Here is a 72089-nt window from a genome sequence, read left to right on the forward strand (position 1 = left end):
CTTTTCTGTTTTTTCTTTCCTTTTTTTCCTCTTTTTTTTTTAAAAAAATTTCAAGCTACATATCCATTAAGCCAAATCCTCTTCACCCGTGTCCCTCAAGACTACTTCCAAAACCAATTTTTTTTAATTCCTTTATTATATTTTTTTCCTTTTTTTTCTTTTCCCATTTTAACCAAAAGACCGAAATACCCTTAAAAAATAGCTTCCAAAATCCAAATTTCTTTTTTTCGTTTCTTTTCTTTAAAAAAAGAACCCATGTCCAATGTATCCTTACATGCCCAAGAAGATCTGGATCGGGTTAAGGAGGATCTTCAATCGAGTAAAAAATGAACTCGGAGTTGGGGGTGTCAGCCCTACCATGCAATATGAACCCTCCAAGATCGCTCAATAACCCTTCATAGCCAACATCTTAGCAGTGGATCTCTCAAAGGGATTCAAAGGCCCGTGCTTGGACAAATACGATGGATCGACAGATCCCGTGGACCATACGCCACATTGTACCAGGATGCGATGCGACAGGAGGGGTACAATGACGTCGAATAGTGTAGGGGTTTCTCTGGAACCCTCATTAGCCCCGCTCGACAATGGTTCCAGGATCTGCCTTCGTACTCGGTCGGGAGCTACCAGGACCTAGAGAATAAGTTCGTAGATCAGTTCCATTACTTCTACACCAACAGGTGAACAAAAGCTCATCTCTTCTCGATCAAACAGAAACCATGTGAGGACCTAAAGACAACGCTTCTCGAATGAGAGGCTCCGAGTACCCAACTGTAATGAAAGCATAGCCTTGTGGGCACTCTCTCAGGGCATAAAAAAGAAAGAAAGCTTGTATTGTCGCTCGGCAAATACCTTGCAAGGTCCAGGACCGAACTCACGGCCAGGATTAACAGGCACATAACTAGAGAGGAGATGCTCGCTGCCCAATCCCTAGACAAAAAGCCGGGCGACGCGACTCGGTGCGACAGAGGGAAGTCGACGGAAAGATTGGCTACGACAAGAGTGTCTGGTGGGGCTCAGTCAAACTCCAGAACAGATAGACAATAGTGATACAGGAAATACACTCCCACTCGCATCCCAATGCACCAGATGGTTGCCCGAATCGACGGACCCCCATCGACAACCTACTGCAATGGCTGGAACGCTCCAAGGGCGATGCCGCTAAGAAGGATAGAAGCAAGTATTGCAAATTCCATCAAGACCACGGGCATGACACCACCGATTGCAGAGACCTCAAGGATCAGGTTGAGTCCCTGGTTCAAAGAGGATACTTGAAGGAGTTCATCGGTGAAGGCTCGAAACCAGGGTTGCGTAGGCGAAAGTATAATGGAGGCAAAACACAGTCAAAGCAGAAGTCTCCAAAGAAGGACGACTGCCTCCCGGCTATCCTCACCATCAGTGGAGGATCGGTAGGGGGAGAATCTAGCAATAAGAGGAAGGCTCTAGCCCAAATGGCCCAGGGGAAACCCGGAGCATCAGAAGTCCTAACTATGAAACCAGCCGATCTGGGACCAGCAGTGATCTTCACGGACGAGGAAGCAAACGCCTAGCTCCAACCGCACAACGACGCCTTCGTCATCCTTGTCGGGATCGATCACATACCAACACATCGGGTGCTGGTAGACGAAGGGAGCTCGACACTTGTCTTACTAAGCAAGTGCCTCTGCATCTAAAGAACATCCTATTTGTCCCTCAAATTAAAAAAAAAAATCTATTGAGCATCTCTAAATTGACTGAGGACAATAATTGCTTTGTTGAACTTCACTCGAATAGTTGTTTTGTAAAGGACAAGGAAACAGAGATGGTGGTGCTCTAAGGGAAACTTAAAAATGGGCTATACCAACTCTACCTAAATACTTCAAAGCGAAATCAAAGTCAACCAGCCAAGTTCACACAACAATCTCCAAGTCTAATATCGAGTCTATTTCTGATTTCAAGAGTCATGAGTCTAGTCTATATTATTCTTCTTTTAATAGTCAAAATAGTGAAGGAGTCAACGAAATCGGGCATCAATGATTAGGTCATATTTCAGATAAAGTGTTGAACCAGGTCCTTAAATTTTGTAGTGGAAAAATTAATATTAATGAAAAATCTTTTTTTTTTTTTTGTGATGCATGTCAATTTGACAAATCTCACTCTCTCCCCATTAAACCTTCTACTTCTCAAATAAATGCGCCACCTAAGATTATTCAATGTGATCTATGGAGGCCTTCACCTGTGCCTACCTTCTCGGGCTACAACTACTAGTGAGTTCTGTTAACAATTTCACTAAAGCTCACTCACATTTTTCCGTTAAAAACCAAGACATGAACATTAATTGCATTTGTCCAATATCAAAAACTTGTTGAAAATAGATTTGAGAGGAGAGTGAAGATAGTCCAAAGTGATTGGGGGGGGGGGGGGGAGTTTAGATCTTTTTCTCCTCATCTCTAGTCTAAAGGGATTGAGTTTCGTCATCCATGTCCCCATACTAGTGAGCACATTGTAGGAATGGGGTTAACTCTTCTTGCCCAAGCATCCATGCCACTAAGATATTGGTCGAATGCGTTCGTCGCATCCACTTATTTAATAAATCGTCTTCCAACTCCAACACTGAACCATATTTCACCATGGGAAAAGGATTTCGGGAGGCAACCAAACTATGACTTCCTAAAGGTTTTTGGGTGTGCCTACTTTCCTTGCCAAAGACCTTATAAAAAACACAGGTTTTAATTTCATTCCACAAAATGTGTTTTTCTAGGCTATAGTGAAGCTCACAAAGGATACAAATGTCTAAGTTCAAGTGGTTGCACTTATATTTCTAGAAATATTGTCATTAATGAGAAGGAATTTCCTTTAGAAAATGGTTTTTGACTTCCTCCACCACCCAACAAAAAAATGAAACCATGGTTACTTGGGTCAATCTCCTTGTCAAGTCTCCTTCAAATTCTCCAGTGAGTTTAGAACAAGATATCCAATCTAACGTTAGTCCTTTGTCATCATCATCTATGTTTATGCAAGGATATGCACAACAGTGTATTTCAGATTGCAGCTCGAACTCGGCCTCCGGACCGATCTGAATACTTGGGCGGACCTGCACAAAAAGGTGAGCACTCCGACGATCAAGTCAGTATAGGTCGGATTTCCAGTTTAGTTCGAGGACAGAAATCATCGTACCTGATCGTGGAGTGAAGTCCTCTACTTATGGGTGGTAGTCCCGCTAATCTCGCGACGGTTACACCCGGTAATCTCGGGACCGACGGTTATACCCGATAATCACGCCGCTGACAGTAGCTCACATCGGCCCCCACCAAGCTTCCCGGTAGGTCGAACCTCGGCCAGGTTCACCTCGGCCCTCATACTTAGCATCTGTCAACGCTAGTGGTGATGATCTCGACCGTCCGAGCTGGGCATGACTCATGAGTCATCTTGGAGCACCAATAGGGGTCCTCCACGTGTCCAGGGTATTCTCTTCCCCAAACATTGGCCCCCTCTCAGTCTGGTCCGATCTCGACTTGGTAGAGAAGTTTATTCGACTTGCTTTGGACGCGTGGCGACTTCCTATTCGTGGGAAAATATAACCGTTGCGGTAGATTTATCGTCGGAATATTCAAATATTCCGACGCTTCAGATCTTAGGGAGGATCCTAGCCGCTCGTTGATTACACGTGTACGGTGGGGAAATTTTTCCGACGAGCTATAAATACCCTCAATCCTTCAGGTCATACCTTACGTTCCCTGAATTCTTGGAGTTCGATCTGAAGGTAGCTCGAACCCTTGGTAGGTCGGTCTCTTCCCTCACTTTCTCTTTCGAACGTAGTTGCCATGTCGTCCTCTTTTAGCAGCAACTTAGGATCCGATGAGGATTTAGCTCGTAGGTTAGAGTCCGAGCTCGAGGAGATAGAAAACTTTAGGTTCTCCGATGACGGGGAGGATAGTGATGCCTCCACCTCGGGTCAGGGTTTGGAATACCCTTCTAGGATACCTGAGCACTACCTCGGATCCCTTCGTATGGGGTTCGCTATCCCTGAGAACATCCTCCTTAGGATTCCGGAGGAGGGGGAGAGAGCTGACAATCCTCCAGAGGGATGGGTCACTCTCTACTTCAAAATGTTTGAGTACGGCCTCAGACTTCCCCTTCACCCTTTCGTCCAAGAGTTTCTTTTCCGAACTGGGCTGGCTCCGACTCAAGTGGCCCCCAATGGGTGGGGTGTCATTTTCGCTTTGGCCATCCTTTTTTGGCTACGAGCTCGGGATAGCGAAGAGGCCGAGCTGTTGGACGTAGACCAGCTCCTCGCGTGCTTCGAAGCGAAAAGGATAGCTAAGAAGCCTGGTCGGTTCTATATGTGCGCAAGGAAAGGCGCAAGCGGTATAGTTAAGGGGCCGACCTCCATCAAGGGATGGGTGAGGAAGTGGTTCTACGCTTCTGGGGAATGGCTTGCAAAGGACGAGTCAGGTCGTTCCTTTTTTGACGTCCCCACTAGGTTTGGGAACCTAGGTACGGAGTAGTTCTTACTTTTTGTGATTTTCTTTTCTGTTATTCAGGTCTAACACGGATTTTGTCTTCGTGCAGTTTCAATCCGACCAGTCCCCGAGCTTACGCAAGCCTCCTTCGACACGTTGAAATATTACAAGCAGCGTTTTCCGAGGGGTAGGAAGGTCGGAACCTTGGTGACCGACAAGCTGCTGCTTGAGTCCGGGCTGCTAGATTACAACCCTGCAGTTCGTCCCATTGAATCCTCAAGGCCGAACTCCGAATTAGGTATGTCGAGCTTGCTACCCCTTCCTTTTCCTCTAACTTTGTGCTGATTTCTTTCCTTTGTTTTTCAGCCATGGTTTGCGGGTTTGCGAGTAACGTGAAACGCAAGTCCAAGGGCCGAGCCCATGCTCTTGAGGCCGCCCAGAGTTCGAAACCTGCCACTCCTGCTATGGTAGGGCCAGCCTCGGAAGATCCAGCCCCAGTGATCGAGCTGGAGTCTTCTGGGGGTCCTTCGAGGGAGAAGCGCCCCAGGGATCAGACCGAGGCGGTGGACGTCTTGCCCTTGGGCGAGGAGGTGAGGGAGGAAGTCCCTCTGAAGCGAAGGACGAAGAAGAAGAAGACGACCTCCCCCTTGGAGGTCGGAGCTCATGGGGTCTTGCCTGCGAGCTTCGCAGATTGGATGGACGATCCTGAGGCCAGGATGGGCGGGACGTCCGATGTGACGGCACGGTTCAGAGTTGAGCCGTCAAGTTCTGGGGTGAGGGACCAGGTGTCCCGCATCTCGGCCGCAAGTTTGGACCGCTGCCTAAGGAGAGCATCCAAATTTTTGAGCGACCCAGGGTCCGTTCTGCAGAGGACCATCGACTACGCCGCTGAGGTAAGACTAGTGTCTCCATTTTTGCTTAATTTACCTAACAGGTAGCTCGATCTAATTTTCTTCTTTGTACCTTTTCTCAGGCGTTTGTTGCTTCAATTCAATCGGCTCTGGCTGTAAAGGCCGAGCTGGATGGGAGGGAAGTTCTGGCAGCGAGGGAGAAAGAGGAGTTCTCTGCTGCCTTGGAGGCTGCTTCCTCCACCATGAAGGATGAGCTGCTGAAGGCTCACTCTGAGGTGGAAATTTTGAAGGCCGAGGTGGAGGCCAAGGCCGAGCTGCTGAAGAAGGAAGAGGACAGACGCAAGGTCCAGCTCCGAGCTGCCTATGCTATCACCAGGGGCTTGGAGAAGGAGAAGTTCCAACTCCTGAAGGAGAAGGACGACATGCTCCAGGTACTTGAAGCGAAGGATAAGGAGCTAAAGCATGCGACTGCCGAGCTGGAGACGGCGAAGGAGCGTCTCAGCAATGGAGTCCTATTGGAGGAATCGTTTAGGCAACATCCTGACTTCGATGGATTTGCCAAAGACTTCTCTGACGCGGGCTTCAAGTTCCTCACGAAGGGCATTGCTTCCGACATGCCTGACCTTCAGATCGATCTCAGTGGTCTGAAAAAGAGGTATGCCGAGCAGTGGGCGTCTAGGCCTGGCGGCACCCCTGGCCCCCAAGCGTTGGTGGATAAGTATGTCAGAGATCTGGACTCTGACTACTCCGATCTCGAAGAGGACCAGGTCGGCACCACTCAAGAGGGCGCTCCTCAGGTAGGCTCTTAGGCGATCATTCTTCATGAGGCATTTCTCTGTCTTTCTTCTCTTCTTCTTTGTTTGTAAGTGTCAAGGCAGAGCTGCAAGGTCTATAAGCCTTGGCTCTGCTCTCCATTTAATGAAGAAGCTTTGTTCGTTTTTACTTTGGTGTTGGCAACATCTTTCCTTTCTTTGCTTTTTCTTTGAACTGCAGCCAATGTCACCTCGCACCTCTTACCTTTGAGGTCGCGCCTTCAATTAAAATAATTGCAAGTTTGAATTTGAATCTCTGTCTAGTGTTCAATGCATTGCACCAACTCTAGATTTTTTAACATCGCACCCTTAACTTAAAAACGTTAAAAGGCTAAAATCCTAAGTCCGTAGCTGTTCTTCATATCGTACATCGTACCCTCAGGTTCAGAGGTTTGATCATTTTGAACTTTTCACATCGTCCCTTTACCTTGGAGGTTTGAATTTTAAGTTCATCAGTGGTTTTGGCATCGCACCTCGTACCCTTAGGTTTTGGAGGATTGAATTTTAACCGACTGCTGGAATGTGATCGCGTGGGAGTCCGTGGCCCCCATTTAATTTCTGGTCGAACTCGAAATCATGAAATTAAATCATCACATTTATTTCGATCATAATTCTTTTGAAACAGTTTTTACAGATCCATTGAAAACCCTTTTGGCATTTCAAGGATAATTAACGCTTCAGGTGCTCCGCGTTCCACGGGTGTGCGAGGACGTCTCCTTTCAGATCGGCCAATATGTACGTCCCAGGTTGGACTATGCCCTTGACCTCAAACGGGCCCTCCCAGGCCGGATCAAGGGCACCCACATGGGTTTGGACCCTCCTTAAGACCAGATGTTCGACCTGGAAGGTCCGAGGTCGAACACGGGCGTTGTAATGTCTGGCCATTCTGCCCTGATATTCCGCCAGGCGTAGCTGGGCCATTGCTCTTCTTTCTTCCAACAAGTCGAGGTTGAGGAGCAGCTCTTCCTCATTTGCCGTAGGCTCGTAATGCTCTACTCTGTCAGATGGCATGCCGATCTCAACCGGGACTACAGCTTCGGAGCCGAAGGCCAGGGAGAACGGGGTCTCACCCGTCGATTCTCTTTGGGTGGTCCGGTACGACCATAGAACCTCTGGTAGCTCCTCGGCCCACCTGCCTTTCTTGGAGTCCAGTCTAAGTTTGATGCCTCGCTTGATGACCTTGTTCACTGCCTCCACCTGCCCATTTGCTTGCGGATGTGCGGGGGACGAGCTAAGGTGACTTATGCCAAGCTTGCTGCAAAAGTCTTTGAACTTGGCGTTGTCAAACTGCTTCCCATTGTCTGTCACAATGGCCTGCGGTATACCAAAGCGACATATGATATTTGTCCATACGAAGGACGTGACTCTGGATTCCGTTATGTGGGAGAGCGCCTCGGCCTCGGCCCACTTTGTGAAGTAATCCACAGCAACCACAGCGAACTTGGTATGGCCCTTGCCCAAAGGGAAAGGACCAATGATATCTACCCCCCACTGCGCGAATGGCCACGGGCCGAGATGGTGGTGAGCAGCTCGGGAGGTTGGTGGATTATGGTTCCGTAGCGTTGGCAATTGTCGCAAGTTCTAACGAACTTCTTGGCGTCCTGGCTGAGGGTCGGCCAATAGTATCCTTGTCGGATCACTTTGGCTGACAGCGACTGGGCGCCTGAATGATTGCCGCACACTCCTTCGTGGATTTCTCTGAGGACGTACAGGCCCTCTTCACGGGTTAGGCATCTCAATAGAGGTAGGGAAAAGCCGCGTCGGTACAATGCTCCACCTCGGACCACGAACCGAGCTGCTCGCCTTGCCAACTTTCTGCGCTCCTTGGGGTCTTGTGGTGAATTGCCCCTAATGAAGTCGCAATCGGGTCCATCCATGAGGACTCTGGAGCGCCGATCTTCATCAGATCTGGCTCTGAGATCGAGGGATTATCTAAGATCTCGACGGGGACCGACCTGGCCAGGTCGGTCTCGTACGCTGATGCTAACTTGGCCAAGGCGTCGACATTAGAATTTTCTGCTCGGGGGACCCGGTTTACTTCGTAAGTTCGAAACTGGGCGAGGTACGATCTGACCTTGCCCAAATACTTCTCCATTCGGGAGTCTTTGGCTTGGTACTCTTCCTTGATCTGGCTCACAACCAGCTGGGAGTCGCTGAAGACCTTAACATAAGAGGCCCCCAATGCTCTAGCGATTCGTAGACCGGCAATAAATGCCTCATACTCAGCCTCGTTATTGGAAGTCCGGAAGCCGAACCGCAAGGCATACTCAAATCGCTCGCCTCCTGGTCCAAGCAAGAGGACCCCGGCCCCGCACCCCTTCTCATTGGAGGATCCGTCGACATAGATTGTCCACGGTAGGTTGGACTCGCTCAGCTCGGAAGGTGGTGTGAGCTCGGCTATGAAATCTGCCGCTGCTTGTCCTTTCAACGCAGTTCTGGGTTCGAACTGGATGTCGTACTCACTTAGCTTCATTGCCCACTTCATCAGGCGTCCAGAAGCTTCTGGCTTATGGAAGATGTTTTTTAGGGGCAAGTTAGTGAGCACCACCACCGTATGGGCTTGGAAGTATCGTCTAAGCCGTCGAGCCGAGGTGACTAAAGCGAGAGCCAACTTCTCCATCTGAGGGTATCTAGTCTCGGCTTCGGTCATAGCCTTGCTTGTGTAGTAGACCGGGTTTTGCCGCGCTTCCTCTTGCCTGATTAGGGCCTAGCTGACGGCACTGTCAGACACTGCTAAGTACAATTGGAGCTTGTCCCCCGGCATGGGCTTGACGAGCAAAGGTGCCGAACAGAGGTAGCTCTTCAATTGCTGAAATGCTTGTTCGCACTCCGCTGTCCATTCAAACGGCTCTTGCTTTCGTAGGACTTTGAAGAAAGGAAGGCACTTATCTGTCGATCTTGAAACAAACCGGTTCAGGGCCGCAATCCTGCCATTGAGGCACTGAAGCTGCTTCAGCGTCTTAGGTGCCTCCATCTCGATCACGGCTTTAATCTTTTCGGGGTTGGCCTCGATTCCCCGGTTGTTCACCATGAAGCCAAGGAATTTTCCCGAAGAGACTCCAAAGGCACATTTAGCTGGGTTGAGCTTCATTTGATATCTCCTCAGAACCTCGAAGGCTTCGGTCAGATCGGAGAGATGCGATTTCGACTGCTTGCTCTTGACGAGCATGTCGTCCACATACACCTCCATATTCCGGCCGATCTGCTTGGCGAACATTTTGTTCACCATTCTTTGGTAGGTCGCTCCTGCGTTCTTTAAACCGAAGGGCATGACCTTGTAACAGTACAGACCTTGGTCTGTTATGAATGCGGTATGATCTTGATCGGGGACATGCATCTTGATTTGGTTGTACCCAGAGTAGGCGTCCATGAAGGTGAGCAGTTCGTGCCCGGCTGTGGCGTCCACGAGCTGATCAATCCTCGGCAGTGGGAAGCAATCGTTCGGGCATGCCTTATTTAAGTTCGTAAAATCTACGCACATTCTCCACTTTCCGTTAGATTTTTTAACTAATACAACATTGGAGAGCCACTCGGGATACGAAATTTCTCTTATGTATTTAGCTTTCAAAAGTTTGCTAACTTCCTCAACAATTACATCACTCCGCTCTTTGTTTATAGGTCTTCTTTTTTGCTTTATAGGTCGGAATGATGGATCTATGTGACTGGGTGTTTATGCTGAACGCACGCGCTAAGCGTGGTAACAATTATATAGATGCAAGCGCACACCTGTCAGAGTAATATAAAATGGATGGAGTATCCAAGTATCGATCCTCAAGGACTTCTAAACAATTTCCAAACTCTGAAGTTTTAAAGAATAGTGAATGTTGAAATGAGTGATTCTAGTAAATGGGAAGTGGTCACAAATAATGGTTTTGGATTTGGGATTTGGACTTATAATAATAAAACCTAGCCCGAATTACTTCAAGTTAGCCAACAAAGAATCAAGGATATGCTAAGGACGATATGCATTTCACTTTAGGAACCAACGACTACGCTTCTCACTTTACTTATGTCTAAGCAAGTTCAAAGTCCTAAGACATTCCCTAATATGTCTATTATGAGATATATCTTAGTTTTAGGATGGAAATAGTCGCAACCTCGGGTTAAGGTCCTATGTCTAGGCTATTTAAGCGGAACCCTTATGTCTAAGGCGCTCCTCTCCTCGGTTTAACCACTCAACAATGCAAATAAGCAACCTTTTCAGTATTGACTTGTTAAGACTTACAGTGGCCTTCTCTAAATCCTAACTTTTTGGGAAAACATGTTGAGCAATGAATGGAAAGTAAAAACACTACTTCTTAGCAACCCTTTTTAGACATAAAAGGCTAACTATCCATAACCGGGCTAGAGACGGGAATTTAGAAAGACATATTGAAGAAAATACAGCAAGTAAAATGGTTGAATGTGGAATGCATGTGTGAAAAACAAAAGTTAACTAACGGAGAGTTTTTATCGGGATTGAGAGCTTCGCCCTTCTCTTTCAAGCAAGGGAGAGTGTCACGTGCTCTTTCCTCCAAAAACACAACTCTCTTAACTAAAAATAAAGTAAAGGCAAAGAGAAGATAAGCAAAGTGCTAGATTTTTATATATTTGAATAAGTAGAAAATAACTAAGTACAAATGGAAACAAAACAAAGCTCAATAAAAGAATGTAAAGTACTCGGGATTTAAAAACCAAAAGCAACTAATGAAAGCAACTCAAAAGTACTTAGAAAGCAACAAAGAAACACTAAAAATGATCAAGAGAAGGAAGCAAGGCTTGATGAATTTGGTGGAGAAGTTGCTGGAATTTATAGCTGTGCAGAATTGGTTAGGTAGGTCCTAAAACGATGGTGAATCACCCATTTCCAACTCCTTTGACTGACCAAATCGTGCTCAAACTGATAGTGGAACACTTCTTCTACACGTATGCATCGGTTGGAACCACCAAAACGCATTGGAAGACGCGTTTCATTAAGGGCAAAGTTGGAAGAAAACCAGTTTTCTGCAGGCTTCCCAGGCGCCTGGCGCCTCCTGAGGTGTTTTTTCGTCTTTTCGCTTCTTTTGATTAATTTGCACTCCCAAATGGTCCTAAAATGTCATAAATACAACATAAGCTATCGACAAACCATAGTATATGAATTTTGCATGAATTGGAACTCAAACGATCGAGAAAAATCCGAAACAAAGCTGAAACATAGTAAAAACAGTATCTAAAACCTTCTTTTTACGCATGTAAACAAGCGTAATCACACCCCCAAACTTAACTTTTTGCTTGTCCTCAAGCAAAACTTAGCAACTTTAATCAGCTTTCTAACATATGGACAAGGAAAAGCAAAAGCAACCGAGATGTTCAATCATAAATTGTCTCAAGGAAAAGATGTCAAAGCCTACCATTCTATTGCCTTTGTAAACTTAGTCACTATAAACCAAGTTTGAAATGATAAAAACTTTTTCTTTCAAAATCTTTTTTTTTTCTCTTTCAAAAACAGAAAACGTTTTCAAATACCCCTAAGGAATCTGCACACTCCCTCTTTACACTAAGACTTTTACATCTGAAAGACCGGCTACTAGCCCCTGAGGTTTCCACACACTAACATCGGTTTCAACCACAGCTACTCGTAGAAAGACTTTGAAACTAACAGCTAGGTCATAAAACGACGACAATGAGAAACACGAAGTCACTTATCACCATCCTTACTGCTATTTTCAAAGTCAACACCCAACCTAAAACTAAATGGGTGTCTACAGTAGGACTCGGGAATCATAAATACATTTTCTTTAACTCTCAATGTTTTTACCACTCTTTTCTTTCTAACACAAGTCTTTTCCCCACTCTTATTTTCTCTCAACAAGACTCTTTTTACTCTTTTGCAACTTTTTTCTTTCTTTCTTTCGTTTTTATTTTTTTTTTAGCTAAGTGCTTTTTCAACATTTTCTTTCTTTCCAACTGACTCTTTTTCAAAAGAAAATAGCATGATTTTTTAAATATAAATAACACCTTATCTTTCTGAAACAACGACTGACACAACGACTGTCCCCCCCAAACTTAAGAGAGACAGTGTCCTCACTGGGAAAAGACTTTTGCATCGGATGAAAAAAAGGCTTAACAGTAAAAAGGACAAGGACTTCCTATATAGGGGCAAAGAAAAAGCTTAAGTTTGTAAAGATCAAAAAGACATAAAAGAAAATGAGTTTATCACATAAACAAAGGAAATAGCTCAAAGCTTAGTCAGGCATAGAACAGAAAACTCAACAATCTCTTATAATCATCATCGACATGAAATCACATGCACAGCACAGATGCTTCAAAATAGGCATGTGAAAAGCTAAACTAAGGTTAAGTGAAGGCATACTTTAAGTGATCAGAAGATAAACGATACTAATTTATTCATGCTTCAACTGAGCTCGAAACATAATCAATACAAAAAAAACATGCGTAGTAATGCTAGAAAACTACGTCATTAACCAAAAAGAATAAAACACAAAAAATAGCAAAGAAGGAACCTCCCCTTCATGAAGTCGGAGGTTGTGGACTAGGATCAGTGTCAGTACTGGAAGATGGATGACCAAGGATAGCAGCTAGCGCTGGAGGCCATGAAGGTAAAACCGCAAAATCCAATGAAGTCCGTAAGTTGTAGATATGTTGCACGACTTCTCGAACCTGATCTCGCAGCTGTTGGTTCTCCTCTCGAAGACGACGGATCTCCGATGTAGGAGACATCCCAGTACCTTCCCTTCTTTGTAACGCATGGGCGATAATACGCCGAATATTCTTCTCTTCCACAATTGGGGCATCTCTCTTAATTTGATCCTCAGGGAGCTGTACACCTTGTCGCAAGCATAAAGAAGTGACCAAACGTGGGTGATAAAGCTTACCACGTGTCCGGTGGGCACACTCATGGATACTGGTATTGATCAATTCTCCATAATTCACATCTATGCCCTTTAGCATGGCATAAACCAGCAATGCCCTATCCTGAGTGACATGCTCATCATGCTCCGTTGGCAGAATTCTGTTTTTGACTATGTATAACCATCCTGCAGCAGCTAGGGAAACATCCTCGGGTTTTAGTCGTACCTTGCCATGAGTAGTCAAATCCCAAGTGGCAGAGGGCTTCCCAACACATTCTAGAGCCTCATCAAGCTGTTCCGGAGTCGGAGTCACTAACATCTTATTGCCCACAGCATCTCTGATATTCTCAATGTTGAAGGTGTAGTTGATCTGAGTGGCATCAAACCGTATTTCCTTCCCGCGCACTATGGCTATATGTGACTGGGGATGGACTGCAGCATAGAATTCTCTGACTAACTCCAAAGCCTCACATTGTATGGGCTGAATGAGTGGTCTCCATTCTTTGTCTCTGGCGGTCTCCCTCCAATCATCAGGAACATCTCCTAGAGTGAGATCGAATCCCAATTCTGTCATAATCTTACGGGATTTCATTAATGAAGTTCGAGTGGCTAAATTTGCTGCGTTCCATTTCGTCTCGACCTCCTCTCCCTCAGACAAGTCCAGTTCAATTGTATCAACTGGCCCAGGTGCCACTACCTTCTTCTTAGCTTCAGCTGCTTTAGCTTTCGCAGCTCTCGTTTTAGGTTCATTCATGGGCACTGTTGGCTTCTTAGCCTGAACTGCACGTCGTTTTGAACTCTTTTTCTCCCGCCTCTTGTATTGAAACATTTCCCTTATCGTCTGCGTGTCCTCAGGATCTTCTTCGCTGGTAGGTTCTTGAGTACTATTCTCCCCAACCTTGGATCTACCTGTATCACACCCAAGCGGGTTAACTGTATTAGAAGGAATAGTATGAGCATCCCTTACCCCTGGTAGAGTGGCCATCGGTGTGACATACTCATCCGTTGCCAACGGAGTAGATCCAGTTGCCCCAGTAGGCAACTCTTGGTGACTACAAAATGCTCCTTCTGTAGGTGTATCCAATAGGGAAGGTTCCTGAGTATCTATTCTCACCACTTCGTTCTCGGTATCCTCTGTTTCTGGCATATTTGAACAATGTCCTCGTGAAACCAGTAGAAAATCATCATTACCATCTTCCGGTGTAATAATCAATGGAGATGAATAAAACTGCTCCTCGTCCCTGTTCTCCATAGATGAATCCTTAGGCGTCAGACGCCTACTACTCCCATCTTCCTCAATTTCTGGGTCTATCATCACCTCCTTGCCCTTCCTCTTTTGCCCTATCGAAACCCCGGGCTCTAGCCTATGGCTGTGGCTCTTCTCTTGCTCTCCTCCATGCTCATCTCCTGCATCCATTGGCATATTGGTTGAGGTTGGCATCCTAGGAGGCTCTAAGGGTTTTAGTTGTCCCATGTTGAAGGTACTCGATATGTTAGGGTGCAATTGGGGTGCTTGAGGTCCTCTTTCTAGGAATGGAAGTTGAGCTGGTGGGGGAACCCTAGGTGAAAGCATCCCATAATTGGTTGGAGGTACCCAATGACCCATTCCATAATAAGGTGGAAGGCTAGGAAATAGAGTAGATGGGTTTGGCATTCCATAAGGATGAACACTAGCTGGAATTTGCATTTGAGACAAGGGAAAATGATATGAAGGAACCGGGTTAAACATAAACGGTTGGTACATACCCGGATTGATCATTGGAGGAAGTTGTTGAGGATTTTCAGCCCTAAACTCACTGTTTTGAGGTATATTAAAGGTGGGTAGTTGCTGAAAATTAACATAACCATGTGGGCTCACTATAGGATGTTGTGTAGGAGCTTGGGATGGAGGACATTCAAATGTTTGAAGCGGGTTTCCTCCCCTAACAGCAGCTAGCCTAGAATCTGAACCCATGTGGTGTTGGAAGTTCTCCAATGGTGGAAAAGGAATGCTTGTGGCATTTGGAGCTTGAGTGGAAGAGGTAGGAAGTGAAGTATGTTGAGAAGAGGAAGCCATAGATGTAAGCAAATGCTGGAAATTTCTTCTTCTCTTTGCTGGCTGAAAATCGAAAACAAGGGTGATGAAGGGAGTGGGTTTTTTTCGAAAAAAACAAGGGGAAGAAGAGAGTTGTGAGGGTTTTGGTGGAGTTGTAAAGCTTAGGCAATGGGTCTATTTAAAGCTTTCCCCAAACTAAATCCTAAATGGAAAGGGATTGACATTTAAGTTCAACCAAGTTTTCCTAAACCTAAAAGGAAAAGAAAACAAATTTGAATACAAAATAGGATTAGGGAAACAAAATTTGAGTTTGAAGAGAAGTTCTTAAAGCTAAATCATAGAGGATTAATGTTTGACCCAAAATAAAGCCCATGCTATCGAAAATTAAAACCCAAACCGTGAAGGAAAACGAAACTCGAACTGCTGGAAAACAGGGCAGGCGCCAGGCGCCTGCGTGATTTATTTTCGCAAAGGGCAGGCGCCAGGCGCCTGCGTAAAATTTTTTTTCAATGTTTTTTTTTTCATTCTTTCTTTTTGTTTTTCAACGTTTTCCAAAAACATTCTTAATAAGAAAAACTTTATAATGAAACAAAGAGAAAATACAAGATACAAAGACTTCCTTCCTTTACTTTTGTTCTTTCAAAAACGGATAAGAAGGAAAAAACATTTTTCGCAAAAATTTATTGACCTGAAAGTTGAATAGAGGTTTTTCCTCTATCCACTGGTTCTCCAAAATACGGCTTAAGTCTCTGCCCATTTACTTTAAAAACATTTCCCTTAGAGTCAACTAGATCCACTGCCCCATATGGGTAGACTTTAAAAATTTGAAAGGGACCAGACCATCGAGACTTAAGTTTTCCAGGGAAAAGTTTCAACCTAGAGTTGAATAACAGAACCAGATCACCTTCTTGAAGATTGTTCGGCCGAAGACGCCTATCATGCCACTGTTTAGTTTTTTTCCTTAAACAACTTAGCATTCTCATAAGAAAAGTGCCTGTGTTCTTCTAATTCCAACAATTGTAACTTCCTCGCTTCACCTGCAGCCAACAAATCAAAATTTAATTTCTTAGTAGCCCAAAATGCTTTATATTCTAGCTCAAGAGGCAAATGACATGCTTTTCCAAAAACTAGCCTATAGGGGGACATGCCGAGGGGAGTCTTAAATGCTGTCCTATATGCCCAAAGTGAATCATCAAGCTTAAAAGACCAATCCCTACGGTTAAGATTTACAGTTTTTTCTAAAATGTTTTTTATCTCCCTATTAGATATTTCGGCTAACCCATTCGACTGAGGATGATATGCTGTTGCAACCCTATGACGCACATTGTATTTAGTCAGCAACTTTTGCATAGACCTATTCACAAAATGAGCCCCCCCATCGCTTATCAGACAACGCGGGGTTCCATAACGCGTAAAAATGTGCTTTTGCAGAAAACGAATGACAACTTTGGAATCATTGGTAGCAGTTGCAATGGCTTCTATCCATTTCGAAACATAATCTACTGCTAACAATATATAAAGCTTACCATTAGAAGATGGAAATGGACCCATAAAATCTATACCCCACACATCAAATATTTCAATCTCCAGGATCGGGGTTTGAGGCATTTCGTGGCATTTAGATATATTACCTGTCCGTTGGCATTTGTCACAAACCTGGGCAAACTTATGTGCATCTTTGAACAGAGTGGGCCAAAAGAACCCACTTTGCAAAACTTTGGCTGCGGTTTTGTGTCCTGCAAAATGTCCTCCATATGGAGACATATGACAAGCGTCTAATATCGCCTCGTGCTCTTCTTCTGCGACACACCTGCGTAAGATATTGTCAGGTCCTAGCTTATATAAAAAAGGCTCATCCCAACGATAACATCGAACTTCATTTAAAAATTTCTTTACCTGTTGCTTGTTGAACTCATAAGGAACTATTCGACTTACCAAATAATTTGCTATATCGGCATACCACGGAACTGAATCAACTCGCAAGAGTTGCTCGTCAATAAACTGTTCACGTATAACAGTTCCATCATCACAGAGCGGGGATTCCAATCTAGACAGGTGATCAGCAACTTGGTTTTCAGTACCCTTCCTGTCCCTAACTTCAATATCAAACTCTTGAAGTAACAAAATCCACCGTATCAAACGTGGTTTAGCATCTTTTTTAGCAAATAAATATTTTAAAGCAGAATGGTCAGTAAAAACAATGACTTTTGTGCCTATCAAGTAAGACCTAAACTTATCAAAGGCGAACACAACTGCTAACAGTTCCTTTTCAGTAGTAGTGTAATTGAGTTGTGCACCGGTCAGAGTCTTACTAGCATAATACACAGGATGCAAGATCTTGTTTTTACGTTGTCCTAACATAGCTCCTATTGCATAATCACTAGCATCACACATGAGCTCAAAAGGTAAATCCCAATTAGGTTCGATAATTATAGGAGCTGAACTTAGAGCAACTTTCAACATTTCAAATGATTTTAAACAGTCATCATCAAAAACAAATGGTCTATCATGTTCTAACAATTGACACAAGGGTTTAGAAATTTTAGCAAAGTCTTTTATAAAGCGGCGGTAAAATCCCCCATGCCCTAAAAAACTTCTAATCCCTTTGACATTTGTAGGAGGAGGTAGCTTTGAAATGATGTCTATCTTAGCGTGATCTACCTCTATTCCTTGCTTGGAAATTTTGTGACCCAAAACAATACCCTCTTGTACCATGAAATGACACTTCTCCCAATTTAGGACTAGGTTTGTTTGTTCACATCTCTCCAATACTCTCTCTAAATTAACTAAACATGCGTCGAAAGAATTTCCAAAAACAGAAAAGTCATCCATAAAAACTTCTAAAATATTTTCTACCATGTCAGAGAAGATGGCCATCATACACCTCTGAAAAGTCGCGGGTGCATTGCATAGTCCGAAGGGCATTCGCCTAAAAGCGAACGTACCATACGGACACGTAAATGTTGTCTTCTCCTGGTCTTCTGGAGCAATAGTAATTTGATTATAACCCGAATATCCATCTAAAAAAAAATAGAAATCCTTACCTGCCAAACGGTCGAGCATCTGGTCAATAAACGGGAGAGGAAAATGGTCTTTCTTTGTTACCTTGTTGAGTTTGCGATAGTCAATGCAAACTCTCCACCCGCTCACAGTTCGGGTTGAGATGAGCTCATTCTCCTCGTTGGCCACCACGGTTATACCCCCTTTCTTTGGTACACACTGTACTGGGCTTACCCAGCTGCTGTCAGATATTGGGTATATAACACCGGCGTCAAGCCATTTAAGAATTTCTTTCCTTACAACCTCTTTCATCTTCGGGTTCAACCGCCTTTGACTCTCAATAGAGTTCTTAGCATCTTCTTCCAATAGAATTTTGTGCATGCAAAAGGCCGGGCTTATCCCTCGGATATCTGCTATCGTCCATCCAATGGCCTTTTTGTGCTTCTCCAAAATCTGCAATAAAGAATATTCATTAGTAGGTGATAAATTGGAAGCTATAATAACTGGTAAAGTGTCGTTATCCCCTAGATACGCATATTTCAAATGCGACGGCAATGGCTTCTGCTCCAACGTGGGTGGTTCCACTATGGACGGAAGTAACGACTTGCATTCTTCTTTTGTATTTTTTCAATAGGATTAATCACATCTTCTGGTCCTTCTGCTATCTTATCAAGCTCTTCTTCAATCTCTGTAACTAACGAGTCATAAAACTCATCAAACATAATAGGATTCAAGCTATTTATAGCAGAGCACTCTTCAAAGTCTCCTGGTAATTTCATGGCGTCTAGAACGTTAAATTTAACTTCTTCATTATTTACCCTCATTGTAATTTCTCCCTTCCTTACATTAAAAACTGTATCCCCAGTGGCTAGAAATGGTCTTCCCAAAATAATGGGAACGTCTAAGTCTGCCTCGCAATCTAGAATGATAAAGTCCGCAGGGAAAATGAATTTGTCCACCTGGACTAAAACATCTTCTATCTTTCCCTCAGGTCTTATGATAGATCTATCTGCTAGTTGGAGGGTAACCGTAGTAGGTCTAGCTTCTCCTATGCCTAAAGATTTGAAAACTGATAATGGCATAAGATTAATGCTAGCGCCTAGATCACATAATGCCCTACCTAAGTTTTTTCCTCCTATGGAACATGGAATGGTAAAACTGCCAGGATCATTACATTTCATGGGTAGCGGGCTGCCTACAGCTTCACTACTACATTTTGTCATGGCTACCAGTTCATGCTCTCCTATTTTTTTCTTCCTAGAAACTATATCTTTCAAAAACTTAGCATAATTTGGCATCTGTTCTAGAGCATCTACTAATGGTATATTTATATGCAGTTGTTTTAAAATATCTAAAAATTTTCTAAACTGGGAATCATTATTTTTCTTTACTAATCTTTGTGGAAACGGGGGAGTAGGGGTAAAAGAAGGTTGTACCTGTGGAGGAACACTCGGGGTGTCCTCATTACCTTTTCTAATATTTTCTTTTTCTAGTGTTGTTGGATTTTCTGGTATCTTTACAATTGGTTCAGTGGACGGAATCTGTACATCTGTTGTTGGCATTGTTGGTCCATCATATGCCAGTCCACTCCTGAGGGTGACAGCTTTGCACTGTTCTTTCCCTTCTCGTTTTGGTAATTCAGTATGGCCTGGAAAAGAACCTTGGGGTCTATTCTTCAATTCATTGGCGAGCTGTCCCAATTTGGTCTCGAAATTCCTCATTGATGCCGCTTGGGATTGTATCACTGCGTCGGTTCGGGCCATGTACTCCTTCATCATATTCTCAAGATTTGAGTTGTTATTTTGAACTGGTGGAGTCTGTGTTCTCTGATTGTACTGCTGTTGCGGTGGTGGGATGTATTGCTGTGTAGGTGGAACATAGGGCTGCTTGTTCTGTTGGCTCTGCCCTTGATTAAAACCGCTCGAACCTCCTTGACCTCCCCATGAGAAATTAGGGTGGTGCCTCCAACCTGGGTTGTAGGTGTTCGAATATGGGTTAAAGTTCCTATTGTTCCCATGTCCTACATAAAAAACAGAAGCAGGGTTATGTGGACAATTATCATAAATATGGTTTTCACTGCAAAATGAACAAATGAGATCGTTGACTTGGCAAACAGGGGCAGGAGTGCAATAATCCGACTGCACAGGTTGTATCGGCGTGGCTAATGGATTTTTTATTCCCAATGCCATCTCTTTCAGCCTCTGGTTCATTGTAACCATCTCTTTTTGCATCGAGGTCGCAATGTCCAGAGCCAAAACTCCAGCTGGATCTTGCTTCTTTGGTGCTGCCCTAGATCTTTGCGAACACCATAGTTCGTTATGTGAAGCTAAGTCATTTAGGATGTCAACTATCTCGTTGAATGTCTTCTTTGTAAAGGCTCCGTTGGCAGCATTGTTTAGCATCATCTTAGTAGGATGATCTAAGCCTCTAAAGAAATGTTCTATCTGGATGCATGCCGGCAAGCCATGGTTCGGACATTTCCTGATTAGTTCTTTAAATCTCTCCCACGCCTCGTGAACAGGTTCACGATCATACTGTCTAAAGGAGATGATCTCCTCTCTGATATCAGCGTGGCGAGTAGGTGGGAAGAATTTTGTTAAGAACTTCTCCACTAACGACCCCCATGTGGTGATGGATCCCGGTGGAAATGCATTGAGCCATGCTCTAGCTTGGTCCTTCAAAGAAAATGGAAAAAGTGTTAGTCTCAGAGCATCGTCTGTTATACCAGGTAATCGAAATGCATTTGCAATTTGAATGAATGATTTCAGATGATCATGTGGATCCTCATGTTCCTGCCCTCCAAAATGTCCAATTGTCTGCAACATTTGGAACATCATTGGTTTAAGCTCAAAGTTTGCGTGGGCTGGAATAGGGTTGACTATCCCTGAATCAAAGTTCTGAAAAGCCGTGGCGGCATATTCTCGCATTGCCACGTCTCTGTTGTCCGCCATCTGGATATGGTTGAATTCATCATTTCTTGCATGATCCCTCATATTACCATTAACAGCAGGTGGATCAACCGGATCACGAGGTGGAATATCTGCCATTGATGTGCTCGTACTCTCTACCTCACTTTCAGGACTGATTTCACCTTCTCTCTCTTTTTGCTTTTCTAGTTGTTTTCGAAGTCTTTGCTCCTTTCGAGTTTTTCGAAGGGTCCGCTCAATCTCAGGGTCAAGGGGTAGAAGAAAAGATCTTGTGCTCATGCACTTTAACGTACCCTTGTGAGATAAACGACCAAAAATATAGAACAAAAACGGTGGATGGAAATTACACCCAACAACAATTCACAAAAATAAAAACTAAAAGAATTTGAAAATAATTTTAAAACTAAAGTCCCCGGCAACGGCGCCAAAAACTTGACTGGGTGTTTATGCTGAACGCACGCGCTAAGCGTGGTAACAATTATATAGATGCAAGCGCACACCTGTCAGAGTAATATAAAATGGATGGAGTATCCAAGTATCGATCCTCAAGGACTTCTAAACAATTTCCAAACTCTGAAGTTTTAAAGAATAGTGAATGTTGAAATGAGTGATTCTAGTAAATGGGAAGTGGTCACAAATAATGGTTTTGGATTTGGGATTTGGACTTATAATAATAAAACCTAGCCCGAATTACTTCAAGTTAGCCAACAAAGAATCAAGGATATGCTAAGGACGATATGCATTTCACTTTAGGAACCAACGACTACGCTTCTCACTTTACTTATGTCTAAGCAAGTTCAAAGTCCTAAGACATTCCCTAATATGTCTATTATGAGATATATCTTAGTTTTAGGATGGAAATAGTCGCAACCTCGGGTTAAGGTCCTATGTCTAGGCTACTTAAGCGGAACCCTTATGTCTAAGGCGCTCCTCTCCTCGGTTTAACCACTCAACAATGCAAATAAGCAACCTTTTCAGTATTGACTTGTTAAGACTTACAGTGGCCTTCTCTAAATCCTAACTTTTTGGGAAAACATGTTGAGCAATGAATGGAAAGTAAAAACACTACTTCTTAGCAACCCTTTTTAGACATAAAAGGCTAACTATCCATAACCGGGCTAGAGACGGGAATTTAGAAAGACATATTGAAGAAAATACAGCAAGTAAAATGGTTGAATGTGGAATGCATGTGTGAAAAACAAAAGTTAACTAACGGAGAGTTTTTATCGGGATTGAGAGCTTCGCCCTTCTCTTTCAAGCAAGGGAGAGTGTCACGTGCTCTTTCCTCCAAAAACACAACTCTCTTAACTAAAAATAAAGTAAAGGCAAAGAGAAGATAAGCAAAGTGCTAGATTTTTATATATTTGAATAAGTAGAAAATAACTAAGTACAAATGGAAACAAAACAAAGCTCAATAAAAGAATGTAAAGTACTCGGGATTTAAAAACCAAAAGCAACTAATGAAAGCAACTCAAAAGTACTTAGAAAGCAACAAAGAAACACTAAAAATGATCAAGAGAAGGAAGCAAGGCTTGATGAATTTGGTGGAGAAGTTGCTGGAATTTATAGCTGTGCAGAATTGGTTAGGTAGGTCCTAAAACGATGGTGAATCACCCATTTCCAACTCCTTTGACTGACCAAATCGTGCTCAAACTGATAGTGGAACACTTCTTCTACACGTATGCATCGGTTGGAACCACCAAAACGCATTGGAAGACGCGTTTCATTAAGGGCAAAGTTGGAAGAAAACCAGTTTTCTGCAGGCTTCCCAGGCGCCTGGCGCCTCCTGAGGTGTTTTTTCGTCTTTTCGCTTCTTTTGATTAATTTGCACTCCCAAATGGTCCTAAAATGTCATAAATACAACATAAGCTATCGACAAACCATAGTATATGAATTTTGCATGAATTGGAACTCAAACGATCGAGAAAAATCCGAAACAAAGCTGAAACATAGTAAAAACAGTATCTAAAACCTTCTTTTTACGCATGTAAACAAGCGTAATCACTATGCTGAGGCGATGCATCATAATTTTTGGGTCAATGCCAGGCATGTTCTCATGGGACCACGCAAAGACATCCGAGTTGGATCTGAGGAAGTGGATTAGCTCCTCTCTGTCGGTGGCCCCCAACTTGGTTCCTATGCTTACTTGCTTCTCGGGACTAAGCAGAGGAACAAGCTCGAGCCCCTCAGTGGGTGCGGCAAACTCCCTCCTCGGCAGGTCAGCTTCGAACTCGAGCGTCCCATCCCTACTGGCGAGAGTTTCAAGGACGCAGACCGATGAGCCTTTGAGTGCGGAGGCATAGCACTCCCTCGAAGCGGTCTGTTCTCCTCGGACCGTGCCCACGCCATTGGGGGTGGAATACTTCAAAACTTGATGAAGTGTCGAGGGAAGGGCCCGAAATGAGTGGATGATGGGTCTTCCAAAGATGGCGTTATAAGCCGATCTACCGTCAATCACCACGAACTCAGCCATTTGGGTGACCTGTGTTTGGTCCTGCCCAAGCGTGACCGGCAAGTCGACGCAACCCTCCGGGATGACCGATTCTCCAGAGAACCCAACCAGCGGTGTCGGGCTTTTCTTCAATTCTGACCTCATCCATCCCAGGGCGAGGTAGGTCGGTAAGGACAGGATGTTAGCAGATGCGCCTCCGTCTACCAGCACCCTCCTGACCACCACATGATCAATCAAGGGAGCGATCACAAGTGCATCATTGTGGGGCAGGTGCACCTCCTCTAAGTCTGTACTATTGAAGGTGATTGGGTAGGTTGGCCTCTGTTCCCTAATGATGCACACCTCGCGCCTGGCTGCACGAGCTAACTCCTTTCTTTTGTGTCCGAACTGACCCCCGCTTGGCCCTCCGAAGATGGTATTGATGACCGCAGGTCGGTCAGTGCGCCGGGGCGGCGTCCTCGAACGCTTCCGCTCTTCCTTTTTCTCTGCCGAGCTGGTCCTGGGCTTTCCCACAAATTTTTTGAAGTAGCCATCTTGAATTAAATCCTCAATTTGGCGCTTCAACTCCCAGCAGTCCGTCGTGTTATGGTCGTGCTCCCGATGGAAGCGGCAATACTTGTCCTTGCTGGTCCAGGGCTCCCCAAAGCTTCTCAGGACGCTTGAGTAGTTTTTCCATTCCAGATTCCTCGATGTTCGTTAGGATCTCAGAAATTGGAATCGTGGTCGGGGTGAAGCGTTCGTAAGGTCGGCTCCTGGTTGGTCCGTTCTCCGCCCTTCGATACTCAGCTCGGCCGCTGGAAAAGGATCCCTTGTCCTTGGAATTGGGATCTGCCTTTTCTATATCTTTTCCACTTCTGCCCCGGCCGATCTTTCGTTCTGGTCGGCCGGTTTTGGTTCGGAGGAGCTCCTGTCTATCGATGACTTTCTTCGCCTTCCGAAGCACCTCGGCGAAGGTGGCCGGGGCCTCCTCTCCAAGTTTCACCGTGAGGGCTTCGTCGGCTAGACCGGTGAGAAAATAGCACATGGCCGAGTCATCGGAGCAGTGTGCGACCTTCAATTGCTCCTCCTGGAATCTGGTGACATATTCTCGCAGCGTCTCACCCTCCTTCTGTCTGATGGTGGCGAGATGGGTCGCTGTCTTTTTGTCATAATGCCGAGAAGAGAACTGGGCGAGGAACTCCCTTCTCAGCTGAGAGTAGGTCGAGATCGACCTGGCTGGCAGTCTCCGATACCACAATCGCGCGCTGCCAGTAAGCGCGATCTGAAAGGCGCGGCATTTGATTGCGTCTGATGCCGCTTGGAAATCCATGAGGCCTTCAAAGACCTCAACATAATCCTTGGGGTCCTTCGACCCATCATAAGACTTCACGGTAGGAGCTTTGAACTTCGGAGGGATCGGTGCTTCCAAAACGTTCGAGGTGGAGGGCGATTCTCCCAAGTCGCCATCGTTTAGTGAACCTTCTTTCTGCTCACATTTGGCCTTTAAGGCCTCCACCTGAGAGTCGAGCTGGCCCCTCAGCTGGTCGAACTCCTCCCTTGTAATCACTCCTGCAGGAGTTGCTAGGTTGTGAGAGGATTCAGCCTGCTGGTTGGAGCTCCTGTGTGAGTGGGATGGTGACTGTCCTTTTCGGAGAGATGAGCCTCTCTTTCTGTTGAGGTGTTCACGAAGGTCTCCTCTCTGGCGAGTGTGTCCCTCGCTCTCGTTGTCTTCGGGATGTTCCTCCTCGACTGGGTCGAGGTGGGAACCCCTTTGCTCGCTTATGTCAATGCGCGTCATTCGATTTTCAGATCGGGACCCTGCGCCTGCAGCTGGTATCATCTCGTTATACATTTCCTCCATGGACCGCATTTGTGTGCGCATTGCCTCCATTTCTCTCTGGAGCACGTCAAAGTTCTCACTTGGTGGAGCCGGGGCTGGACCCCGGGCGCCCCTCTTAGAGGTCCCACCTCGGCCACGGGTGGCCTTGGATGTCCTTGGGTGCGCAGGTGGTAGGACAGGCGCGGTGATTCGTGCCGACCTGCGGAGGGATTCTGTTGCTAGGCCGTTGTGACCTTGCCCCTCTACCACTGCTGCTCCGACCTCCCTCTGGCTGGCAGCTAGAGTCCTTCGATCTGCCATATTGGTCGAGTTCGCTGGTTGAACCATGTTCGCTCGCGTGTTGGTTTAAAAGAATTGGGATGACTTAGATTGTCTTCCCCACAGACGGCGCCAAATGTTTATGCAAGGATATGCACAACAGTGTATTTCAGATTGCAGCTCGAACTCGGTCTCCGGACCGATCTGAATACTTGGGCGGACCTGCACAAAAAGGTGAGCACTCCGACGATCAAGTCAGTATAGGTCGGATTCCCAGTTTAGTTCGAGGTCAGAAATCATCGTACCTGATCGTGGAGTGAAGTCCTCTACTTATGGGTGGTAGTCCCGCTAATCTCGCGACGGTTACACCCGGTAATCTCGGGACCGTCGGTTACACTCGGTAATCTCGGGACCGACGGTTATACCCGATAATCACGCCGCTGACAGTAGCTCACATCGGCCCCCACCGAGCTTCCTGGTAGGTCGGACCTCGGCCAGGTTCACCTCGGCCCTCATACTTAGCATCTGTCAACGCTAGTGGTGGTGATCTCGGCCGTCCGAGCTGGGCATGACTCATGAGTCATCTTGGAGCACCAATAGGGGTCCTCCACGTGTCCAGGGTATTCTCTTCCCCAAACAATCTACCAGTCCAACTTCAACTGAATTTTCCAATCCAAACATAAGGTCCAACCCACTATCACTAAATTTAAATGGAGCATCTACCTCGCCCTTGATCCAAGTCCTACACAAGACTTGCCAACTTTACCACAATAAGATAATAGCAATCAGAATGCTTCAGAGGTTGAAAACAGTGCAGAAATAGATGAAAATAGTGCAAAAATAGATGAAAACCAACAACCAGCAGAGGAAAATAATTCGATTGAATCATGTCACCCCATGAGAACTAGAGCTAAGAGTGGGATTTTTAAACCCAAACTTAGAACTTATGTTGCTGAACGTTATGAGCGGAAATGGAAATCAAAATTGCTAGAAGAGAATAGTGAGGAAGAACCACAAACAGTGAACAAAGCACTTGAATCCGAAGTGTGGAGAGAAGCAATGAATAGTGAGATGGAAGCACTCCATAAGAATGAGACATGGACATTGATTCCTTTCTCAAATTTCTACAATCTTGTGGGAAATAAATGGGTGTTCAAGATAAAATACAACCAAGACAGCAGTGTTCAGAGATTACTCAAACAAGTTGATTGGGATTGCTAACAAGGCAAGAGCATTAAGAACTCATTTATCTAACAATAGATTGGTTCAAAAGATTCTGGTTTTTCAGTACCTGAGAGATATGAAGCAACCATTACTTCCTTAGAAAATACTAACGACCTCTCCAAACTCAAGGTGATAGAAGTAGTTAGTGCTTTACAAGCACAGGAGTAGAAGCGGTTGTGTTGGGTTTAGTGCCCTAAGCTAGTGTATTTGTAATTTAAGACCAAATTATTTATTCAATAAAGAGTTGTCTTATTATTTCTTTGCATTACTCGTATTCCAATAAACTAAGATCCAAGGTTATTTAATGTAACTGGAATGATATATATTTGATATACAGTATATATTTAATATACAATGTATATTTTTTATATACCATATATATTCGATGTACACGTGGATAATGTTTTAGTAATAACATAAATGGTTTATAGTACATGGATTAGGTTGGGTACCTTATACTGGTAACACTATGGATGGGGCCCACTTTGTAATAGTTACAAACGACTTTATCCAGGTCGTTCATGTAAAGACATGTGAGTGGGGGGTATCCTATATAATGAGTTTGTATAAGACCGGACTGCAAAATAATTAATTATTGGCTCTAACACCGTTAGTCAATAGATTGTTATCTAATAGGATGACTAAGTAACTCGATCTTAATCCTAAGCGAGTTATGGACTTCTGCCGATAAGGGATCATTCTTTGATTTGTATGTTGCCGACTCAATAATCCTACCATTTTGGGGACGAGACCGAGTGAGGAGCTGGGAACATAACTATGCAAGATGGAATTCACTCCTTCCCGACTTTAAGGAAGTAGATGAGTGTTCGGACATGCTGACTTCGAGACTTGAACAAGGGGCCCCACTCTCTCGCTGGCCCAAAAGGGACTTCCGGTTATTGGTCGGACCATAACTGTATTGTTCATTAGAGGAGTAATGGTATTTAAAGAGCAAGATGTAACTGAGGAGTAAAACGGTAGTTTGACCCAGCTAGAGTTACGAGCACTCGTGAAAGATTGAGTTGTCATTAATGGTCATACATTCGTGGACACAAAAATATTCTGCAGTGAGAAGAATGCAGCTGCGGGTCTTTAGTGGAGTGACCTGTAGTTAAAGAATGTTGATTAACTCGGTGATGAGTTTGAGTGATTAATCTCGTATCGTTGAAGCTTCTGATTTATAGGTTCATTAGGTCCCCATGCTAGCTCACAATAGGTAAAATGAGGATCAAGATTTTGAGAGAATTTGAAATGTTTAGATTATATATCAAGAATTATATATAATTTATATTATGTTATATATATAGTTTATTGAACTATATGTCATGAGAGAAATATTTGAATATGAAATGGATTCATATTAAAACTATAGGTTATACCAGAGATGCATTTGAATATGATTCAAATATATAGTTTTAAATAAATATGTGATATTTAATTAAAAGTTAAATAATTAATTGTTAATTATTTATATATATAATTAATATTTGGATTTAAATTAATTAATTATTAATTAGATTAATAATTAATAATTTAATTAATTAATTAATAATTAGATTAATAATTAATAATTAATTAAATTAATTAATTACTAATTGATTAAAATAATTTGTTTATTATCAATTAAAAAGAATAAGATATCTAATGATCTTAGGATTTTCCTCTCTATAAATATAACACTAAGCTGAACCGTAAAAGTAGGAAAAAGGCTAAAAATCTCTCAACTCTGTTACTCTCTCAATCCCTTCCAATTGGATCCCACAATCTGGATTCTCGACCGAGAGACATAGCAAGGAAGATCAAGTGGTGTTATCTCATTGGGATCACACGAAGAAGAATCGTAAAATCCAACATTGTTATCTGTTTTATATTTTTATGTATTTTAAATTTCAAAAGAAATTCAAGAACACATTCTACTACTTCCGCTCCGGGATTGACATCCCTTTAGGTTGATAAGGCAATAAGAATGCATTGAGAAGGCACTGAAAGCAAGAATGCAGCAGGGAGAAGGCGAAAGAGAAAGGAAGTGGAAAAAAAAAAGGCGAGTGGCAGCAGTAGCTTAGAATCTGCTGCAAAGGATGTTGGTAGTACATGTAAGAACTGTGGGAAGTAGAATCATCTACACTTCAGATGTTGGAGAAGGTCATATGTGAAGTGTAGAAGGTGTCATTTATTGGGGCACATCGAGAGGTTCTGTAAGGAAGTAAAGACTCAACAACAAGGAGGAGCACATGTTGCAGTACAACAAGAAGAAGATCAACTCTTTGTGGCTACCTGTTTCTCATCAATCATTCAATGTGATGGTTGGTTGGTTAATAGTGGGTTTACCAATCACATGACAAGTGACAAATAGTTTTTAAGAACCTTGACAAGTCATTCAAGTCAAGGGTGAAGATAGGGAATGGTGAGTATCTAGAAGTGAAGGGGAATGACACAGTGTCAATAGAGATTTGTGTTGGAACTAAATTGGTTAGTGAAGTGCTATTTGTTCCTGAGATTGATCTAAACCTATTAAGTGTTGGTCAACTAGTAGAGAAGGGATTTAAAGTGTTGTTTGAAGACGGAAAGTGCCTCATTTCGGATTCCAGTGGGAATGAGTTGTTCAAAATAAACATGCATCACAAGAGCTTCTCATTAGACCCACTCAAGAAGAAACATATAGCCTTCAAGTGTCAAGTGAATGACACTGAACTATGCCACAAGCAGTTGGGACATTTTCATCAGATGGGGTTACGATATCTACAGAAAAATGAGATGGCAGTAGGGGTACCAATTATGGAGGAGCTAAAAACAAACTGCAGAGCTTGTTTAATAGGGAAGCAAACAAGGCTGACATTCAAGAAGTCAGTTTGGAAACAACCGAAAAGCTACAACTCATCCACACCCACTTGTGTGGACCTCAACCAAATTTCTCACTGAATGGTAGCAGATATTTCATTATCTTTATTGATGATTATACCCGAATGTGTTGGATATATTTCATGAAGCAAAAATCTAAAGCAGCTGGAGTATTTCTAAAGTTTAAAAGATGAGTTGAGAATCAAAGTGGTTGTAAGATTCAGGTGGAGAGGACCAACAATGGGACCGAATATACATCACAAATGTTTAATTCCTTCTGTGAAGAAGCTATGATAGAACATTAGCTCACTGCTCCATATTCTCCACAACAAAATGAAGTTAGTAAAAGGAATAACATATGTATTATGGAGATGACAAAATGCTTGTTGTATGAGAATAATTTGCCAAAGGAATTTTGGGCGGAAGCAGAAAACACATAAGCCTTTCTATTGAATACACTACCTACAAGAGTCTTGGTGAAGAAGACATCCTATGAAGCTTGGTTTGATACTGAACCAAAACTGACAAATTTAAAGATGTTTGGTTGTTTGTGTTTTTTTTTTTTTCATATTCCACAGGTGAAGAGAGACAAGTTGAGTGAGAAGGCAGAACCAAGAATCTTTGTAGGCTATAGCATGGTGTCCAAAGCCTACAAGATCTATCAACCTCACACAAAGAAGATGGTAATTAGTAGAGACGTTCAGTTTTTGGAGGATGAGGAGTAGGGTTGGACAGAAGAAGCAGAGATGAAGCAACAAGAAGTCTTTCTAGATCTTGATGAACTAGTTGATATCATGCACCAGTTAGAGGGACTAGACTACAAATTGAGGTTTATGAAAGAAACATTGTAGCTGTGTTGGAGCCTGCAGGGTAGGAAGAAACTAAAAGAGGTCCAAAGTAGATGGAGGCAATGAAGGAGGAGCTGAGAATGATAGAGAAAAATAAGACATGGGAGCTAGTAGAGAAACCTATTGACAGAAAGGTGATTAGAGTCAAATAAGTTTTCACGACTAAATTAAATCCAGATGGCTAAGTGAACAAGCTCAAGGGTGTCAGAGTATAAACAAAGGAAAAGAAAAAAAAATTATTCAAAAAAAAAAGAAAAAAAAAAGAAAAAGCAAAAAGAAACTAACTTTTATGCATATTTATGATATATATTTTTTTAGTACAACATGTGGGGTGGGTGATTGAACTCGCAACCGAGGTTGGAGATATATACACAAACTTCTGAATTTATGCTCGCTTTCACGCATATTTATAATATTTGGTTATAAAAAGTTGGCAAGTGGACAAGTAACGTTGAAACGAGCAGAGGCCCCTCAATTGTTTGTACCAAACACTTTATACATGTAAACACACACAAATATATAAATGAATTGGAATAATTTAGAGGGACGTTGAAAAAAAAAAAACTAGGACTCATTGTGTAACCTTTTTTTTACTTTTCTTTCTTATTTTTTATTTAAAAAGAAAAAAAAATAGAACCATGTTTGGTAATGATACTTTTTGTTCTTTAAAATTTTCAGTTAAAAAGAATACAAGTTTTATATGATTTTTCTTCCATTTAAAAACATCTTTTGGTCTGTTCGACTAGAGCTTTAATTTTTTTTTTTTTTTAGGATTTTGATGAAAATAGCATCTAGAGTTAGGATATTCAAAATTTTTATGCTATATTTACCGTGTGCATTTTATAACTCAATAATAATAAAACCATGTTATTTTGGAAAAAATTGGAACTCGAAACAAAAACAAGAAATCCAAAATTTATACATAATTTTGGAAATGTTTTTTAAAAATGTTAAATACGTACGATTATTAAACACCGTGTTTCTCCGAATTGAGAAAAAAAACAAGAAATAAGAAAAGTTATGAAATGAGATAAGCAAAATAATAAAAACTAAATTACATAAAGCCTCCTTTGGAAAAAAAAAAAAACCTAACTGGTAATGATTTGAATAGAGAGTGTGACACCATGAACAACTCATGGGTGTTGATTTAAGTGGGACAGCTCAATTATTGAGTTGAAGCTCCACTGGTTTTAAAATTCCTTAAAGAAACTAAAAGGAGCCAAGTGGAGGAATAAAGGGACAAAAGGCGACAATGGTTTTCGTGTTTTCTTTCTTATTTTTTCCTTATTACTTTTTTTTTTGTTTTTTTGTTGCATGTCTTTGGTTCGAATCTCGATCAGCGCGTTTTTGTGTTTTCTTTTTCTTTTCTTTTTCTCTCTTTTTTGTTTCAAGATATGCCTTAACCCTGCATTTTTGTTTGCTTTTTTTATGTGATAAAATATGTCTTAATCTTGGTTCATGTATTGTGGTTCATGTATTGTGGTCGGATTCTAGCTTATGCATCTTTTATTTGTTAAATATTTTCTCTTTTTCTTTTTTAACTAAATATGTCCAATTATTTTTTTAAAAAATGTTTTGTTTGACAAAATAATGTCTAATTATTTTAAATAAATTTTTCTTTTTCTTTTTCTTTTTTGACAAAATATGTCTAATCCTTTTCTTTTAAAAGTAATTTCAATTTTTTTTACCAAATATGTCTAATTAAATTTATGGTGGAATGTATTTCTTTTAATATATTTAAGTACATTACCCTAAACTTATATCAAACTTATAGATGTTAGGATTGGAAGGACAACGAAATAAACTATTCTATTAGCATGATACACTGGGAGACCTTTATTTTTCAATTATAGTTGCTTAAGATGGATGGTATTTGTTTCCATTTTTTATTTTGTTTTTCATCTTTTAGCCTTCTTGTTTCCTCTCGAGTTTGTATCATTTGGACATTGTATTCCTTTTCATTAAATAAATTATAGTGTTTATAAAAAGTCCCTAAATAAAAGTTCCATTACAACATTACTAAATGGAAAGGGAAATATTTGCAACGAAAGTAGTGCAAGAGCTTTCTCTTGTTTCTAGCCTACCAAATTTGAAGGTGAAGATTTGAATCTCCCATGGAATTGGTGCCTACACAGTTAGAACTATATATTTATATTGGCATTTAGTGCTTGAGCATAAACAAAGAAGACGGCAACAAAACTAAAAATTAGCACGAAAATTGACAATAGAAAAAATCTATGATGTTTTATTGAAGATTGATCTCAAAGATACGTTTAATCTTATAGTACTAGTCCGAAAAGGGAGGAGGAGATTTTTTTATTGACTACTTTCCACAGATCAAACTTTATACAAGGATCTCCGTTGAATGGATAACCTACCCAAGTCAAGAACAAAGGAGGATAATGATCATCATGAACAAAAACATCTTTCTGCAGCCCTTCGTATCTCAGTTTGGAATAATTATCATAAAAAATGTATTTGAGAGCCACCTTTTGCAGCCTCCATCTCTCAGTTTGGAATAATCATCACAAAAAAATATTTTGTAGGCTTCATGTCTCTGTTTGGAATAACCATCATAAAAAATATTTTGGAGAGCCATCTCTTTTGCAGCCTTCATGTCTAAGTTTGGAATAACTATGATAAGAAATATTTTGAAGAGCCATCTTTTCCAGCCTTCATATATCAGATTGAAAGATAATCATAAGCATGAGCATAAATCCCATTTGCATTTCTCCACCTGAAACTTAAACCATGGCAGGAGCAATTCTCTTTGATGTTGCTGGGGAGATCTTGATGAAGCTAGGATCTCAAGCTTCCACATGGCTTGGAATGCTAAGTGGAGTGGAGGGTGATCTTACCAAACTTACCAGCACTGTCTCCACGATTAAAGATGTACTTCTCGATGCGGCGGAGTGTCAAACTAAAACTCGCTCTCTACAGAATTGGCTCCAAAAGCTGGAAGAAGCTCTTTATGATGCGGAGGATGTGCTTGATGAACTCTCTAGTGAGACTCTCCGTCGAGAAGTGATGACTACAGGAAAAGGTGCAAAACAGGTAAGGATCTTCTTCTCTAGATCCAACCAGATTGCATTTAATAATAGGATGGCTCGTAAAATAAAGAATATTTGGGAGAGGCTAGATGCTATTGATGCTGAAAAAAACCAATTTCATTTGCAAATAAGTGGTGAACGGAGGACTCAATATGGTTTGTCAGGTCAAGTTATGATAAGAAAGGAAACTTACTCTGTTTCAAATGAAGATGGAGTAATTGGAAGGGATGATGATAAGAAAAAAGTAAAAGACCTTTTATTAGACGTGAATATGAATCTCTCACTCACACACAATGTTTCATTCATTGCAATTGTTGGAATGGGTGGGATAGGCAAGACGACCTTGGCTAAATCTCTCTGCAACGATGAAGATGTATCAAAATGTTTCGGTTCAAAATTATATGGGTTTGGGTTTCTGATCAATTTGAAGTTAAAGTAATAGTGAAAAAAATAATTGTATCGGCAACCGGAAGGAATCCTAATGTTGAAGGAATGGAAGCTTTACACAGAGAGCTTCAAGAAGTGATTGGAGGAAAGAAGTATATGTTAGTTATGGATGATGTATGGAATGAAAGTGAAGAGAAATGGCATGAGTTAAAACCCCTGTTAATGGGTGGCGCAAGAGGGAGTAAGATTTTGATCACGAAGCGTGATAGTAAAGTAGCTACAGAAATCGAAAGCATGACCTCTTTGTTCACCTTAGAAGGCTTACGTGAGAGTAATTCATGGTCATTGTTTAGAAATGTGGCATTTAAAGAAGGCAAAGAACCTGCAAATCCAAACTTGACGAAGTTGGGAAAAGAAATTTTAGTAAAATGTGGAGGTGTCCCTCTTGTAATAAGACATATAGGACGCTTGTTATACTCTAAGACTTCAGAAGAAGAGTGGATGTCCTTCAAGAATAATGAACTTTTGAAAGTGGTTCAACAAGACAATGATATGACATCCATATTAAAATTGAGATATGACCATCTATCACCAAATTTGAAACAATGTTTTGCCTAGATATCATTGTTTCCCAAAGGGAGTAGCTTAAAAATAAATGATTTGGTTAGACAAATGGATGGCTCTAGGTTTTATAGAATCATCAAGTGGGAGTAAATCCATGGAAGATACAGGAAAGGAATATTTCAAGGAATTATGTTGGAGGTTTTTTTTTGAAAATTCTAGTGAGGAGTGTAACTTCGACAGTGATGTTAATATGCATGATGTGATGCGTGATCTTACCATTAATGTAGCTGGAAAGAAATATGTACATGAAAGTTTCAATTGTGATTATGTTTTCAGAGAAAAAACTCGTCATGTTTCATTTGGCTATGAAATAAAATCATGGTCGAATGTTTTATTCAAATTACACAAGGCAAAAGGATTAAGAACGTTCCAGTTGTTCTCGTCTAATTATAGACTTGGAATGTATGGGCCCATGATCAATGAAGCTGTCATGGATGAACTATTTTCTAGTTTTCCACGTTTGCGAGTACTGGGTCTCAATAACTCAAATATTCATGTGGTGCCGAATTCTATAAGAAAGCTCAGACATCTTCGATATCTAGATATCTCTGAAAATTATATGGCATCACTTCCAAATTCTATCACTAAATTGCAAAATTTGCAAACACTAAATCTGATGAACTGTTATAGACTATCACAACTGCCCAGGAACACCAGCAATCTTGTTAATCTTAGACATCTTGGTTTAATGGGTGCATATAGACTAACCCATATGCCAAAAGGGATGGTGAAGTTGAGTTGTCTACAGACAGTAAGTTATCTTGTGTTGGACTGCGAAAGGTCCAATATGGTAAGCGAATTGAATGTGCTGAACTATATAAATGGAGAGTTAAAAATCATAGGTTTAGAGCAGTTGAGGCGTACTCCATCTAAAGCCAGCTTAATAAACCTGAAAGACAAAAAAGGTTTGCAAGGTTTGAGACTTAATTGGAAGCCGAGCTGGGATGATAAGGAATACGAAGCTAAGGGTGATGAAACAGTAATTGAAGGCCTACAACCACATCCGAACGTTGAACTCTTGATCATTCGAGGATACGATGGAGTAGGATTACCCAATTGGGTATCTACCTCGCTCTCCAATTTAACTGAGATTGGAATTGGCAAATGCCAAAGATTGCAATATCTACCTCAGTTGGGCAATCTTCAGGCTTTAAAAGTTCTATACTTAGGGGACATGAGATCTCTCAAGTTCATACACAAGAATGAACCATGCTCATGCTCATCACGCTCCTTCCCATCTCTCGAGAGTCTAAGTTTGAAGGAAATGCATAATTTGGAAGGATGGTGGGAAATAGAAGAGACTCTTCCAATTTTTCCTCGGCTACTTTCATTCAAGATCGACGGCTGTCCCAAGTTAAGTTCCATGCCAAAGATTGCTTCTACTGGAGTGGATGTTAGTTTATGCGATGTTGGTGTTCAGTTGGTAAATACAATAGGCCCGTTGAAGAGTTTTAAGAGATTAAAACTCCAAGAAATTAGGGATCTCGTTTATCTAGAAATGGGATCTCGGCAAAACATCGATTGGCCTATACAAAACTTCAAGATCTGATAATAGGTAAATGCTACAATTTGATGAGTTTACCGAAATGGATTGGCAACATCACTTCGCTTCATCATCTGGAGATTGTGGAATGTCCGAAGTTAAAATCACTGCCGAATGGAATGCATCAATTCAAAACTCTGTATTACCTGAGCATAAGGAGGTGCCCACAACTCCAAGAAAGATTCAAGCAGGGAGGAGAGTATTGGCCTATGATTTCGCGTATCCACCGGATCTTGATTCCTACAGGTATTCTTCACACAATCATCACTTTCCTTCATATCTCTCCATTATATATCACAATTATTTGATTTAACTACTATTCCATGTGATGTAGTTTTTTTGCTGGATGGTTTTATTTTTGCCCTTAGGATGGTAAGAAAAATGGAAGTAATTGAATTTAGTGAACTCTTTGTCAACGTTAGGTTAGCTTAGTTGAGTGGTAAGTAACACTTATCTCTGATAAATAGGTCTTAAGGTCAAGTCTCTTCAACATTTGTTTTTTACTTAAAAAAAAACTCTTTTGAAAACGTCTCTATCTATACCAAATTTATCCTTTCACAATTTTGTTGTGTAATACATGTATTTTAGACTTAACCAATATACGAAAAGCTAGGCATTAGTGCGAAGACCAAAATGAAAATTTTTAAAGATGATGGACATGGAATTGAAACCTAAGTATAAAATTTATAGGATAATTTAACATGTTTTGAACTATACTACCTTGTTCAAAATTTTATATTCATGGAATTAACAATATTGATATGTTTTATTATGTCAGACGATATTGCAGAGAGTGGGATATGGAGGAGCACGAAGAGATTTATATGTATTTATATGTATTGATTCTTTCTAACGTGTGGATATCAACATTATGAACGATAAAACTATTCTGTCTTGAATTTCTTTGAGTCATGTGGTGATGTAGAGGCGAACCAATATATTTTCTAGTATTTACTATTTTTTATCCCTATTTAACTATTTTTTATTGATTATGTTGGGTTTGGTGGAGCCAAGAGAAGAAAGAAGGAAAAATAGTTGAAATGTTGCAGAGCATGTGGACCCGAGGGCACAGCATTGAGACGCTGTAAGGAGTGTCTTGGCGTTGTCCCAAATCAAAGAAAAAAGTGCGCGTTTTCGTTTTGACGCTGAGGGTTCTCGTAGTGTTGAGATGCTACGCAATGCTACGATGATAATTTCTATATCTTTCTTATTTCACTTAGGTTTTTTTTGGTGCACAAACATTGAGGGGTGGATAAGTGGCAAAATTTAAATAGGGTTGACAGTGTGCTTTGGCACAACGGTAGAGATGAGTTCATGGTTGTGGAGCATTGTTGGCAACCCGTTCTTATGAGTATTGGTGAAGTTTTTCATTCCTGTGTTCCTAGATTCGTATTGACGTAGTGTCTAGAAGCTAGGTGGCATTTGTTGAAGCATCTAGAGAGAGTTATTGTATGCATGTTGTATTGTCTCAATTATGGTAGAACTCGCACATCGTGGGAGACTGGACATAGCCATAGTTTGGTGAACCAGAATAAATCTCTTGTGTCGTTTTCTGCTTTCTCTTATTCCTTTATTGTGGTATTTGGATACTGTGACTTGCTGAGTAATTGGGAAAGGGGAAAATTAAATGATTCGTAGGTAGACTTTAGATTATTGAGAACTAGGATTTCAGCTATTTTATTACACACATGATAGCAGATATTTTTCCCAACAAATTATAATATAATCTACTTTGAAATGAAAAACTAGTTAAGGTGAGGATTTGAATCTCCATTAAAGAAAGAGTTTGATGTTGGCATTGAGTATCATAACATAATAATAATAAAAAAAAAACATTAACCAAATAAAAAAGAAACTAATTTTTATGAGTTTTTGGGCTTAATAGCCCTTTTCTTAAGACATATTGATTTTTACCCATCTTTTTCAAAGCTCATGTTTTTTAATCTTTGGATCACATCACAGGTATACCAAATGACCTTCACCACTACCCATCCACTAATATTTTAGATTCCCCTCCCTTATTTCTTGTGTTTATCTTCCTCTCTTTATCAATTATTTCTTTCTCTCTATTTTTCATTAACTCATTCTTTCTTTGTTTTGTCTTTCTTATTTTCTTCTCTCTCTCTTCTATAATTATGAATGTTTTTCTCTCATTCTTTCTAAAATTTTCTAAAATTTTCTAAAATTTATCTTTTTTTTTCTTCTCTCTTCTCTAATTAATATTATTCTCTTTCTTCTTTACTCACTACGGAAAACAATTTACTAAAACAAAAACCCTAAATTTGTAGAATCTACATAAGAAATGGACAAACTTTCTCAGCATGCTTCTAGATAAACAAAATATACATATCTACAGGAAAGCAGGTTTTTAGGGGCACAAAAAATATGTCGCTAAAAGTCATATTTTGTTGCTAAAAGTATCAGCGATGACGACGCGCGCGTCGCTTAAATCGTCCCTAAAAACGCGTTGTTTATACTTTTAGCGACGATGACACAAAGCGTCGCTAATAATTATGAGCGACACACAGGCCGCATCGCTAATAAGATTATTTGTGACAAATATAGGCTGTCGCTGATAATATTATCAGTGACAAAACCACGGCGTTGCAAATACGATTATTAGCAACACCATTAGTCTGTCACTAATAACATAATTTGCGACGCCACTTTTTGTCGCTGATAATAATATGAGCGACAAAACATTGTTGTCGCGAATAATGATTGAGTTATTTTTTCTTTCCTTTTTTCCACTATTGGTTTGAAATTTTTTTCCTTTCTGAAACGACAATCTTAATTAGTCGTCATAACTTCCCTTTATCTGAAATAATTTGCACCTAAAAATTCTACAATACATAACAACCTCCTAAATCATTTGAATTGAAAAAATAACTTTTTAAATTACAAAATGGAACATAAAATAAATAAAAGAAAAATGAACCTTAAATGGCAAATATCTGTATTCAGTCATTATATTAAAAACAAAAAAACAAAAAAACATACATCAAAAATTCGAGTACGACCCATATAAACTTCAATTTTCTGTCTGTGTTTGTCCCAAAAGTAGTCTTCAAAATTAGACATGATCTACACACCTGAAATGAATCAAATAATATATAAAAATGTGATTGCATAAAGAAACAAATGTACGAAATTAAAAAGTGGCAAAGTAAGTGGTTAAGTGAGATATGGAGACCAAAATCATGAAACAATAAATTAAAACTATATTCAATGTGTAAACGAGAATATAAACTATAAACTAAAACCATATAAACTAAAGTCATAAACAAGTGTCTTAAAAGAGCCTAAATGCCCTCTAAGACCACAAACTAGCTTCAAAATCACACTAAAATGATATATAATGAGAAATTAGAAAAATATTAAATAAGAAGTATAAGAACTACTAAGCAACACAACTCGTTAATGAATTCTCTCCCAGCTTATCCAAAACAAACAAAGCATAAGACAGTACATGAGGATTCGAAGAGCATATAAACTAAAACTTACTAACTTGGAGGAGGTGAATTCTCCTCTTTACCCCTCCTTACATAACTACTTAATATTCTAAGTCTTTCATCTAACCTCCAACCAAGTTCATAAACAAAATAAAAAGCAACACAATGAATTCAATTGACTACCATAACTGCAAGATAGTTACAACGATTCAACTACATCAAAAACTCATTTAAAATGGCATACATCAATATCTAGAATCTCTATGCACAACTACGACTACTATAACTGCAGGATAGTCACAACAATTCAAATACATCAAAAACTCTTTTAAATGACATACATTAATATCTAGTCAATCTCTATGCACAACTACAACAACCATAACTGTATGATAATCACAACGATTCAACTACATCAAAAAGTCAAATTTAAAAGTACATGCATCAATATCTAGTCAAGCTTTATGAACAACTATGACTACCATAATTGCAGGATAGTCACAACGATTCCACCATATCAATTTCAAATATCTATTATAAGTAATGATATAACATAAGTTATGAACATTATGTATGTGTACCTTTTTAAGTGTCATTGGGCGGTTGAGAACTACTTCCCTATTGTGATTTAGCATTTAACCTCATTACTATTTCTCGCAATTGACCTAATTCATCCACTGTTGAGTCAATTGTGCCTTGTTGCGATTGTATCATGGCTTGTTGTGATTCCACAATAGCTTGAAGTTGTGCAATTTGATTATGTGATTCTTTAAACTTTTGGGAACTTCATCCATTATGAGAATTTGACGTTGGCGGTCCCCATCCAAGTGCACCACACTTACCTAGAACTTGCACAGTTACTTCTCAAGCTGATGGAGGTTCTACACCTTCTTCAAGGGGAGCATTTCTCAGTTCAATCATTTGTTCCTATAATATGATAAAATTAGTACGGGTAAAATAATATAAAAGTTAAATAACCAGTTTCACTTACATGTTTTTGACTTACTACCGAGTTCACCCACTATTGGTTTGCTTTTTTGTGTGTAATCTCAAATAGCTCAATGTCATCTACCTCCCGACCCTCTATGACTTTTCTACATAATTATCAAACAAAGTAATGAGTACTGAAATAGTGATTGAGTTATGACAAGAAAATGATACCTAAAATATTTTCTATATGGCGTAAGAACGCAATAGTTCCTGCTATATGAAGGTATGGTACAACCGATCGAGCTCTAGTGTTCGTTTCAGATGTTTGCTGTAATGTACATACATGAGTGTCGGTGAAGATTCATTAGCATACAATAATATATTCAAGAAATATATTTACAAATATCATAGTACGTATATACCTTGAACTTATCTGATTCCCATCGATCGCACAAGCGATTTCAATCTTCATCTAGTAATACATCTTCATGTCGGTTATTTCTTGCCTCTATGAGATCAAATTCTTTATACCATTTGTGCAACCTGTAGTGAAAATCCTTATACTTAGTACTCATCTCGTGATCCAAGTATCGCATGACAATATGGTCGTTCATATCGAGATTGAAGTGTAACTAATAATAAACAACCGTAAGAATGTGTTAACGAACTATGAAATAACGATATTTAAAAAAATGCCACCAAATCAAACTTACGCAAATTCTTTCTAATATCTCGTTTTTCGTCTACTGTTTGACATCTGATTCTAGAGGAAAGTGATTCCGTACACAAATGCTAATTTGTGTCGCTAGTTTCGAACTATTTCTGCAAATCGGCTTGCCATCCTCCTCTTCGATAGTTATTGGTATAGAACCGTCCTATTGACATGTATGTCGACATTGAGCCATCAACTCTTGCCTCTACCTCACCTTTTAGGTACGCCAGAACCTACATAAAAAATATAAAGTATCAAATATCAATTTATTTAAATTTACTCAATACATCATTGAAATATGAACGATTTTCATTTAACTCAATACATACTTTGTGCTTGGTGATCGACGCCTTCTTGGTGAGCGTTCTCTATTCTTTCAACGTTTGCTATATGACTACGTCGATTTCATGGTCCATGATTTGATGACGACATCCTGTAATATAATAATGAACAAAATCAAACACATAAATATTGTAAATATAAGACTAAATAATGCGTATAATTTTATCAACTTACGAATATGTATATCTGTCACTATCACTCTATTCATCATCTAATAATATATTCAAATTTGAGCTTACAGAATCATCGCTAGAATACTCAAAATCAAACTTTGCTTTGTCAGTAGATGACTTCTCGTCACTTTCCAAATCTACTTCATCTCCAATAGGCGTAGGTGCAACATATTATCTATTAAAAGTTTGTGATTCCAAGTTATCATCAACTTGGAGGTATCATGTTCGAATGCGTTCATCTATCACTACTTATTCTGTCTCATTATTTTCAACCTCTAGAATATCCCACACATGTCTTTGTTGAATGTTTTGAACAATCTTACAATCTTGACCAAGTTTGTAATCATCTAAGTAGAATACTTGGGTTGCTTGACTTGCAAGTATGAATGGCTAATCTTTGTACCATCGATAACGAGTATTAATCAATGTATACCATCAGATACATTAATTCTGCCCTTTCTTGAACTTGTATCGTACCATTGACATTTAAAAAAATCACTGCCTTCGAGTGGATATATTGAAGCATAATTATTTCACGCAACTCTCTGTAGAAATTTATTTGTCCAGTTTCATCATCTCCAGGGACCATAATGCCACTATTTTGAGTAACTCGTCGTCTATCATGCTCTTTTGAATGAAATCGAATTCCATTGACTATACCCCCACTATTCGGGCCTAGGGTCAAGGCATACAACCCATCGGAAATCCTTTTTTCACGATACATTATTTGAGCCTAATCAAAGAAACCAATTTATAGTTGCAATATATGAAAAAAAATATAAAATATAGTCGTATAACTACAAGTATCTGCCTGCCTTTTTTTTAACCAAGTAGGAAACTCTAATTGTTGTCTCTTGTACAAATCACCATGTCCGTTTGATTGAAGAAGACTCATATGCTCCGTAAGCATGAAATATATCTTAATTTTGTTATAATAGCAAATTTTAATATATGAGTTAAACGGGGAAAGAGATACATACTGGAGGTAAAGTTCCACTTCATCACAATTGTTTAGTATATACCAATGTGCTTTTTATAGCTCATCAGAAGTCAAGCGTTGAAATTAGCTACCACCCAATAATCGTACACGTCCAGAAAAAACTGACAGCCTACCATTGTTCTTCACATCCTCGATGTTATCATAATTACTCTCACTTCTATTAAATCTTATTTCAATTCCATTTAAATACATAGAACAAAAGTCAAAGATTCATTTATGATGTAGGCTTCTGCAATTGAACCTTCAGGCTGAGCTTTGTTTCTAACATATTGCTTCAAATATCGCAAGCTCCTAATACAAAAAAATAGTGAAGGACTTAGAACTTAAAATCCACAATGGAAAAAATGTAAATCAACGCATAAGGGCCAATTTCCATACCTTTCAATGGGATACATCCAACTATAACCAACACGACCAACAATCTTTGCTTCCCACGGCAAATGAACAGCTAAGTGAACCATAACGTAAAAAAATGCCAGTGGAAAGATTTTTCCAACTTACATAAGATGAACACTACATCAGTTTGCATTCTGTTTAAATCTGATATGTGTAGAGTTTTTGCACATAAATCATGAAAGAAATTTGACCATTCGGATATAGTTGTACAAATGTCTCTGTGTATATATGGTCAAATACCAATTGGAAGAAGCTTTGCAACAAAACGTGACAATCATGACTTTTTAGACCTGTGATCTTGCCCTCATTTGCGTTGACGCACCGAGATCACGTAATCTTCTTTTTGGCCTCATAATTTGATTTAGGAAGCCTTACACCATTTGAAAATGCATCATTTAATAATTGGAGTAACATATCAAATGATTTATCACTCCAATGATTAAGAACCTTAATGTGCATAAGCTTCACTAAAAAATTAAACGATGTAAACTTCGAACATCCTGGATACAACTCTTTGTCTATATCATGAAACAATTTAGTAAAGTTATTCGCCTCATTTCGCTCATTTGATTCTCTAGGTATGTCTTCAAACACTAGACCATTCAAGTCATCCATCATTTGGAGCATCTCATCATTTTTATTCCTAACTCTCACTTGATTTATACTATTTTCACCATATTCTCCAATAAACCTTGATTTTAGTATTACGAATGGAGAAGCATCTACCTTTTCTCCATGAAATGTCCATCTACGATATGTCGGAGACATACCATATTTAAATAAATGACGCTTTATATCATTCAATTTATTCCTAAGGACATTTAAACAGTTCGAACAAGGACATCTTGTTTTTCCTTCTCCATCCAAATAATTCTTAGCAACTTCAATAAACCTATTGACCCCGTTAGAGTATTCACTCCATCTTCTATCATTCAAAGTTATCCAATTTCGATTCATTGTAATGTTTTTTCTAAAAAACAATCTTTTGTAGAATTAGATATCTTTTAGTTAATTAATTACTATTTACAACTTACATTTAACTAAAAACTAAACTGAATCAGAAAAAAAAAAACAACAATAGTATGTGTACAATTTGAAACATTATTTTTCACTATCACATGCAAAATAAATAGGGGAGAAGACATGAAAAAGTTTTGTATAAATATTAACCCTGTCATAAATAGATGAGGCATAAACTATAGAAAATTCAAATTCAGCATGCTTCATATTTTAATTCAATCACCAACCAAAACCACGCCAGCTTAACAAATCAATACAATAGCAAGTTCCCTAGTCTTCTTCAATTTTTTTAGGTTTATGCTCTACTCCGAGTAAAGATCTGCCCGATTTAGATTTGCACATATAGGACAAATGCCCCAATAGCATGTCTTTTTGCTACGACTTCTTTTTTTTTTTCAATTTATTTCATGCTTTTAACCAAATATTCAACCAACGTATTCATCATATTACTCGATTGATTAAAAGTTGGTTTAGAAACTATACAACGTTTCTAAAACAATGTCACATCAATATTATTATTTTAGTCTAAAATTAGATGGGCAAATTAAAATATATAAGTAGGAAGCCTATGCACTGTTTATCAACTGAGTGGTTAATTAATTATTTCTCCTAATTTATAATATTTCCATATACCAACCATCATAATCTAGTATTTGTGAAATAGAGTAAATGCAAAGCCAACAAATGCTAATAAAAGACTCGAGATAAATTACAGAAAGGGACTCTAATGCCAAACAAGGAACTAATATGATACTTCCTCCCAAGAACTTCCAACATAGCACTGCACAAATGGTCATGAGCCATCTAAACATGAAAAGCCTCCCAAAAGAAGAAAAAAAAGGGGGTCATAAAACAGTAAAGGTAAGACAAAAAGTGAAATAGTAGAGTGGCAAAAGAAAAAAAGAAAAATTTTTTTTTTTAATAAATGGTTGTACGAAGAAATAGAACAATAGGAAGTCACATGAAGAAATGAAATTCTCCAATGTAACAAACCACTTACTCTTAGAATGTGTATGGGAATTCTTAAACAAAAATTTTGCTTCATTCCTTTCTTTAAATATCCTCAAGTTGGAACTTTCACTCTAAATAAAAAGATTACTTAGATGATTTAGAAAGCTTGATGCTAACATTTTATTTTAAGATTTAATTGCCCAACAAAACACAAACTTTCAAACTTCAATATGGCTTTTCTGTTGTATGTGTTGGGCTTGATCACAAGAATAAAGCTTATATGAAGGTTGTTTTAATTGTTGAATGTTGGTGTGGTATTATTTTTATTGGCCTAACTTTGATGTTGGTTTTTAGATTCATCATCACTTGTCCATCCTTCGTAGAAACTTGTTTAACATTACTACTATACATATTTTATGAGGGATTTGTGTTCATATTACTTTTTGTTGACGGTGAATTTTGGTTGACGACCACATCATGTACAGACGAACAGTCCGTCTTGAAACCCAGCAGACCTGCAACAAAGATACTCGACGTCGGTGCGGTGTCTCGCCTAAAACACTTCGACGATCATGTTAGCAATCGAAATAGAAATAGGAATGAGACACCAGAGGTATTGGTTACAGGTTTTTCACTTACCTGGTGAAGATGAAGTCCCTCGTTTTATTGGAAAAGGTTATAGAGCCAAAGAGCCCTTAGAACTCAACATTCAGACCTTTGTCGTCTGATGAATGTTAAAGCTCGAGTAGGGTATAAATACTTCATCTCTTTTATTGATGATTATTCAACGTATGGTTATCTATACCTGATGCAACACAAGTCCGAAGCCCTTGAAAAGTTAAAGGAGTACAAGCTCCAAGTTGAAAATCAATTAGGTAAAACAATTAAAACACTTCGATCTGATCGGGGTGGAGATTATATGGACTTGAGATTCTAGGAGTACATGATAGAAGATGGAATCACGTCCCAATTCTCATCCCCTGGTACTGAAGGGATATGAATCCCGGAGCGGAAGCGGACTTTCGTTGCTGATTTTCGGGATACAAAATCGAATTTCACAGAGGGAAAATACAGAGGAAATACAAACCTTTGAAGAACGTTTTTTCAGTAAGTTCCCCTCGAACACCACCACCGGATCTTCCTCGCTATCCTCTTGGGTCTCGGGATCGTGCTTGTGGTAGCACCTTGATAGAAGAGAGGGAGAATTTGAGAGAGAATTGTGGGAGTTCACCTTTCTGTTCTGTAACCTTTTTTTTTTCATTCCCCAGGGGAGTTTAATATTAATAATAATAATAATATTATTAATATATATATATATATATATATAATATAATAATTATTATAATATATATAATAATATATATATAATAATTAATATATATATATATAATTAATTAATCAAATTAATTAATATAATTAATTATTAATCCAATTAATAATTAATAAATATATATATACATAAATAATTGACACTTAATTATTTATTATAAAATTAGAATCATATTCTAAAACATTTCTCTCGTATAACCTATAGTTTTAATGTACATCTTATGCACATTATTTTTAACCTATAGTTTTAATATGAATCTCATTCATATTAATTTTATTTCAATCTCATTCAAATAATATCTCTCATAATATATAGTTTTAATTTACAATTAACTATATATATTATAATGTATCAATATACATATAATCCCTTAAGTAATTTGAACAATTCAAATTTTTCCAAAAAACTTGATCCTCGTTTTACCCGTTATGAGCTAGCAAGGGGACCTAATGGACCTACAGATCCGAAGCTCCAACGATGCAAGATTAATCGGTCAAACTCATTGACCGAGTTAATCTAGATTCGTTAACTACGGGTCATTCCACTAAAGACTCGCAGTTGCACTCTTCTCACTGCATAATGTTTTCGTGTCCATGGATATACGACCATTAATGACGAGTCAATCCTTCACGAGTGTTCGTAACTCAAGTTGGGTTAAATTACCGTTTTACCCCTGAGTTACATCTTACTTCTTAAACACCACTGCTCCTCTAATGAACAACCCGGTTATGGTCCAACCAATAACCGGAAGTCCCTCTCAGCCAATGAGAGGGTGGGGCCCCTTGTTCAAGTCCCGGAGTCAGCATTTAAGGGAACACTCATCTACTCCCCTAAGGTCGGGGGGGAGTGAATTCCATCTTGTGAAGTTATGTTTCCAGCTCTTCACTCGATCTCGTCCCCAAAATGGTAGGAATATTGAGTCGGCGACTCGGGCCACTCTCACCCATACAGATCAAAGGACGAGCCCTCACGGGCAGGAGTCCATAACTCACTCAGGATTAAGAATAAGTTGCCTGGTCATCCTAAGAAATAGCAATCTATTAGTTAACGGTGTTACACCTAAAGATTGCCTATTTCGCGGTCCGGTCTTATACAAACTCATTGTACAGGATACCCCCACTCGCATGTCTCCACACGAACGACCTGGATCGAATCGTCTGTAACCTTTACGGAGTGGGCCGTATCCATAGTGTTGCCAGGATAAGGTACCTAGCCTTATCCATATACTATAGACCCTTTAGGTTATTCACGAGATATTATCCATTCATATATCAGGGGTATATCAAATATATATACCCCGTATATCAACCATATACCCAGTATATATACTGTCCCGATTACAACAAAAATAACCTTGGATGTTTAGTTTGTTGGATTTTGGACAATGCAAAGCTATGATTCAACAACAAATTTATTGAATAAAACTTTATTAAATAGATATTTGTTTTTACAAAATACAAACTACGAGTTTAGGGCAACACACCCAACAAACTCCCACTTGAACTAAACTCGAGTGGGGTGTACATTATCATAAAGCAAAGGGAAAATACAATAAACTAGGGCATACACTATACCCAATTACATTTCTCCCACTTGCCCTAGACTAACTGTACAAAGCTCGTAAACCTAGACTTTCTAGATGGCCCTCAAACACTTTAGCCGTGAGTGCCTTTGTAAAACGATCAGCAATATTGTGCTCTGTAGCGATCTTCGTGACAATCACATCTCTTCGCTGCACTATCTCCCGTATAAGGTGGTACTTCCTTTCGATGTGTTTGCCTCTCTTATGGCTTCGAGGTTTTTTAGAATTTGCCACAGCACCACTGTTATCACAATAAAGTGTGTTGGGCAAGTTCATGTTTGGAACGACGTCCAAATCTATCAAGAGCTTTCTAAGCCAAACCGCCTCTTTTGCTGCTTCACAAGCTGCAACATACTCAGCCTCCATCGTGGAGTCTGCGATGCATCCTTGTTTGATGCTTCGCCAAACTACTGCTCCTCCGTTAAGAGTGAATACTGACCCCGACGTGGATTTCCATGAATCCCTGTCTATTTGGAAGTCAGAGTCAGTGTATCCTGTAAGGATCAAATCCTTAGCGCCATACACGAGCTTGTAGTCCCTCGTTCTCCTAAGATACTTGAGGATTCCTTTAACAGCAGTCCAGTGATCATATCCTAGGTTGGATTGGTACCTACTGACTATCCCTACTGCATAGCAAATGTCAGGCCTAGTGCACAGCATAGCGTACATCAAGCTGCCCACTGCTGAAGCATAGGGTATACGTCTCATATCCTCAACTTCTTGAGGTGTCTTAGGACACTGCTCCTTAGACTGATGAATTCCATGCCTGAAGGGTAATACACCTTTCTTGGAATTCTGCATCGAATATCGAGCAAGCATCTTGTCGATATAAGTTGCTTGAGACAGGGCTAACGTTCTGTTCTTGCGATCCCTTAGGATTTAGATGCCAAGAACATACTGAGCTTCTCCCAAATCTTTCATTTGGAACTCAGTCGCTAGCCACTTCTTTATGTCAGTGAGGTATCCTACATCATTCCCAATGAGTAGGATATCATCCACGTACAACACTAAGAAGGCTACGGTGTTGTTGACGATCTTCTTGTATACACAAGGCTTATCAACGTTTTGGTCAAAACCATAAGATTCGATCGCAGTATCAAACCTTATGTTCCAAGATCGAGATGCTTGTTTGAGTCCATATATGGACCGTTTAAGCTTGCAAACTTTTTGCTCTTGACCTTGTCCTATAAACCCTTCGGGTCGAGACATATAAATACTTTCTTCAAGATTGCCATTCAGAAAAGCAGTCTTGACGTTCATTTGCCATATCTCATAGTAATAATATGTGGCAATGGACAAAAGTATTCTAATAGACTTAAGTATAGCTACAGGGGAGAAGGTTTCTTCATAGTCCACCCCTTCCCTTTGTGTGTAGCCTTTTGCCACAAGTCTCGCCTTATAGGTCTGTACCTTTCCTTCGGCATCTCGTTTTCGCTTGTAGATCCATTTGCACCCTATGGATTTTACCCTGTCAGGTTGATCTACAAGTTCCCAAACGGAATTGAAGTACATCGACTTCATTTCCAGGTCCATTGCTTTGACCCATTTGTCCTTGTTAGTATCTTCCATTGCCTTTTTGTAGGTCAATGGATCCTCGACGCCGTCATCAGGTATGACAACTTGAGTTTCAGTTAAACCCACATAGCGGTCAAGTTGTGACACAATCCTCCCACTACGTCGAGGCACCCTCAACACTTGAGGTGGATGAGACTGACGCGATGTGCTGGCTTCATCAACAACTCTTGTTGTAATGCCAGTTTGATCAACAACTCTTGTTGACGTGTTTGTAGCCTCTTCAGAAATCTCGTTAATTACTACCTTACTCTGTGGTTTATGATCTCGAACATGGCCTTCTTTTAAGGAAGTAGCATTTGTCGATACAAACACTCTGTTTTCTTTATGATCGAAGAAGAGACCACCTCTCGTCTCTTTAGGGTAACCTACGAATAGACATACTTTTGAACGAGGTTCCAGTTTCTTCGGGTTAGTCACGAGCACGTGTGCCGGGCATCCCCAAATGCGAAAGTGACGTAAACTAGGTTTACGACCCTTCCACAGCTCAAAAGGTGTTTCAGAAACACTCTTTGATGGAACTAGGTTCAAAATATAAACTGCTGTCTCCACTGCATAACCCCAAAACGAGTTAGGCAACTGAGCATAGCTCATCATTGATCGAACCATGTCCAACAGGGTTCTGTTTTTCCTTTCTGATACGCCGTTTTGTTGAGGTGTACCAGGGGCTGAGACCTTGAACTTTACCTAATGGTTTTACCTAATCTTATCGAAGTGTTTTAATCATTTTACCTAATTGATTTTCAACTTCAGTCTTGTACTCCTTGAACTTTTCAAGGGCTTCAGACTTATGTTGCATTAGGTATAAATAACCATACCTTGAATAATAATCGATAAAAGAGATGAAGTATTCATACCCTCCTCGAGCTCTAACATTCATCGGACCACAAAGGTCTGAATGTATAAGTTCTAAGGGCTCTTTAGCTCTATAACCTTTTCCAGTAAAAGGTCTTTTAGTCATCTTTCCTTCAAGACAAGACTCACATGGTGGTAAAGAATCGTCTTCTAACTCACTTAGAATGTCATTCTTAACCAACCTCCCAATCCTATTGAGATTAATGTGACCTAATCTTAAGTGCCAAAGATAGGTATCTTCCTTTTGAGAAACTTTTTGCCTTTTATTTTGAGTTCTAGCATTTTTAAACAACTCGGTATTTAAAACTGCTTTAGTTATGGTTGGTCTTAGCACATACAAGTTCTTTTCAAACAAAGCAGAAGAAATATTAACACCTTTTCTCGAAATGAACGTTTCATTCATATGAAAAGAAATTGAATACATATGTTCTAACAAGCAAGAAATTGAAATTAAGTTCCTTTTAATTTTAGGAACAACGTACACATTATCTAACAATATATACATATTCTTGTTTGTAAACAACTTGAGCTCTCCTATCGCCACAGCTGAGACGACCTCTCCCGTTCCGACCTTGAGAGCCATCTCTCCGGCGTCAAGCTGCCTCCAAGAACTAATTCCCTGAAATGAAGAACAAACGTGATTAGTGGCTCCTGAATCCAGTATCCAGGCGGAGTCATCATTCTCCACTAGACATGTTTCCAATACAAGTAAATCATATTTACCTTCGTTGGCTTTCTTCTTCTCGGCCAAGTACTTTGGGCAGTTGCGCTTCCAATGCCCGTCCATGTTGCAGTGGAAACACTTTCCTTTCTCTGCAACCTTGACCTTACCTTTCTGTGCAGCAGCAGCTGAGTCAGGTTTAGACCACTTACCAGCAGCCTTCTTCTTCTTAAAAGTCTTACTTCCAGAAGAAGAGGGCGCAGACCTGGTTCCAGAGGACGATCCTCTGTTGAACCTCTTTGAGGTGGCAACATTTGCCTCCCCTTCTTGTCCCTTACATTTCATAAGAGACTGGTAGGTCTGCAGCTCGTTTAGGAGCGTGGTAAGAGTGTACTCCAACTTATTCATAACCGCATTGCTGCGGAATGGAAGGAAACTCTTCGGAAGAGATTCCAGAATAAAGCTGACCTGACTCTGAACGTCTATGACGACCCCATTCGACTCAGCCATGTTGAAGTGGACCATCAGGTTGAGAATGTGTTCTCGCACTGAGGAGCCCTCCTTCATGCGGGAGTTGTAAACGAACTTAAGGGCTTCATGTCGAGCCTGTGATGACGGTTGTCCAAACATGCTCTGCAGCGAGTCCATGATCTCCTCGATGACCGTGTCCTTGTGCTTCTTGGCAAGCACATCAGATATGCTCTCCAAGATGTAGACCTTGGCCTTGTCATTGGTCTTGATCCACCTGTCATAGGCGTTGCGCACCGCCACAGTGGCGTTAGGTGCAGGAGCTTGAGGATAATCCTCTTGCAAGACGAACCTAAGATCATCTATCACGAGAATAGTGTTTAGGTTTAACTTCCATTGTTTGTAATTTTCGCCATTAAGTCTTTGCGCGGCTAAGAGTGCAATAATAGAAGTAGACATGCTGAAAGTAAAAACAAATCTATATTAGTTTCATGCATTAGCCTTTTAAACCCAATCAAAATTTTAACAAAAGTAATTAAGCACCCTAACAAAATGGTTTTGCAACGACGCTTCAGTGATTTAAAGCAACAACCACCGTAGGGCGGACAGGTACTCCTTTACTGAATTGAGACATTCTCAACTAAATTTTACACCAGAATGACTCTTATTCCTATAAATTTTAGTTATCGTTTATTTGGTCAGGAAATTGCTAACTAACTTAACAACTCCTCGTAAGTGTGACCCAACATTTTCAGACCTCAGAGGTCCACCCCAATAATCCTGCCGTAGGGAAGGAAAATATTAAAGCAAAACCTAAGAGACTCCTATCCATTTCTGGAGTTTGCCTTGATTTTTATTTCCATACAATGAACCCTCCGTAGGGATGGTCCCTCCAGGACGACACGCAGGTCATGTATGAAACCTCACGGTGCAAACCAATGGCGGAGACCGCAGGATGTGTTGTCACACATCCTTCTCCCACTTACTATGAACACTATCTCCATTCACCTCGATATTGAACCATGCAAACACCTTCCGTAGGGAGGCCGCGCCCAGGGCGACACGAGGCCGAGCATGGAACTCACACAGAGAGAGAGTAAAGTATGTTATATATACTTTGTAAATATATACGCTGCATATTAAATATTATCTTTTGCTCCCACTTAGTATTCTAAGACTACGGTATATTACTTAGATAAATCCCGGCTAAGTGAAATTAACTAAGTGAATTTTTAGTCGGCCCAATATAACTATTATATCGCAAGTTGTACAATAATGTTTTAGTTCGTTAAACACTTTAATAAACCAACGACATTATTGCTTATATATAAAATATTAACTAATTCAACCCCCAGGTCGATTCCCAGGTAGAGGTGTTCCCTTACGGTCAGCTTAAATACCTCAGCCTAGATAGAACCTTCCTTAGATAGGGTTCCCTTATAGACAACATTTTATATTTAGTCTTTTGTTATTTCATTTTAAACCTAGTTAAAACAAAATAAAAGACTACCCCTAATCACATTAGAAGATATAACCTAAGGTCTAATTAATTTTAAACCCCTTTAAAATTAATTAACTTAGACCTTATGTTTGCATGCAACTCTTTATTATAGATTTTAATTTCTATCTACCACATTTTATAACTCTTATAAAATTTTAAGAAATTAAAACTACAAACATGTATTGAAAGCATACATAAATATAACAATTATATTATCCAAAAAAAATGTCATGCTTAATGCAACTTTATTTTCATCTAATTAATACAACATTTATATTAATTATGAAAATAAAACATGCATTCATACATTATAACATTTATAACTATATGATGCATGACCATACATACATACTATATATCAAACATACATATTATGCATGTAACCTATGGTGGGATTTTAAAACTATATGGCATACAATATGCAATATGATTTTAATTAAAATACACATTCATAATGCATAAAATAATTAAATAGCAAAGTTGGAACGGTTTTTGGCACCCTAAGAAAATGAAATAATACAAAATAAGAAAACCAACTGCATCCGTCCTCGAACCGCGAACCGGAGCCTCGGCGCCTAAGGGCAGCGCCACGGCGCTGCTGCAGCAGCAGCGCCGCGGCGCCCTGGCATGGCACCATGGCGCTGCATAGCGTCGCGGTGCTACAGTGCAGCGCCGTGGCGCTCTGTGCTGTCCCGGAACGCCATGGCGCTGATGCATAGCGCCATGGCGCTGTCTGCACAGTCTGCTTCGTCTTCTTCGTTGTTTTCTGCAATTTTCACCCAATCCGACGCCACGAACGACTTTCGAGCAACCCGGACTTACAAAAACAATACAGAAACTAAATGCCCAAAACACCGGGCCCTTACATGATCAAATCACGAAGTAAAACACTATCTAGGTGCCAAAATAATCAATCTTTAATCAAATCATGATCAATGAGTTTGTATAAGACAAGACCACGAAATAGTCAATCTTTAGATCTAACGTCATTAACTAACAGATTGCTACTTCATAGGATGTCCAGGCAACTCATTCTCAATCCTGAGTGAATTATGGACTCCTACCCGTGAGGGCTCGTTCTTTGATCTGTATGGGTGAGAGCGGCCTGAGTCGTCGACTCAACATTCCCACGATTTTGGGGATGAGACCGAGTGGAGAGCTGGGAACATAACTACACAAGATGGAATTCACTCCTCCCTGACTTTAAGGGAGTAGATGAGTTTTCCCTTTAGTGCTGACTCCGGGACCTGAACAAGGGGCCCTACCATCTCACTGGCCAAAGAAGGGACTTTCGATTATTGGTCGGACCATAACCAGTTTGTGCATTAGAGTATCAGCGGTACTTAAGGTACAAGATGTAACACATGGGTAAAACGGTAATTTGACCCATACGTGACTAGAACACTCATGACAGATTGACTTGCCATTAATAGTCGTATATCCATGGACACAAAAGCATTATGCAGTGAGAAGAGTGCAACTGTTGGTCTTTAGTGGAATGACCCGTAGTTAATGAGTATGACCGATTAATCTCGTCTCGTTGGAGCTTCTGATCTGTAGGTCCATTAGGTCCCCTTGCTAGCTCACAACGGGTAAAATGATGATCAAGTTTTTGGAAAATTTTGAAATGTTCTAATTGCTGAACGGATTATACATGTTTGTTGATACATTATAAAATATATAGTTAAATTTAATTAAAACTATATTTGAGAAATTATTTGAATGCGATTCAAATAAAATTACTATGAATATGATCCATATTAAAACTATAGGTTAAAAATAATGCACATAAGATGTACATTACAACTATAGGTTATACGAGAGAAATGCTTTTAAAATATTATTCTATTTTGATAATAAATAATTAAGTGTTAATTGGTTATTTAGTTAATATTATATATATATATATAATTAATCAATTATTAATTCGGTTAATAATTAATTAATTAATAAGATTAATTAATTAATTATAATTAATATTATTATAATAATCATATTATAACGCTCCTCTACAATTTTGTAGGGGAGTGGGGAAGTTTAATGACGTGGGGTAACTCCCCACATCATATGAGTTATTTTGCATAATTGTTGTGCAAAAGAGAACAGAATGGTGAAAAACTTTCCCCGGATTCTCTCAAGCTCTCTTTTAATTCCCTCTTAGTTTCCAAATCAAAGCTCCCATAAGCGAGATCGTCGTTCCCAGAGGATAGCGGGAAGATTGGTGGTTGTGTTTGTTGGTGATTCCTTGAAGAATGGTTCTTCAAAGGTAAAGGAAAATTCTTTTCCCCTATATTTTTCTTTTTTATTTGTGGTTCTTGTTCCAAAAGAATTCAAGAACAAAGATTATTGTTTACGCTGCGGGATTTACGTCTCATCACAACTTTGACTGACTGCATTTTTCTCACATTTTTCTTAAAGTACCATATATTGCAAATTATCCATAAATATTCTATGCATGCTCTACTTTAAGAATATGTAAGCCTTTTTAGCTAATAATGATAGGAAAGGGCACGAATTCGTGGTCAAATGGTTGGATGTTGTGGATGACTATGATTGATTCTAGTTTCTTATAATTGTTAGTTTCTTATAATTGTTTGACTATGCTCTATTATGACTACAATCACTATCAAGCATGCTGTTGTTGAAAATTATTATGTTGTGAAAGCATATCAGTATTATTGTTCTATTGTTGGCATGTTGGTTGGTGTTTAAGAAGCATGATGTATTACTATCAGACACGTTTGATGCATGAGTAATGGCTTAGAGGAATGTAGAACTCTGGTGAGATTATGAGACATTATGAAGTGAATGGGTGAGTATTAGGGCCAGAGGGCTGATACGTCACTAGTTGGGTATCGAGGCTCTAGGTACAAAGGTCGAGGGTCGATAAGCCAAACTGTGGACAAAGATGAGTGTTGAGGCTTCGGGTACAAAGGTCGATGGTCGATACGATGAGTCTTAGAGTAAGGCAAGTATTGGGGCCTTGAGAGGAAAAGCAAGGGCCAATATGTTGCAAAGTTATCGATGCCTTAGCTATGCATGGTTTGGGGTTGGTGCAATAGTTTGAGGCCTTGAATACAAAGGTCAAGGATCGAACGTCAAACACTGTAGAGAAGTGTCGAGGCCTTGGGTACAAAGGTCAAGGATCGATACGACTCAAAGGAATAAGGCTTGGAGCAATAGGAAAGAGAATTAAAGAGTTTAAGGAAGTGTCGAGGCCTTCGCCATGCGTGGTCAGGGATCGGCACAACAGTTCGAGGCCTTAGGTACAAAGGTCAAGGGTCGAACGTCAAGCGCCATAGTGAAGTGTCGAGGCCCTGGGGACAAAGGTCAGGGGTCAATACAACTCGAAAGAATAAGTATTGGAGGAATAAGAAAGAGAACTAGTTAGTTGGGATATGAGTCTTGGGTATGGCATGTAGGTTGCATGATTAGGTCAAACATTTGCATAATCTGTTCTGTTTTATGTAAAACATGTATTGATATAACGAGCATAATGTATTGTTGTTGTGTAAGCATGTTATTTGTGCGTGACCTTTCTGGGTACTGTGGTTGTACTCACCCATTTTTTTTCTCTCCAGATTTTGTAGGTAACAGGGTCATTCACGGGAACAGTAATGGCGAGGAGGAGACTTGATCGGAAAAGACCATTAGCTGCATAGCTTAGTTTTGTTCTCAGTTATTGTTTTTAGATATAATGGTGGAAGTTGTTTCATTTAATTGAATTGTTATTTGATTAATAAGTTAGTCTGTTAAGTTTCTTTTTAAAAGATGACAGTTCGTTACTTTGAGAATAATAGTTTTGTTTAGCTAATTGAACTGTGAGGTTAAGATCTATCGAGGACAACTTAGATTGCTCATGTTCAAGTTTTTATTAAGTTAGACTTTGCTTCGTTGTTGTTCGAGAAATTAAATTTCGTTTAGTGGATAGTCTCATGGGCAACATCCGTGGATTGTCGCCCTTCTTTGGTGAAGTTGTATGCTGGGGGCTCTTTCCTGCGTAAGGGTGGTCGATGATGTGAGGTAACACAGGTAAGCACCCGCATACTATTTCAAAAAGAGCCTTCCCTGTAGTCGTGCTCTTCTGGCAGTTGAAACAAAATTGGGCTACATCAAGCATTTGTATCCAGTTTTTCTGTCGAGCATCAATGAAGTAGCGGAGGTATTCCTCCAACATACTATTGAAGCGTTCTGTATGACCGTCGGTCTGCGGATGGTAGCTTGAGGATCTGTTCAAGTTGGAGCCAAGTAGCCGGAAGAGTTCCGTTCAGAAGGTTCTAGTGAATCTTCCATCTCTATCACTCACGATGCTTTCGGGGACACCCAATAGTTTCACTATGTTCTTGAAGAATAGTTGTGCTGTCATCTCTGCGGAACACATCTTCGGAGTTGGGACAACGGTTGCGTATTTGGAGAATCTGTCGACAATAATAAGGATAGCTTCGGATTCTCCAACCTTGGGCAGCTGGGTGATGAAGTCCAGGGATACGCTCTCCCAAGGCCTTGATGGCACTGGGAGGGGCTCCAGTAAGCCTGCAATTTTAGTTCTCTCGACTTTGTCTTGTTGGCAGATGAGACACGTCTTTGTGTATTGCATAACGTCATCTCGCAGGTTCAGCCAGTAATACCATTTCTTCAGTAGGGCATATGTTCTCTGCCACCCAGCGTGGCCAGCCCACATAGTGTCATGGCATTCTTCCATCAGGAGTTTTCTCAGATTTCCTGCTCGCGGAACATAGAGACGATTGCTTTTGGTAAAAAGAAGGTCGTCTTCGACCCAAAACTGACGGGTCTTCTCGTCTTTTACTAGTTGAATGATTGTTTGCATTGCTGGATCATCTTTCAGGTGTGCCTTGATGGCTTCACGAACAGACCCCATCAACTTGCTTGCTTCCAGATGAGCTAACATGCACAGGGCCGCACGTTCATTCTTTCGACTAAGGGCATCTGCTGCTTGGTTTGATCAACCAGGCCGATGATCAAATTGGAAGTCGAATTTGGCCAGGTACTCTTGCCATCGGGCTTGTTTCGAGGACAACTTTGGCTAATTGAAGAAATGGCATATCGAACTGTTGTCGGTTTTGACAACGAACTTGGAGCCTAAGAGACATTGCCAACATCTCTTTTTTAGAGGCACATACCTCTTTTCTGCGTCGTTCAACTTTCGACTTTCGTACACCACTGGGTGTCTATCTTGCAGGAGAACACCGCCTAGGGCGAAGTCTGAGGCATCAGTTTCTACCTCGAACGGCTTGATGACATCCGCGATACCAAGCACTGGTCCTTCCATCATGGCTTTCTTGAGTTTATCGAAAGGCGCTTGACACTCTGGAGTCTAACTTCAAGTATTATTCTTCTTCAGGAGTTCAGTTAATGGTCCCGTGTTCTTCGAGAATCCTTCGACAAATCTTCGATAATAGTTTGCTAGCCCGAGAAAAGACCGCCTTTGTGATGGAACTCTGAACTTTTCAATCTTGGATAGCCTTGACCTTTCCGTCTTCCATGCCAATTCGGCCACACTCGATCACATGGCCCAGGAAGTTGATGCGTTTTTGCGCGAACGCACATTTCTCTCTCTTCACATATAGTTCATTATGTCTTAACTTCTTAAAGGCTAGCTGCAAATGGGTCTGGTGTTTTGCCATGGAAGAACTGTAGACTACTATGTCATCGAGGTAGACTACCACAAATTTGTCGAGATACTCATGGAACACTTGATTCATCAAGGTACAAAACATTGCTGGAGCGTTGGTAAGGCCAAAGGGCATAACAAGGAATTCGAAGGCGCCATATCTCGTGGCACAGATCGTCTTGGGCTCGTCTCCCACTGCAATGCTCACTTGGTAGTATCCAGACCTCAAGTCTAGCTTGGAAAAGTACTTGGCCCCGTGGAGGCGATAAAATATATCGGTGATGATGGGCAATGGGTATTTATTGCGTACCATGAGCTTCAAGGCGCGATAGTCGATACAAAGGTAGAGACTGCTATCCTTCTTCTTTCGAAAGAGGACTGGGGCCCCATAAGGAGCCTTTGCTGAGCGGATGAATCCTGCATTCAACAATTCATCCAGCTGCTTCCTGAGCTCGGCTAATTCAGGAGGGACCATGCGGTAAGCGTTCTTACGGGCGGTTGCGCCCCTATGACCAGCTCGATTTCATGGTCGATTCCCCTACACGGCGGTAGGGACTTTGGCAGACTGTCGGGCATAACGTCTGCATAGTCAGTTAGGACTTGTTAGATCTCACTAGGAATTACTTCTTTATTACTCTCTTCTTCGATCACTGGGATAGCCATATATGTTGGTTCGTCATGAGCAAGGCCCCTTTTCAGCTGCAGAGCTGATATCATCTTAACCCCACTTGGTTGTTTTATACCCGTTGGAACAATGGTGGGATCGGATCCAGTAACAACTAGACACTTCGCCAGGGGCATGGGGATGACTTTGTGCTCTAGAATGAATTTCATTTTGAGCACGACGTCGAAGTCATCCATTCTAACAATTACAAAGTCCACTTTACCGCTCCATGTCCCGATCTTCAGTTAGACCCTTTTTGCTGTCCCTAAAATGAGGACAGCTGCGGAGTTAACTGCTTTCATCTTCCCTGGATCTTTATCCCATTGTAGATTCAGACGGCGAGCCTCGGTTTCAATCATGAAGTTGTGTGTGGCTCCAGAATCCACCATAGTACGCTTGGCAGCCTTATCGTGAACCAACACGTCTACATACATGAGCCCTCTCACTAGTGGTTCTTTTGCTTCCCCCACTTTCTTCTAGAGAGCCGACAGGAATTTCAATGCCCTCATGTGGGGGTTATCAGTAGGTTCTTCGGTCGGTACATCTATCTCAGCGGTTTCTGTCTCAACCTCAGGGCCATTGGCTATGGTAGCTTAGAGTGCCTTCAGGGCGGCTCGGTATGGGCAGTCGCTTACGCGATGAGCCCGTTTACACAAAAAGTAAACAAGGGGCCGTCGATTGAAGTTGTTCTGTTGGTTTGGGTCGCACCAGTTGGTTCCACCCCTCCGATAGGGTCTGTGATCTGTTCCTCCATTCCTATCTCCTCCTCGACTTTTGAGTGAGCGTGTTCTGGTGGTTTTGTTCCCACTACTCGAAGAGGGTTGGTTCATTCTGTAATCCTGAGACTGCTCGTTACCAAGATCAAACAGGCGTTCAGCCGTAGCATAAGCAGAGCCGAGGTCTTGAACCCCTTGGTCGTACAACTTGGACTTGGCCATGGTTTCAAGCCTTCCACGAAGTAGAAGACTTTGTATTTCTTTGACATGTCTCGTATGTTCAACATCAGTCCAGCAAACTGTTTTCGTAGTCTCTAATATTCCCAGTGTGTCGCAACTCTCGCAGTTTACGTCTCGCTAGAATCTCAACATTTTCCGGAAAAAACTGCACCCTGAGAGCTTTCTTCAACTCATCCCATGTGTTTATAGTGCATCGTCCCTCTTGGATGTCCATGTACTTGGACATCCACCAAAGCTTTGCATCTTCAGCTAGATGCATGGTTGCCAAAGTTATCTTGGCTTCTTCTGTCGTGGTACTCGTAGCTCGAAAGTACTGTTCGACGTCAAATATGAAGTTCTCGAGGGCCTTGGCATCGCGAGCCCCGCCGAAGGGCTTAGGCTTCGGAATCTTCACCTTGTTAAAATGGACATTGCCCCCTATTAGGCACTGGTTTCCCACCGCTTTAATGGTGAGGTTCACCTTCGTGTTTATCTCGTCGAGCTGCCCCCACTCGAAACTAGCCGTTTTCCCGGCTTTACTTTCTAGGATCTCAGTCCTAACCAACAACTCTTTCACAGGCAATGCGTCAATTCGAGCATTTGTCGCATCGATTCCATCGGCCTTACTAGCCAACTCTTCTAGCCGATTTTCTAGGAACCGAACATGATCAGGGACGTCCCTCAGAAACAACAGTTGTTCCTCAATTTCCACGAGTCGTTCGACATGTGTCTTGTTCAACTTTTTCACTACTGACATGATTACTGATCTCGATCAAGGAGCCAACTAGGCTCTGATACCAACTGTCACAATCGCGCTTTTCAAATGACTCACAAAGTGATTGTGCGGCACTTGCTCTTGCCCACGAGCAAGTCAGCCAACGAGAATCGGATAGCCGACGGCATTACGGCTATATATTGCAACCTCCACCCGTTCTCGAGAAAACGGTTTTGGAAAACAGAGTTAGAGAAAAACGGTTTTGGATAACGGAGTTAGAGAAAAAAGGTTTGGAAAACGTTTGGAGACATTTTGGAAAGCTTGTTTATATGCTTCAATGCAAAAGAATAGAGCGACAAGAATACAACTCGATGTAGGGAGGAGACAAGGTGTTTGAAACCATCGGAGCATGCTTGTTTGATTGGTCATGAAACTCGTGGAGTGTTTCCAGCCTCGAGCATAGTGAGTCGTCTATCTTCTCAAGGTAACAATTGGAAAGGTAATTCCTCTAACCTTGGTCTTTCGAGTTGAACCAACTATACGATTGAATTCAAGTGGCATGTGGCTTGAGTAGCTCAATACGCTTGGGTTGTCGCATATCATTTGGTATCAGAGCTTAGGCTCTAGACTGGGATATATGTTTATTTTCTGTCTTTAAATTATTGTCATTGTCTTTACATTCTTTTATCCAAAAAATCTCATAAAAAGTTCCATTGTTTATTGTCTTCTGCGAGCCAACCTTGTCTATCATTCTTGCAAGGAATTTTTGATTTCGAAAGTTTGCTTTAAAGTATCCAACAAACCAAGTTTCACTTTAATCTGAGCCCTATAGGCAAAGTTATCAATTTTTCTTTGAACCCCAGATTTTAAGAGAAGCCTGCAGAGGGCATAAGCCTAGAGCCAACTTTAAACATCCATGATTTTTTGATCAGAAGTGCAAATTGAGTGAAACTAGTGTCATTCGAAAGATCTCTGTGTTAGCTTTCCATAGAGCTCAGAATCGATAATTTTTGATCAGTGGTTTGGAACTTATCACTTTCTCAAAAAACATTGTGCATTTTGGAATTCCTACAGCCACCGATGAAACAGTGTTCAAACTTCGACGATCCATATTTTACTGACCTTTTTGTTAAATATGGTAAAATAATGTACCAAATTAAAGGTTTTTGAAATAGCTTTCCAGGGACATGTAGATCACCGTCATCAGAGGTCTGTAACAGAAGTTATCGGTGAAAGAAGAGAAGATGTCCAAGTAGAAAACTTTCCAAATTTGAAGCTGGACGTTTTTGAAAAATTATTTGGGCCACCAAATCTTGTCCAAATCGATTTCTTTTTGGCAAATAATTCTAACATTGATTATATTTTGATTTAAAATTATTGTTGGATTATTTTGGCCTATTTGGACAGCTCAAAAGAAGGAGGACAGCCGCATAACCCACCCGTCCACCCGAGAGAGTCCAATTGTGCAGCCCCAGAATTTTCTTGAGAGAGAGCAGCCCCTCCAACGAAATCCAAACCTTTTGGCAGCCTACACACTATAAGTACACTTGTTATGCTAACATTTGCCGCTGGTTGAAGCCCCATTCGAGTTGTATACATCACACGCCCCTCACCCAAAGTTACCCAAATTACCGTAAAGTTAAATGTTTTGTTGGTATGTTTATTTGTGTGTGTGTTTGCACTACAATTTGGTTTTGTACATCTTTTTAGTATATTTTTTTGACTTCATTTATTTTATTTGCATATTTCTTTCTTTGTTTAGCTTTAACTTCAATTTGCATATTGTAGTTGAGTCCATAGAACCAAGAGCATTAGGCTTAAGGTTGTCCTATCATTCTTGTTCATATCTTGCCTTATTATTTATAAATATCACTTGGTATCATTATAACTATCCTTTGGTATATTTTTTAGTCTTGTATTTGGTATCATCTATATCATTGATCCCTTAGTCAAAAAAAAAAAAAAAAAGAGGATATTTTTGCAAGTTGCTTGTGGGCTTATACTCACTTGTTCTAAGACTGATTCGCCACGAGCATTAAAGTGAGCATCTCCAAAGGGTATCCACATCAAAATCCACCCTACCAAAGGAGAGGAAGCCTAGAGGACAAGTAAGGGAGTGAAAGTGAACTTTTAATTGTTTATACTAACTTTTACTTGTGATAGAGATTCTAGGAAGGAAAGAAGCCATCTATAAAGAAGAAGCAAGTACGTCAAGTAAATATACTTTTATTGCTAGGAGAACCCTCAATGCACAACCAAAGGAAGACACCTTGGGAAAGCAAAAAGACAATCTCTTCTATGCACGATGCACTATTAAAACCATCCCTTGTAGCATCCTTATTGATAGTGGAAGTTGTGTTAGTGTTATTAGTACCTACATCGTGGAACGGTTAAAACTAACCACCACACCTCATCCACGCCTATATGATGTACAATGGTTGACGAATAGTGGGGAGATCAGGGTCCAATACCAAGTCTTAGTCCCTTGTTTTATAGGAAGGTACAAGGACGAAGTAATTTTCGACGTTGTACCCATGCACGCATGTGACTTGCTACTTGGACAACCTTGGCAATACGACAAGAGAGTAAGATATGATGGTTTCCACAACAAATATTCATTTAGCAATAACGGAACGAAAACCACCCTACTCCCATTACCTCTGAGAGAAGTAAGGATTGACCAAAGGAAGTTGGAGGAAAGAAGGAAGGAGGCCGAAACCAAAAGGATTGCTCAAACTCAACAAGAAGCAAACAAACCTCCAATAAAAGGTAAGAAGGCCGTGAGTCTCATGGCAAGTTGAAGTGAGATCGAGAAAGCCTTGTGTTCTAACCAAATGCTCCTCATGTGTATGTGCAAAGGTACGTGCCTCCTAACTCAAGATGTTAAGAAACCCTTGAGAGTTGGATCTAAGAACCTTGCTAACGAACAAAACCCATAGAACTCAATCCCAAAAACCCCGAAAACAAGTATGGAATCAACCCAAGGAAAAGTTTTAGAACGGATTACCTTGATGATCAATATCAAGAGTAGAGAAAACTTGTTTCTAAACTCGTGATTCGAATCACTCCACAAGAGGTATGATCAACACCGCTTGAATGATCCTAACATGCAAATTCTAAAGACACAAGAAATTGCACAAGAAATGGGAGATAAAGCTCTCAACCAAGCTAATAAGAAAACTCACTTTTCATTAAACTTCAAATTGTGTTTACAACAAGACATCTCAAGGCTATATATAGCCATCCTAGCAAGCCATATGAAAAGTCTTAAGCAAATGAAAAGACTTGTAACTTACAAGAAATGAAAAGACTTGTAAATGAGAAGACATAACTTACAAGAAATGAAAAGACAAGCAAATGAAAAGGTTAAGAACATGGAAAGCCAACCAAAATAAGTGCAATCTCGTCCATAATGAGGGATGTGAGTGTTTGACTTGGTTTTTGAATTGAATGAGTTGACTTTGACTTGTCTTGATGGAGTTGACTTTGACCTTGACCAAGTGGACTTTGACTTGCCTTAAAAATACTTAAAAATGCGTAACTTGCACCAAATTGAAGTGCATAGTTCCAACTTCTTGCACATCTTCCTTTTTTTCTCTTGTCGAGTTCAAGAACGCTTGGACACGAAGTAGCAAAGCTTGTTGAAGTTTCCTAGCTCTCAATCTTATAATCGGTCCATGAGACATAACAAAGGTAGCTCCTTGGTTCATATCATCCTCCCCATCTTCAGAAGGATTTGTCCTCGAATCTATAGGATCTCCTTGCAATGCAACCTTGTACTCAGCATCTTGAGCTCGTTCAAACAGGTTGATAAGATAATAAATTTGTATGATAAACTTGTAATTGCTTGAAGTAAAGAAAAACCTTGCAGTCTTTTTCCAAATTTCTGGTTTAAATCCCCAATACACTGGACCACGAGTCCATGGTATTTGATTTTTCAAGGGCAATGAAGCAATGAGTGAATGTTGCTTCTGAGTGTTGCCGAGGTCTGCATTTTGCAGTTGCGTGATTTTCTTACTCTCCCCAAGTTGCACAATATTTGTAATCTCGAGTGCTTTCTCAATAAGTACCTCCTCTATGGTTGTGTACTCATCAGGCGTCAAAACCTCAACATGCACATCTTCTTCAGCATCATAAATAACAACATCAATATTAAAATCTTCTTGTTGGGCATGCATAACAGTCTCAACATTCGTATCTCAACGGCATCTTGATTCTCTCCCTCATTTGGAATGTGTTGATGATTTTCCTCTTGAGGCATAGGACAATCGTTCTCCTTTTTATCCGATTTTGTAGCATGCCTCCTCATGTCTTTGTATAGCATTTTGAACTCTTGGCACAATTCATTGAGGTCATTTATGTTTTTGCGAATCCCGGCCAATTCCTTCGTATATGGATCGTCGCCATGGTGGTTATCATATTGTCTTCGACTATGGTGGAACTTCGATTTCTGTGAACGTCCAGTGTGAAACATGGCTGCAAAACAAAGTTAAAGTAACAAAGAAAAATGGACCTCACAAGCACTCCCTTACTATTCCACTCGTTAATGAAGTTTACTCGTGTTTAACACTCAACACTCAACACTCAAAATAATGTATCACTCCCTTTCAATCTCTCCCTCACGACTTAGTTCACTCTTACACACATCAAACAAATTGGTAAGTGAGTAGCAAAGTCAAAGAGCAATGTGCATTTCAAGTGGTTTAGATAGCACATAAGAACTCATACAAGAGCTTGATTTTAGGAGTAACCCGAATAACAACAAAGAAACAAGTGAATAAAAAAAAAGAATAATGGACACAATTAGAATGGAAGCTAGAAAGAAATGAAAGTAAAGTTAAACATATAGATGGTTTGGAATTAAACAACAATGACGTGGCAAAATTAAGAATGAGAATTCAATGCAAGACTAGTAAATGAATAGAAAGTGTAACCATAATATTAAATAGCTAATGGCTAGTTTTAAAAACCAAAGTAGGGATTAAACATGCTGAAGTAAAATCAAACATGAAGGTGTAAATAACAAAATAAGAACAAAAGAAATCATAATCTCAGTTTTTTTTAATTTTTTTCTTGACAGATTTACGAAATTGAATGATTTCACCTTGAAAAAAACTGATTTAGAAGATATCAAAGAAGACAGAGTTTTAGACAAGAACGAGATCTAGAAAAACGTAGAAGACTAAAAGATCAAAAGATGTACGCAAATATGATTTTTTTTCTATTTTTTGGTGACTGATGGAATGGAAAGAACAAAACAAAACAAAAAAAAATTCAAAGATAGATTGTACAGAAACGCAAAGGAAACATATATCCGATCCTGAGCCTAAAGCTCTGATACCAAAATGTTAAGCAACCCTTGAGAGTTGGATTTAAGAACCTTGCTAACGAACAAAACCCATAGAACTCAATCCCAAAAACCCCGAAAACAAGTATGGAATCAACCCAAGGAAAAGTTTTAGAACGGATTACCTTGATGATCAATATCAAGAGTAGAGAAAACTTGTTTCTAAACTCGTGATTCGAATCACTCCACAAGAGGTATGATCAACACCGCTTGAATGATCCTAACATGCAAATTCTAAAGACACAAGAAATTGCACAAGAAATGGGAGATAAAGCTCTCAACCAAGCTAATAAGAAAACTCACTTTTCATTAAACTTCAAATTGTGTTTACAACAAGACATCTCAAGGCTATATATAGCCATCCTAGCAAGCCATATGAAAAGTCTTAAGCAAATGAAAAGACTTGTAACTTACAAGAAATGAAAAGACTTGTAAATGAGAAGACATAACTTACAAGAAATGAAAAGACAAGCAAATGAAAAGGTTAAGAACATGGAAAGCCAACCAAAATAAGTGCAATCTCGTCCATAATGAGGGATGTGAGTGTTTGACTTGGTTTTTGAATTGAATGAGTTGACTTTGACTTGTCTTGATGGAGTTGACTTTGACCTTGACCAAGTGGACTTTGACTTGCCTTAGAAATACTTAAAAATGCATAACTTGCACCAAATTGAAGTACATAGTTCCAACTTCTTGCACATCTTCCTTTTTTTCTCTTGTCGAGTTCAAGAACGCTTGGACACGAAGTAGCAAAGCTTGTTGAAGTTTCCTAGCTCTCGATCTTGTAATCGGTCCATGAGGCATAACAAAGGTAGCTCCTTGGTTCATATCACAAGAACTTCAAGATACATTGCCTAGTGTTTTTGTTAAGCTTTTACAGGAATTCAGGGACGTGTTTCCCGAAGAGATGTCTAAAGAGCTACCATTCGTAAGAGGAATAGAACACAAAATTGATTTCATTATGGGATCTCAAATTCCCAATCGGTCGGCATACCGAACCAATCCCAAGGAGGACGAAGAAATCCAAAAGCAAGTAGAGGAGTTGCTTGCTCACGGGTATGTAAGAGAATCCCTTAGCCCTTTGATAAGCGCCAAGGTTGCTCGTGTTTACAAAGCTAGAGGTCCTTCTAGGATCCTTGCAAACATTCACAAAAACGACTAACTTACCGAATGATTCCAACCAAGAGTAAGGTTAGAAGATGAATCAGTCTTAGATCGGACTTAGAATCTACGATAGGCACTCTTAGATCCTAAGACGACTCACTCCAGAATTAGCTTGATCGAGACTAATCCAATGAATCGGTTTAACATCAAACCTAAAGCAAGATTTGAAAGAAGCAACACCAAAAGTGTTAAGGAACAAAAGTTTTTGAATTTCAATATGTTTTAATCTTAAGTTATCCATAACAAGAGCATTACAAGCCTTTAAATAGGCCAAATGGTCGTTCAACATAAGAACACCAAAAGTTTTTCAAAATACTACTTAATGCAAATTGTAGAAAATAAGACATGCAAATTAAAACTTGATTGCACATCATTCTAGACACTTAAATGCGGATCAGAAAACGTAGTCATGCTTCAAATGGTCTTATCTATGTGCTGTAGGAGGCGCTTCACATTTGGATATGGTTTGACAACTTTTGACTTCACAAACTCCAAAGAGGTGCAATCTGCAAAGGCACCTGTTCACGAATCTGCACACTTTTTTTGTCCTCCGTGCCATCTCTCAAAATAGACAACTTTTCCCGTGCCATCTTTGCTCCATTCTCTTCTTGACTCATTGAAGTAACATTATGAATAAATTCGGGCTCAAAACTATTTGTTGGTTCTTGTGCATTAACAAGCTTTTGAAGGTGCAGTGTGAAAGCCTCTTGAATCTTCCTTGCCTTTCTTGTAATAATTGCTCCTTTGATATATGTAATTGGTCACAAATGGATTCGTATCACCCTTGTAGTGTTCCCATTTTACTCGTGCCTAAGAAGGATGGATCTTGGCGCATGTGTGTAGATTGTAGGGCTATAAACAAGATCACCATTAAGTATAGACATCCTATACTAAGGTTACATGATATGCTTGATAAGTTGCATGGTTGTAAATTGTTCACCAAGATTGATTTAAAATGTAGATATCATCAAATTAGGATGCAAATAGGTGATGAATGGAAGACAGCTTTCAAAACAAAATTTGGTTTGTATGAATGGTTAGTAATGCCTTTTGGATTAACTAATGCTCCTAACACTTTTATGAGGCTTATGAACCATATTTTGAGAGAATATCTAGGGAAATTTATTATGGTTTACTTTGATGACATCTTAGTATATTCTAAGTCATTGGAAAAGCACATGGAACACGTGAAGTGTGTGCTAGCTACCATTAGGGCCGATAGGCTCTTTGCTAATCTCAAGAAGTGTAGCTTCTGTATGGAGAAAGTCAACTTCTTAGGTTTCATTGTAACAAGCCAAGGAGTAGAGGTTGACCAAGAAAAGATCAAGGCAATTCAAGAATGGCCAACCCTTCAAAGTGTAAGTGAGATACGAAGCTTCCATGGTCCAACCAGATTCTATAGGCGATTCAACAAGGATTTTAGCTCAATTGCCTCCCCCCTCAAAGAGCTAGTAAAAAAGAATGTGAAGTTTCAATGGGGTCCCGAACAAGATAAGTCCTTCAATACTCTTAAATCTCGTTTATGTAATGCCCCTTTGCTTGCTTTGCCAAATTTTGAACTAACATTTGAAATTGAATGTGATGCTAGTGGCATTGGAATAGGAGCCGTGTTGATGCAAAACCAAAGACCGATCATGTACTTCAGTGAGAAACTTAGCGGAGCAACTTTCAACTACCCGACATATGACAAGGAGCTTTACGCGTTGGTGAAAGCTTTGCAAACTTGGCAACACTATCTATAGCCAAAGGAGTTCGTTATCCACACAAATCATGAAAGCTTGAAGCACTTTAAGAGCCAAGACAAACTCAACCAAAGGCATGCAAAGTGGCTGGAGTTCATAGAAACATTTCCATATGTGATCAAGTACAAGAAAGGTAAGAAAACATAGTGGCCGACGCACTATCATGGAGGTATTTTCTTTTCTCTACTTTAAGTACCAAACTTTTAGGGTTTGAGCACCTCAAGTCCATATATGCTCTTGATCCTTGTTTTGCTAACCCTTTTGAGATTTGTACTAATGGAGGAACTTGTGAGTCTTATACTATGTTTGAAGGGTTCCTATTTAAGAAAGACAAGTTGTGCGTTCCACAAGGATCCACGAGAGGTCTACTTGATAAAGAAGCACATGGAGGAGGACTTATGGGCCACTTTAGAGTTGCAAAGACCTTGTACATGCTTGCCGAACATTTCTTTTGGCCCAAAATGCGACATGACGTCAATAAGGTATGTGAAAATTGTATAACATGCAAGCAAGCCAAGTCTAGGACTATGCCACACTAGTTATATACTCCCTTACCCGCCCCCGAAGCACCATGGTTAGATATATCTATGGATTTTGTGCTAGGGTTACCAAGGTCAAAGAGAGGGAAGGATAGTATTTTTGTGGTAGTAGATAGATTTAGCAAGATGGCACATTTCATTCCTTATCTAAAATCTAATGTTGCTAAACAAATTGCGGATCTATTCTTCAAAGAAGTGGTTAAATTACATGGCATTCCCCGAACTATTGTTAGTGATAGGGATGTTAAGTTCTTAAGTCACATTTGGAAGGTATTGTGGGGAAAGTTGGGAACGAAACTATTATTTTCAACAACTTGTCACCCCCAAACGGATGGACAAACTAAAGTAATTAATAGGATCATGGTTACTTTACTTCGGTCGGTAATAGACAAAAATTTGAAGAATTGGGAAGAGTGCTTTCCATTTGTGGAATTTGCATACAATCAAGCAATACATAACATTACTCATTGTTTGCTATTTGAGGTAGTATATGGTTTCAATCTTTTCACTCAACTTGATTTATTACTTATGACACCTAACAAGTTTGCTAGTCTTGAAGCCGAAAGCAAGGTGGATCTTATGCGCTCCCTACACAAGGAAGTGAAGGAAAGGATCGAAAAGAATAACAACAAGGTCGCCTCAAGAGTTAATGAACATCGGAAGAACGTAGTATTTCAAAGGGGAGATTGGGTTTGGGTACATTTAAGGAAGGAATGGTTTCCTAACGAGAGAAGTTCCAAACTCAACCGTAAAGGAGACGACCCGTTTCAAGTGATTGAACGGATCAACAACAATGCGTACAAGATCGATCTCCAAGGTAAGTATGATGTTAGTGCCACTTTTAATGTTGCTGACTTAACTCCTTTTGATGTAGGTGAAGAACTTGATTCGAGGACGAATCCTTTTCAAGAAGGAGGAGATGATGTCATCATAAAGCCACCAAGCTTACCACAACGACCAATCACTAGAGCCCGAGCCAAAACGCTTCAAGGAACCATGGAAAAATATGGGCAAAGCTATATTGGCTCCATACAAGATGAAGGGAACGAAGGCACTAAGATCCAACATCGGTGTCTCATCAAGGTGCGAACAAGTAAGGAACTCATAGCACGAGTGTGCCTTGCCAAGCACATAGGACAATTGCACGAAGCACCACCAGTTGCATGCCCTGCGCGCGCACGCGTGCCAGCTGCGCACGCCAAACGTACCGCTAACCTCATAGTGCCCATGCCTGCGTGTGTTGCCGCCCGCCCACGCTTATGTTTGACGCCTCCGCCCGGGCGCCAACACTCCTTGCACGCCCAAGCACCTGCATGTCCTACTGCCACCCGCGTGCCCTACCGCCACCCCCGCACCTATGTTGCCACCAGCGCCCGTGCCTGTACGCGCCGCACGCTCAATAGCGCCCCAGCCATGCCGCCCAGTGTCAGCATCCCTGTCGCGCATCACTAGCGTCCCTACCGCCCAACGTCAGCGCCAGCCCCAACGCCTATGCCACACGTCGAGCACTCTGCCCTAGTGCCCAGCGCCCATACCGCACGCCAAGCACGCCTGCCACAGCGCCCAGCGCCCACGCCGCATGATCAATGCACCTGCCCCAACGTCCAGCTACCACGCTGCCCACCCAACGCATCCCACTCCGACGTCCATGCACGTGCGCCACCCTTGCAAGCCATGCCTTGTCGCCCACTCCTGTCAAGTAAGGAATGTCTCTCCTTATGATTTTGGTTTATTCTTGGGAGATTTGATTTAGGATTTGATTTTTGATTTATTGTTTTATTTATCAAATTTAAATTTCATCTTTAGGCAAGTTTTAGACTTTTTAGGAATTTATCAATTTTAATTTTCTTTTTAATTTTGTTATTTTCCTTGAAAGGCAAAGGGCTTTAGCCTATAAATAGGCTTGTAGCCCTCCATCGTTGAATACCTTAGACTTTTTCAATTGAATAAAATAGAGTGAGTGTTTCTCTGAATTGCTCCGTGCAAGCCCCCCCTCAAACCTCGAATCCCTTTGTGTGGTTGAACTTAGGTCTTCGTGTTTGAACCCGTCGGGGCATGCTTGTTTGATTGGTCATCAAACTTGCGGAGTGTTTCTAGCCTTAAGCATGGTGAGTCATTTGTCCGCTCAAGGTAACGACTGCAAAGGTAATCCCTCTAACCTTGGCCTTTCGGGTTGAACCAACTATACGATTGGATTCAAGTGGCTTGTGGCTCGAGTAGCTCAATACGCTTGGGTTGTCGTGTATCATCGGGTCTTTTCACCGACAACAAAATCACAATTGGGATTTTTATTTACATAGTTTTCTCCTGCCACATTCGTTGCAACTTCATGCATGACATCATGAACATGAACATCTTGATTAAAGTTACTTTAATCACTAGAATTTGCAATAAAAGACCTCCAGCATAATTCCTTGAAATAGCTCTTTCCTACCTCTTTCAGGGATTTACTTCCATTTGATGATT

The 72089-nt window shown here is 40.3% G+C and overlaps 1 long non-coding RNA gene, 1 other non-coding gene and 1 pseudogene across 2 annotated transcripts; 2 read left to right on the forward strand and 1 right to left on the reverse strand.

The window, feature by feature from the left end:
• Positions 1-20430: 20430 nt before the first annotated feature.
• LOC148209038 (small nucleolar RNA R71) lies at positions 20431-20537 on the forward strand. The gene has a single exon (XR_015787538.1). It is a non-coding gene; the product is annotated as a small nucleolar RNA R71 (small nucleolar RNA).
• A 12017-nt stretch (positions 20538-32554) lies between these two features.
• On the reverse strand, positions 32555-36121 carry LOC148209039 (uncharacterized). Its single transcript, XR_015787416.1, has 2 exons — positions 35980-36121; positions 32555-33367 (listed from the first exon to the last, which is right to left on the reverse strand). It is a non-coding gene; the product is annotated as an uncharacterized LOC148209039 (long non-coding RNA).
• Positions 33088-37310, forward strand: LOC111024894 (putative disease resistance protein RGA4; annotated as a pseudogene).
• The last annotated feature ends 34779 nt before the right edge of the window (positions 37311-72089 follow it).

Source organism: Momordica charantia (genome assembly GCF_013281855.1).
Source record: "Momordica charantia cultivar OHB3-1 chromosome 9 unlocalized genomic scaffold, Mcharantia_2.0 BLBB01000009.1, whole genome shotgun sequence".
Taxonomy (NCBI): domain Eukaryota; kingdom Viridiplantae; phylum Streptophyta; class Magnoliopsida; order Cucurbitales; family Cucurbitaceae; genus Momordica; species Momordica charantia.